The sequence below is a fragment of the Pinus tabuliformis genome, chromosome 1_1, assembly GCF_031772625.1.
Source record: "Pinus tabuliformis cultivar Carrire ecotype Pingquan chromosome 1_1, CPIR1, whole genome shotgun sequence".
In the NCBI taxonomy this organism is placed as follows: Eukaryota; Viridiplantae; Streptophyta; class Pinopsida; order Pinales; family Pinaceae; genus Pinus; species Pinus tabuliformis.
Window position 1 is genome coordinate 972,993,322 of NC_142297.1, and position 72,089 is coordinate 973,065,410.

Here is a 72,089-nt window from a genome sequence, read left to right on the forward strand (position 1 = left end):
CACATTCTTTGCATTATAGAGGTTAGACTAGTCAAATTAGGGTTTTCCTAGGGTTTCCATGCTTTGGTTTGCTTTCAGTTCATTTTCGCCAAGTAGATTAGTTTTCTCTGAGCTAGCTTTCGTCCATCATTTAGCAAGCTTCTTCTGAGAGCCTATAGAAGTTGGCTTGAGCCCTAGCGGACTTGTGCCAGCTGACCAAGTGACAGATGCGACAAAAGCTAGTACTTGTGCATATAGCACCGTCGCTTCCAAGTTTGTACAAACTACCGGGTTGATAAAATTAAGAGACAAGAAGCCCCAGGAGTTGTAGCAGTATTGCTACAATACTGGAGCTCACCATCTTTTTGGCGTCGTTGCCGAGGAAGCGGCAGAGTATTGGTGATTGTTGCTATTCTTCTATTTTCTAATACAACCTTCTGCTAAGTAGTTTATTTCATTTCCATTATGCAATTTCATTTATGCAAAAGTAGATTAGCATTTCTTGCTTTCATAGATTAGCATTTCAATTCCGTAATTTCATTTCTGCAAGCATAGGGTAGCATTTCAATTCTGCAAGCGTAGCCTAGCATTTCATTCTTGCAATTTGATTTGAGAAAAATAGATTAGTCCTTTCCTGCTTTCATTTCAATTCCGCATTTTCATTTTTGCAAGATAGTTAGTTGTAGTTCCATTTATTTCAGTTTTGCAAGTAGAAGTAGAAAAAAGCAAAAATCAACCAAAAAGATTTCATTTCATGCTTTGTAGGAGTAGAGATAAGTTAGAAAAATGATTGCACAACACCCCCACTGCTTCACATAGCCAACGTTCTTCTTCGATGGCTGTGATGAAAGAACCCCTGGGTGGACATCAAGACATATCTGAAGAACCTCTAGGGGAGAAGAAGAAGAAACATTCCTCTAAAGCAAATGGCTACAAGCAGAAATGTTGGGAGCAATCCCTTGTCCAAAGATGAATTTGCAAATCAGATCGAAGATTTCAAGAATGATATGAGGCAGTTTCTTGCCATGCAACTGGATACCTTGCGGATCCAAAAGAAGCAAGAAGAAGCCAAGAGGGCTTTGGTCATTTTTTGTCCTAGGTGCCTTAAAAAGCATCCTAGGAACGAATGTCCAATGCACTCCCTAGAAGTGTGTTTTGTATGTGAAGAATACCATCCTACATATCAGTGCCCTTCCTTGCCCAGAATCAAAGCTGCATATCAGAGAGCCAAGGGAGCCACTGAATCACTCTATTATATGAACCAAAGGAGGCCACATGGACCTAGATCTTACCAGCAGGAACTGCAAGGGATACCCGAGACCTATTATGACCCTTATCAAGCCACTTTCATGCCTTCTTGGGATCCCCCTGCTCATCCTTCCTAGTCTACACCTCCTCCTTGGTCATATTCTCCTTGTTCCTTCATAGATCCATATTATTCCCAACCAGTTGCTCATTCATTTCACTCTTATGCTCAGCCACAGCCGCAGTGGAATGCACCTTATCAGGAGTGGAGGCCCCAGTACAACTCTCATCCCGCTCATTTTCCTCCACCACCTACTCATCCACAACCATCGCCTCCTCCTCCACCAAGGCAACCCCAAATGCCTACCCAACCACAATGCCATCCATCTCCATCTCAATTTCACACCTCCACTCAGCTACCCGTACCATTTCCAAAGCCATGCAATGGAGTAGCTCAACCCAATTGCAAATTTGAGGCACAACATGTGCAAATGACTCCTCTTGAGCTCAATGATGTTCACCAAAGCTCAGGAAGAGTGTTGCAAAACAAAGATTCTATTGAAGGACCAAAGGAAAGAGAAGATTCCAAAGAGGAGATCAAAGAACCATGGGCTGCACTTGATGAAGAGAAGAGATCAGAATCAGAGATCGAGAGAGTTCCTTCATGGTTACCATCAGATCTTCCATGTATTCAAGAGAAAGATCAGCAAAAAGAGGAAGATGAGAAAGTCATGTTAGAAGGTGACATGAAGAATGATCCAGATCAGCAAAAGAACCAAGGATATCAAAGCTATATTGAGATATGGTTTCAGAAGGTCACTAAGTTGCAGCAGTACTTTCTTCCTCAGTTTTGTTTGATCCCTTCAACGCCAGATCATTTGGTCTTTGAGATCTGGATACCTGTCAAAGCATGCATCTCGAGCCTTCACATCATTTTGTCTCTAATCTCGATGTGCACATGGCTCCATTGGAAGTATTCTTATACTTGAAAATGATTTTGTTTTTCAAGTAGGGTAGGGTAGAGAAAAAATGAAAAAAAAAAGAAAAAAATAAAGAAATGAAAAAATGAAAATAAGAGAAAAATAAAAATCTAAGGTGAAAACCCCCTCGGAGGCGCCTTAGATTGGCTCATTGATTGAAAACCTCCATGAGGCGGTCAATGGGTTGGAAAGAAAAGAAAAGAAAAAGTGGGAATAAGATCCCTGGGTGAAAACCTTCCTTGGAGGCGCCCAGGGCAGGCAATTAGGGTGAAAACCTCCATGAGGCGCCCTAGTTGTTTTTCAAAAAAAAAAAAAAGAGAAAAAAGAAAAAAACAAATAAAACTAATTTCCATTGGCTAATTGCAGGTTGCAAGACGGACATTGTAGGTCAGGTGGATCACTCAAAACAAAGACAAAGGAGTTTTTGTGCCTTCTACAGGAAGTTTCGTATCTTCTACAGGAAGTTTAAAAAAAAAAGCCAAATTGATCTCCGAGGAGGACCTGAAGGCTTGGAATATGTCCATGAGGCCTACCCACATCCATGTTTCCATTCCTCACCCCTTTTCCATCATTTTTTCATGTCATTATGCTTCTTTCCTCAAAACTGTGCCTTCTACAGGAAGCTCTGTATTTCTACAGGAAACATCCTGTAGAACCTTGGGACGAGCCAAATCCAATTTCAAAAGTGAATCTAATGGTGGGAATCTGTTGATTAGGCCTAAAAGCACTTGTGTGTCCATCCCTTGCCTTCACCCATCATTTTTTCAACCTCCTTGTGCTTCTCATTGTGCTTCTACAGGATCTTCCTGTAGAAATTGTGGGAAACTAGGCATGCATTTCAAAAAGTGGTTTGGCGAGCATGGTAGCTTCCTCAAGGGTTCAGAAGCCCTCATGCAATCTTCCAACTCCTCCTCCATCATCTCCATACCTACATCACAGCCAAAATTCATTTTGTCATACCATGCAAATACATGCAAAGTGCCTTGAAGCAAAAATCCATAGAGCAGAATTTGTTTTTGCCATAACTTGAAGACCATGCATCCATTTGACAAACCATTTTATGGGGGATTGTACAAGGTCGATGACAACATGCCTGAGCAGTTTCATGCAATTCTGGTGCACGGTTTCCAAGAAATCAGCCTCCATCACCATCAGCCATTTTTGCATTTTCTCCATATCCGTGCATCCATTTTAAAACATGTTTCATGGGGAGATGCACATGGGTGATAGTAGCCTACCCAAGCAGTTTCAGCCGATTCTGATGCACGGTTTCCGAGAAATCGAGCTCTGAAATCTTCAGCTATTTTCCATTTTTCTCGAAATCCGTGCATCCATTGATCTCGAATTTGCTATGGGAGATGCATAATGATGGTAGGAACATTCTCCCCGAGTTTCAGATCAATCCGATCTACCGTTTGGGAGAAATGGAAAAAAGAAGTTCTGGTTTTGTGACCATGCAGCAGCAGCAGCTTGAACGGGCAGAGTTGAACGTGGAAATGATTGCATGCACTCAGATCCGGCCAGAGGACACCTGCACATGAAAAAAACAATCAAAGATTAGCAGCCAAGCCACATCCAAGCAGGAATCCAAGCATGCAGCAGCAAAAAGCTTCACAGCAGCCAGTCGACTTGCAGGTACGTGACTAAACTAATTCCTCTGTCGCATGAATGTAATTCGAGAACTGCGTGAACAATGAGATGGTTGGATTTAGACAAATTGGTGGCCAGCTAACTGGCCACCCTCATCCAGTTCAACAGCACTTGGTGGGTGAATGAGACACGTGCGCTCAGCCATGCACGTGAAAGAAAAAACGGACAGTGTTGGTTGTTTAAACTCCAGTGCAACGGGTGGATGAAATCACAGGCATAGAACACAGTTAACAACTGCAGTTCATGCACAATTGCATGGGCCAGCACGTCTCTGCCACCTCACTCCAAAAATCACGCAGACATCACTGAGCGCTCGGCTGAAATCCAAAGACCGTTAGTCAACTTGCACTTGCATCATGTTCACTCAAAGAATACATCCTCTGCTTCCACAATCGGCTTAATCTATCGTCCTCCGCTGAGTTTCCTACCTATTTTCAAATTTCTCTAGTGCAGCGGGCTCACTCAAAGGCCGAATCACGCTCTACAGGCGTTTCTACAGGATGTCGTCTACAGGAAAGGCAGAAAACAGCCCTGCAGAAAGAAAACATGAGGAGCTTCTGTGGGTTGATGCTTCTGTTGGCTGACCACGAGATTTTTAGAAAAGTTCAAGCTCAAAACGAGGAGAAAGGAGGAATATGCTGAAGGCCACATTCTTGTTTCCATGCATTTCCTTTTGCATTTTCTTTATTCTCAATGCACTGCTATGAAAAAAATCAGTTGGTATAGTTCCTTTCGAGACTATGTTTGCCTCAGTCCTTTTATGGTTTGGAGTTGTATCCATTGGATTGTTCTTCAGATTAACTTCAATATGGCTGCATCAATCCTACTGTATATTTGGGTTCCTGTTCATTATCTTTGTGATCCTCATGGTTACATGTGCAGAAATCACTGTTATCTTGTGCTACGTTGAAATGTGCAGTGAAGATTACAACCGGTGGTGGAGATCTTATTTGACTGCAGGCTCCTCCGCATTCTACTTGTTTCTCTATGCCACATTCTATTTATTCACCAAGCTGGAGATGACAAAACTTGTTTCTAGAATTTCATATTTTGGCTACATGCCCATCATGTCATACTCATTTGTTGTTCTGACCGGTATAATAGATTTCTATGCATGCCTTTGGTTTGTGCGGACAATGTACTTATCAGTGAAGATTGACTGAGGCTCTGCATGCAGCTACCATTTTTCAGAGGGGCCGTTTAAATTTCAAGATTTGGACATAATCTGATCATGGTTCAGCCTTCTACAAGAATATACTTGCACACTCATACCAAGGCTGAGGGCACTAAGAAAAGCAGCAGAAATGGAGGATGTCTTGGCAAATGATTCTGCATATCTAAAGGAGACTGAAAATTTTGAAGCTTTTGAGACAAAGGATGTATTAACAAACAGCATTGCAGAGCAAGTAGATTTTCAGAGAAGAGGAAAAAGCAGTTTCAAATTTGAATGATGCAGTGTCCGAGTCCAATCCATCTGGTGAAACTATCAGTGTACCTGTGAATGTAAGCCTTCAACAAGCCACTAAAACAGAACAAGTTGAGACAATACCGCAGGAAAAATCAGAGAAAATTCGTTCTACAGGAAGCTAGTAGACTGTTTCTACAGGAAGCCAGCGAAGAGTTTCTACAGGAAAGTTTGAAAAGCGGGAAGCCAAAGGAGAAATTGGCTGAGATGCTAGCCAAGGAAGTCACCAGGGCCATCAAAGACAAGGGGAGAGATTTGGTTGCTCAGAGGATGAGCAACACTTTCAGTAGGGGGGTGATGATGAGCCCCAAAAATGTACAATTATTTGGGCTCATTCAACCTCCTAATTTGGCTTAGTCCACCATTCTCATTTGTTTATTGCATGTTTTTGATTATTTTTATGTTAATAGAGTGAATTTGGTTAGTCATTATGCCAACAAGTCTAATGGGTGCTTTGTGTAGCCTTTTTGGTCAACTTGGAGACAAATTTGAAGGTCTTAATGAGCACTTGGCAGCCAAATTCGTGGGAGAACAAGCTAGAGGATTTGTAGGAAGGTGTCCCCCTCATTTATGGGCCCTTACCTCGAATTCTCCACCATCAGCTCGGAGTTCAAGGGCCACCGAATCAATCAGCTCAAGGGCAGCCAAGCAAGTCAAGTTGGATTGCTGTTAACTCCAAGTCTTGGGCAGCCAAGTCCCTAACTTTTAGGAGGACTGTTGGGTCCTCAAATTGTATAAATAAGAAGGCTTGGGGCCTCATTTTGGTTAGCTAGTGAGTAGTCATTTTGTGTAGCTAGTTAGTCAATTTGGGGTTAGCTAGTTAGTCAATTTGGTTAGTCATGTTGCAGCTCGGTTTTTGCTCCTTGTAAGCCAGTTTTGGCATGTCATTAGATTCATGATTATTCAATAAAGACAGACAGCTTTTGATCCAATTCTGAGTTTTTAAGAGAGCAACAGACCTCCTCTGTGTTGTAATGTTAATTTCTTTTTGTTTCAGCACTTTAGTTCATTGCTTTACCATGAAATTTGAAATTACAGGTTTGCTGAGTTAGTTTTTATGAGATTGAATGAGTTTAGCTTATGGTTCAATTGCTTTCGGTTGTTTAGTTAGACTAGCAGGTTGATAATACATTGGAGCTCCAAGGAAAAAGGTTGAGGAAGTCTCCACTGCCATCTCTATTTGGAGATTGGAGTGCAGCCTATACCAACCACAAAAATACGTAGTTCTTCACTTTATACATGCTGCAACATAGTCTTGTTTATGATAGATCTTTCCATGCACTTCACTCTTGCACCATACACCTTCATAACAGCTTCATGCACATTCCTCTACACGCTTTATATTGCTGTTCATTGAGTTCATAGCACAGGTAGCATAGGTTAATGAATTTTCATCTTGGTGACAGTCATAAGCCATTTGGTTTCTTTACACTGCTCTTCATCATTCTATTACTTTCTTCTTCATCTTGATCACGCATACAACCACATCCTTGACCTCTGCTCCGCTCTGTTATCTCCCAAACTCCTCCACTCCTCACGTAACTTCATTCTTTAGACATTTCGCTGTTATAACCTTCCATCCATCAACCCACTTCATACACTCGTTCTCCATCCTACTTCTCCACTCCTGAGCCATCACCAACTCTATCCCTACCTTACACATCTCCCCCTACCATTCCATCACTCCACCATCACTTCAAACACCCACGGTAGGTCATCCTGTAGCAATTTGTAGACTTCCTGTAGAAACCCCTGCGTTTCCTGTAGGATCCCCTGCAGACATCCTGTAGGAGGCCGCTCACTCGGTTGCTGAGCCTCTGAGCGTGAGGAACCTCTATGGACGGATGCTAAGGATCCTTGGGAACCTCTCCTAGCCTCCCCAACCTTTCCCAAGCTTCCCTGCCTTCCGCATCACATCTGCACAACCAAACCCTAATAAACACAAAATCACAATCACTCCATCCACTTAAAGAAAAAATACAAAAACATGTCTTTTAAGATGCAAGTAGCTTAGATTCATGCATTTTCACTCATTAGAAGTAATGGCATCATTGGTAGAAGTTTCATTCACATTCTTTGCATCATAGAGGTTAGACTAGTCAAATTAGGGTTTTTTTAGGGTTTCCATGCTTTGGTTTGCTTTCAGTTCATTTTCGCCAAGTAGATTAGTTTTCTCTGAGCTAGCTTTCGTCCATCATTTAGCAAGCTTCTTCTGAGAGCCTATAGAAGTTGGCTTGAGCCCTAGAGGACTTGTGCCAGCTGACCAAGTGACAGCTGCGACAAGAGCTAGTACTTGTGCATATAGCACCGTCGCTTCCAAGTTTGTACGAACTACCGGGTTGATAAAATTAAGAGACAGGAAGCCCCAGGAGTTGTAGCAGTATTGCTACAATACTAGAGCTCACCAAGTAGCTGCTAGTATTTATCAGTAGCTGGTGGGTTCACTTATGTATTTGGTGAACACATGACCTGACTTATGCTTTGCAGTGAACCAACTGAGTCAAGCTATGCTTCAACTTACCAGGCAATTTTGGAAGGTTGCGAAGCATGCGCTGAGATATCTCAGAGGCACTACACAGTACGGATTATGGTATAGACAGACAGAGGGAGTGAAGATGCAAGGCTTCACAGATGTGGATTGGGCAGGTAGTCCATCAGACCGGAAGAGCACTTCTGGAGGAATCTTCAACCTTGGTTCAGCTACAGTTTCTTGTTACAACAGGAAACAGAGATCAGTTGCACTTAGCTCAGCAGAGGCTAAATACATGGCTGCGAGTCATGCAGCATGTGAGGCCATTTGGATGCGGAAGATTCTAGTGGGACTGTTTGGTCAGATGATGGATCCTACAGTGATATACTATGATAATTAGAATTGCATAAAACTCTCTTAGAATCCAGTGTTTCATGACAGGTCCAAGCATATAGATATCTGTTACCATCATCTATGGGACTATGTGGTCAAGAGGATCACGATGTTGCAGTATGTTTCGACCGAGGAGCAGGATGCAAATATTTTGACTAAGGCATTGTCAAAATGCAAGTTTGAGTTCCACAGAGACAGGATCAGGGTTGTTGATAATCTCTTTCTTGTTGAGAGGGAGTGTTGAAAAGTGTGCAACAAGAAATGCCAAAAATAGAAAATGCTAAAAATAGCACTGCTATAAATAGCCTGAGTATAAATAGCAATTTAGCCATTGGAGATCTTAGCAAGAATGGGTGAAAAGTGAAAGTGCTAAAAATAGCTTTTCTAAAAATAACATTTCAGGATCCCTTCTTATTTTAGTCAGTCCCTAGACTAAACATAGGAAGTAAAATTCGAATTTGATATCAACAGCAATTTGAAAATTAATTAATTAATTTATCTTGAGTTAATTAGATAAGGAAAATCGAACTTGAAGTCTATGTGGGGACATGCAACAGTTTCTCCATTAATTGAGGAATTTAACCTTTAGTTAAAGAGATAAGGATGAGTTGTAATATTGAGTTGTAATCAGTTGACTTAGTTTAACTTAGTCAAGTCCAGTTAGATTAATTTAACAGTTTGTTAAATTAATGAGAGTTCAGTTAGTTAATGCTTGCATGCATGTAACTACTGTATTTCAGATAACTAAGTATTCACTCATGGATAACTCATGCATGTCAGTTCAGTCAGAGACCCAGTTGATATCAGATGGAGGGATAGTGTACTATCAGTTGCTAGCATATTCCTTGGTGAATATTCCTTGCATGCAGAAGGAATATTATTCCTTGAGGATTGCACAGTTGGACCTGAGGTTACAGTGAGTGTGATGAGGCCAATTCACACATGTGATATCATTGGACCCCAATCAAAACTGTGCAAGGAAATAGGAGGCTTGGAGGGCTTGAGAAAGATATATTCTATGTCTATTGAGTCTGTGAGTTGTATTTTTTGAGTACAGAGAGAGCAGGATAGCTTGAGAGCTGATTCTTTTTGTAACTTGAATAAGATTTCCACTTCTATGATAATACAGAGTTGGGGTTTTAGGCTGGTGCTTTCCCCAGTAATATATCTTCTATGTTATGGTTGATTACTTCTCATTCTCAGTTATATCTGTTCATGCTTGATGTTGCTCATGTTCGATTAAGCTTCCGCTAAATTGTTTTTAGAAGTAGATCAAGTGTTTTGCTTTAGTACATTGCATTTCCAGGTGATCTACACTGAAAATTCTACATGATCAGTCTAGGTAAGTATAACACAATATCACAATTATATTAGCTCATACCTAAATTTCATAACCCTAACCATTTGCATAGACCAATCCAAATTAGCATGATACATATAACATCAAGATCTTAGTTGCAATAACCTAATCATCAAGTTAACTAACATATAACAACAACAAGTTATATATCATACTCATCAACAACATATAACATAATCATCAAGTTATCTAACATAAAAAAAAAATAACAATGCATACAGCCACGGGTTACTATCATTCATGACTATCTGACACATGTGCATATGACTACACTAATCAATTAGCATCTATCATGTATGTAACCATAACATCAATAGAATGAAAGACATACACATAACCATAATTCATATAACATCTTAAACTACATACCTGCATCATGCCCAACATACAAACCCGCATGATGACATGCTCTTGCCTCAAGGTCCAATGTTACAATTTCCCTTTGATGATCTACATCTCCTGCTCTATCTCAGCCAACACATCAGGATAATAACATACCAATATCATCATGATGACCTAATTACATACAATGACTTCATGCACAACAACCTTAATCGTGACAATTCATGCATAACAATATATTAACACTATCATGCATAACAAATGCAAATACAACCATAGAATCATGATGACACATTCCACAAAAGCACCATCAACCTTCACATGGCGACGACACTACAACCATGATCAACACCATGCAAATGCAACAAGCACATGGACTATAAGCATAAGGATCACAATGCAACTGACATGAATGCATGACCAACACACCACTCATTCAGTTTGAGGGGTGAACCATGCTCCAATACCACTATGTAACACCCTCCTCCCACATCTAGCCCAAGCAACCTGCCAAATATGGGTAAACATGCGACGAGAGGCCACTATGATATGATTCGACCTCCTAATTCACATTAAGGAAGTGGAACCAATGAATACACCCCATACAGGCATTCAACATCAACATCAGGACCCTCAAGAACCAACCCAACCTTGTTGTCATTCATCCCTTCGGTCCCACTGAGATTTTGGACCACTTGACCTTTGGACGCTCTCATGCTATGGGCATGCCAGCGTCCAGGGACCTCTGGATGCTCTCACAAGCCTCCAAGCCAGTGTCTAGGGACTATTTTTCTCATTTCTCTGTCAGCGTCCCCAAGATTTAAGCCACATTTTTAGGCCCAGACCTCATGTCACTGCCCAGAATTGAATGACACCTTCAAAATAGTAAGATAACATGGAAATAACATTACTAATGCAAATACTTGAATAAGACCTTACTAGAAATGATAGACATTTCATTAAACATATCATGAATAAGTAATCTATAGGTGTAAATAGCATATCTGAGCACATGAGTCTCATACTTATTCGCTATGAGACACTGTTTCCTTGTCACTTTAGTTGCAGTTTCATCCATTAGGCCATAGATACATTGTTCATTCATATACAAGTAAAAAACATCATGGGAACCCTACATAGCCACTGTCATAATACATATTCATAACCAACATAATAACAACAAAAATACCAAGGATACAACAACCATAGAATCCACACATAAACCAGTATATTACTCATGAGATAACAAGGAGAAATAACCTCATATTATTGATGCAAAAGTCAAACCGGTATGGGACTTCCACATTCCACCTGACCGTAGAATGGCTGAGCCAAATCTCTCTTCAACCATTCAACCCCGTGCCATATTCTAAGCATGAATGTGGGATCTCACTAAATACATCAAATCAAAACCATCCAGGGCTTCCAGAGGCCATCCACCTCAACCCATCAAACAGTGATTCCACCTCATCATCGAACATCACAAAAGCATCATTAAATTGGTCTCTATCCAAGCCTTCTAGGGCTTCTAGAGAATTTGTCCAATGAAGGCTTCCATGGCTTCTAGAGCGTTTGTCCAACGAAGGCTTCTAGGACTAGTGACTCAACCCGCAACTTTTATCGGGCTTCCAAATTGTTTAGCCAATCAAGGCTTCCAAGACTAGTAACTCAACCCACCAAGGGCCTCCAGAGCATTTTTTTACCCAAGTCTTCAAGGACTAATAACTCAACCCAAGTTGTTACAGGGCTTCCAGAGCATTTGTCCAACCTAGGGCTTCCAAGACTAATAACTCAACCCAAGCTAAGGAATCATGAGAACCAACCAAAACAAAAAAAGGAAAACAAATCCACAATCACCATGGCTATCCAGGAAATGGAAAGGCTAGGAAATCCACTGTCAATCCCACCCGTCCTCCATGCCAATGGTAGATCATGACCAATAAACCACATGCATGGACCATGCATGCCAAAATTAGTGAGGCAAGCATACATGCAACTCGATACCTGTAAGTAAAACCCACTGTAATTGTTGATATTGATGTCCTCTTGCACTTTCCTACTCTTCGCTTGCCTTCTTACTCTAAAAATCTAAGTATGCCACACTCTCCAAGAGTTCTCCAAGAAAACTCTAAGTATCCAAGAGTATGAGAGAGAGAGAATAGAGAGAGAGCTCCAAAACTAAACTGACCAAGCTTACACTAACCAAGCTTGCCCACTGATCCTCAGAATCCTTTTTATGAATAAGGCCTCTATTTTCTTCATTTTCCTCCTCACATGCAACATGTGACATTTCACCTTCCTTTTCCCCTAATTTTCATTATTTTCATAAATAATTGTGCCAAAAATGTCATTTTTCCTTTCCAAATTCTTTGCCATTGTCTTTGTCAATTTCCTTAGTCATAATAAACCTATGAACACCCACACTAAAATGTCTTGCCCAACATTCAACTTGGAATACCTATCCCATCAACCATGATCTTATATATTTTACATGATTTTTTACCAAAATTATTACATATACTCCCAAATGACCTAAAAGATTGCCTATTCTTATTCCATGATCATGATCATTATATGATAAATAAAAGCAATTTATATAATGGATAAAGGAGTAAAAATCTTCCTAACTTATTAAAATAATCAATCAATATAATTAGCATGTACATGGTGTAGACTACCATATATAACTTTCTATTAGTATGAAACAACTTGAAACTACATCAAAACCACATCGAGCCAACTATATTGACCCTTCATTATTCACAATGACTAAAGTAATGAAAAAGACATCCATCCAAAAAATATATTTGTTTTAATAATATTAAATTTATTCTCTTTATATAATTTTATATTATATTTAATTAATAATTTGATTAAAATTGTATTTTATTAAACCGATGATACATTAACTTTAGCATTTACCAGAGTATCTAGCAATTTCATAAATAATAAAATTTATTATATATTTTAGTTAATTTGAATTTTAATGAGAGTTCATTTGAATTGTGTTTTATTTATGGTCTGAATAATATTAAATTTCTTAATGTTGATTTTTTTATTAAATAGAAAAAATCTAAAAAATATATGACATTAACATTTAGCATTTAATTTTGAAAATCACTAATATTTATGGAATATTTTAGATTGTTCAGCCGTGTTGTATTGTAATATATTTATTACATATTTTGGCTCATCCAAATCTGGTTTGTTTATTTAATAATGTGAAGTTGCTATATATATATATATATTTTTAATTAGTGTAAGTAAAAAAATAATATTGTTAAATAACGTTTTAATAATAAGAAGGTAAAAAAGAAAATCACTTATTTTTAAATACACACATTAAATCATAATTTCAAAATATGTATTACAATTCAATTTTTTTCATTTTTTAACTTATTATAGTTGAGTTGTTTTTTTTTTTTCCTTTTTTCGTACACAATTAATATGTATTACAATTCAATTTTTTTCACTTTTTAACTTACTATAGTTGAGTTGACCCGGATGCAGGTGTCACTGCAGAGCATTTATGAGGATTTACTCCTCGCCGGCAGTTGTCCCTGCACTTGGCTCGCGGACGCGGATCCCACAATCCCACAGCATTCGATATGAATTCGCCAGGGTACAGAATAATAGTCACGCATTTGGTATTGAATGTGCGCTCGACTCGAGAGACTGTGCGCGGTGATTTATCCATGGCCTGGTCTCTGGATTATGCAATTTCCCTACTTGGCTCTTTCTACCTCCGCCTGTTATTCTTCCCACACCACTGCTTCGTTCAAGCTGCTTGGAAGCTCATCTCGATTCTAAGTCTGGCCTAGTCCGCCTGTGCTCGGCCCTTTCCCCTTTGGCTCTGGCAATTTCCCTTCCCTGGTCTCTCTGTTAATTCGGAAATGGTTCATCGTCGTGGAGTCTCTCGCCGTGGAGGCACCACTGGCAATCGAGGCCCGACCTCTCAATCTGCTCCCCAGAACATTGTCCCTCTTGCTTCTACCTCCCCGTCCTCTCAGCCTTCTGGTCATGCTAGGTCTCTTCCGCACAACTCCTTTCAAACAACCCGCTTCAAATTCCATAGCAGGCTCAATAATCCCGTGCTGTCAGCCAGTATCACTGTAATCCTTGCTGAGGAGGATAAGCCCAGCAGCTCGGCCCACACCACAATGTCTCAGTCTCAGGATGAAAGTGTCCTTCAGGGGGAGGCGGCTGGGGTCGTGCTCAAAGGTGACAACATGCAGGAAGAGGGCAATGTGCCTGAAGCTCCTCAGCCTCCGGCAGACTCTACTCAGCGCAAGGTGCTTGCATGCGAGCCGATACATCCTCCAGGTAGCATTTTGAATTTGGTGATTCCTCCAGATGGTGGTGTCACGGGAGATGCAGATAACGCGGTCGTCACGTGGATTGGCTCTCCTAGCCAGGTGGATAAGGATACTCTCGACTCTCCTAAACATGTTCAATGAATTTGGTTCAATGCCTACTGTTGGCACTCTTGCCTCTGATCTGTTTCTTTTTATGTTATGCGTCTCTGGATAGTGTCAACTCTGTTCTTGCTTCAGTTCTTGTTTTTGTATCGGTGCGAGCCAATATAGTCTTATGAATAGTAACAAGTCATGTGTCGGCAAGCCTGGTTTTTGCTTTAATTTTGTTTATGCCAGTTATGACAGAATGTTTATCAGCAAAGTCATAGTTGGTGATAGTACTGTAGTGTTAGACACAAAACTGGTTTACTTTCTTGTCTGTCAGGGACTTATAAATCATGTTTCAAGGTCTCTCAATCCTGGAAGGGCGGTTGAAAGGATCGGTATGTATCAGAATCTCTGGTTGAGGGCTGGCTTCTGCCCCCCTCTGAGGTCTTGACCTCTTTGTACATATTTTTCTCTATTTAATAGAAATAGTCTTTACTCAGAAAAAAAAAAAAAAAAAAACTTACTATAGTTGAGTTTTCTTTTTTCTTTTTCTTACACAATAATTCATAACAAAGTTTTCTTTTTTCTTTTTCTTACACGATAATTCATAACAAGGTGATGGCCAGATAAGTCGCCTCAATGGGAAACTCATCGTAGTTGGTTTGGTAATACTTCTTTAAAGCTCTTTTTTTTTTTTAAGTTTCTTAGCGACTTATACACAAAATTTGACTTTAATGGACATTAACTATCACTATCATTATCATTTTGATGAAAATTAATCATATTTTTTTCTCCATCATACATTTCTTGCATTCTAAATTTCTCAAAACTTTTTACTATTCTTATTGTTTTTATACTTAAGTATGTTAATGAGGTGTCAATATTGGAGATTACAATGCTAGATGCTAATTATGATCATTCATTATAAAGAAAAGATGCAATCATTTACCTATTTAATAGGAATTCAATTACCTATTTAATAGGAATTTTCTGCCTATTTCAACCTTATAATAATGGATTCATTCATTTTGGACGAAGAAATAAGAGATTTCTCATTGTTTTCAATACTATTCAATTGTTTGATGGCATTAATTATTAAGACAAATTTTAAGGAGGACATTTTTTTAAGGAGGATCTTAGTTTTGGGAAAATGTTAGTTCTCTTATAATTCTTTAGATTCCATATTTTGATCATAATTTTGTCAATTACAATCTAAGGTTCATAGCAAGTGGCTAGGTAAGTTGTTTTTTCTCTCTCTAGTTAGCTTTAATTCTGACAAGTGACATGTTGGCTTGTTGTGATAAAGCTTAAAGGAAAGATGAATTCTTGGGATAAAGACCCACTTCAGTGTGCCTTGAGATACCTCACCCTTGCTAAGTCATAAGCTATTGGTATATTTGGATTATATTATGTTGGATATACTCTTGAGTTATAATGGTAGTGAGTATGTTTGTTCTTGGGCCTAGCCTAGATCACTCCAATAAATTACCAATTCTCATGGTTTAAAAAAAAGTACTCTGTGCCATTTACTAAAATGAAAATTGAGGTTCATTTTCTTAATTTGCCATTACATTTATGGAATTTACTAATTTTTGAGGATATTAGAAACTCTTTAAACATGTACATAAAATCAAATAAAAAACTTAGTGAGATCATGTATATATGCTCATATTTATATTGAGATAAAATATATAATATATTATTAAAAATATATTTAATATTAAAAAGATAAAATATATTATTAAAAAATTATTTTTAAATATATATATTATATACTACCAAAGAAGATTATTTTTAATCAAAAAGCTTCACTTCCCACTCTCTACCTTACCTAATGCAAATTTTAAGATTCTATATCTGTGTATTCCTTTTCAAAAAGTTGCCATGTATGTATTTTGAGAAACTTTGCTATTAAGTTTTTTTATTATTATAAAAATGTAGAGTTGTTATATATATATATATATAAAAAAGTTGTGAGTGTATTATTAAAAATTAATATCATGGCCAAGGTAAATATAAATTTCTGTATAAGACATATATTAGTTTTTCATTGTTAAAGTTTATGCAAATCTACACACTCTTATCTTTTTTTAGATTTGGATTTTTGACTTTTTACCAAAAAAAACTCAGGTTATTAACCATTAAACCCAATCAAATTATAATTTACACATAAAAATCATAAAAATCAAACGTATTAAATATAGATTATTGTATATATTTAAAAATAACAAATAAATCACTAACAAGTAAGCGGATTAAGAGGATTTTGTGAACTTTCACTTATAATTAATTTATAATAATTTTCCTAGTATTTAAATAAATACAAAATTCCTGATTCAGATAAAACAAATTTTCTTATAAATTTAATATTTAACTTTTATTTATATATATAGATAGAAATTTTACTTTAAAAACACATTTTCTTTTAAAAACACATTTTCTTTAAAATCCTTATACAATGGAGAATATGATTATTGTTTTTTAATATAAAAAAGAAATACAATTACATATTATTGATTAATATAATTATTGTATTTTAATAGAAATAAATTAAAACTAGGTAAGTAATTATTGTTTTTTAATATAAAAAAAAAATACAATTACATATTATTGATTAATATAATTATTGTTTTTTAATAGAACTAAATTAAAACTAGGTAAGTAATTTGATTTTTTAATAGGCTTATTGTTTTTTAATATAAAAAAAAAATACAATTACATATTATTGATTAATATAATTATTGTTTTTTAATAGAACTAAATTAAAACTAGGTAAGTAATTTGATTTTTTAATAGGCCTTTTTGATCTTTAGCTTTAAATTGGCTCACTTTATTTTATACTATTAAAATAAAAAATTATTAATAAATTATTTTAACTTTTCAAAATTAATAAAAAAAATATATATAAGTTTCTTTTATATTATATTTAATCTATCTAAATTTTTTTATAAATTTAAAATTCAACTCACATTTTTGAATAAATAAAATATATATTAAAAAATAAATAAGAAACTTACTTTAAAAACATATTTTCTTTAAAATACTATAAATTTAAAAAATGTGCATGCATGTCACACAAACTCTTTAATGTTAGAGAAACTGAAATACAATCACCTATAAAACCAATGGAGAACATAATTATTGTTTTTTAATATAAAAAAATGAAACACAATAAGCTCTTTAAACAGTCCATACAAGACTCCAAAAGCTCTCATTAACAATATGTTATTGACTGTGGAAACATTCATGCTATTATAATATGATTATCGTTTTTTAATATAAATAAATTTACAATAGGTAAAGAATTTTATTTTTTAATAGCCATTTTTGATCTTCAGCTTTAAATTTGCTCACTCTCTTTTATGCACTATCAAAATAAAGAATTATTAATAAACTATTTTATCTTTTAAAAATTAATAAAAACAAGTGTAATATGCATCATTTTTTAGTAACTGTTTCTTATGTAAAAAGTAATTAATAGTTAATTTAGATTAATTTAAATTTTAGAGTTAAAAACCTTCAAAACTATGTAATTGATGGCTAATTTAGATTAATTTAAATGTTTACAGAGTTAGAAACCTCTAAAACCATGTATATATAAAGTATGCTACATAGTAATCATAACCCTCAATTTAAAATAGCCTTACATATAATATCTTATTTATATATCTTAAAATTAAATTATTATTATGTAAAAATTATATTAAAAATTAAAAATATATAAATTTTGAAATGCAACATCAATATTTTTAATATAAAATTATAAAAAATTAATTAATTAAACACGTTCTAAATAAATAAATTATATTTAAAAAAAATCTAAATATTTTATACAAATAAATTAATTTATATAAATATTATAACTAAGAAATATGTAATTATTATTACGCCGTAGGGCGTTTCCCTTTGAAATGAATTGCCCCAGCCGCCACCGTGTCCTATTGTTGACCGTGGATTTGTGGTGTTAGACGATTGAATGAATTGTGATCGTTGATCCAACACTGATCCAGAACTGAACAGTTAATGAGAAAGTGGGACGGACGCACTGCCAGCGAGCCATTCGTTTTGCAGCTGACATGTGCTTGGCTTGCACTGCCAACAAGGGCTCTGCCTGGACTCTAGCTCTGAACCACTGCCTCATGCGCAAAAAAAAAGACCATCACGATGATGAAGCAGAAGAAATCCTCCCAGAAAAATGAAATCGGCATCTTTCCATCGAAAATGTTAGTAACTTCTCAGGTAGGAGCGGGAGCGGCCGAGGCCTTGAAATGCGAAGTTAGAAGTCTTGAATTCCTGCAGCCATGGCAGAACAGGTATTCCAGCTCTATTCCTTGAAGGCTTTTTATGGTTTGTTTTATGTATTTTGGATTTTTTAGGGTTTCCGCAGAAGAACAAGCGAGTTTCTGGAGTGAAGAAGATTTTGGTTTATTGAGCTCTTTCAGATTCATGTCGTTTTATGGTAGCTGTTGTTTTTCTTACATTTGTTTGGCCCACAATATCCAGTTTTTATTAAGAAAACCCTTCTTTTTCATCCTGTCTCTCTTCCTATGAAAAACGTGGGATTGGGGCTTAAGCTATTTGCAGCGATTTTGTTTTGTATGACTCTAGCGCTGATCAAGGTGACATACATTGCAATTACCAGCTATTTCGCATTGAACTGCTATCTGCCCTATTTAGAAAGTGAGAAGGTTTCGTTGTTTGTGGACAACATTCTGCATAGTCCCTTGTTCTGGCTATATGCAATAAGGCAAGGATCCAGGGCTTTAGTCGTTGGGGCGTTCACTCCCTGCTGAGATTTTCTGAGACAGATTTGATCTTTCTGTGACAAGAATTCGGCCTTCCTAAGTCACAAATTTCATCATCCCTAAGGTTGTGTTAAGGACAAGACATCGGCTATTTGAGGATGAGACAGAAGCTGGTTAAGAACGACGCTAAGGCTGTTTCTGAGGATAATTTTGAAGCTGAATTTGTAAGACATAGCCTGTTGAAAATGAGCTCCAAGTTGCTGATCATGCTCAATTTTTGCTAACGTTTAAGGCCTAATTAAGGCTGCAGTAGCAAGCCATTAAATCACTGTCAAAGCGACCTGATTAGGGCGAGTCTCAGTGAAGCAAGATCGGTCCTGTCACAGAAGCAAGATCTAGGGCTGCTTTGGCTGCATAAAGAATGTCTTGTTAAGGCACAGAAGAAGGTCTAATCAGGAAGCCTCTTGAAGCATTTGTAAGGGTTAATTTGGGCCTGTTTGAAGGAACAAGATAAATTGCATGGTACAATAGTTCAGGGTCGGATTAGAGGTTTGACAAGAATTCGGCCTTCCCAAGGCACAAATTCCATCATCCCTAAGGCTGTGTTAAGGAAAAGACAGAGGTTATTTGAGGACGAGACAGAAGTTGGTTAAGAACGATGCTAAGGTACGATGGCTTGTTGATATGAGTATGTGTAGATGAATAAGAGTTCTTACATAGGCTACTATTAGATCAGACTGCAAAGGTTTACTTGGTGTTGCATATAGCATTGTGGTGGATATGCTACTGTATGTGCTGAGTGTTGTGGCTAGAGATTATCTCCTGAGGTTATGTTTCAGAGAAATCTGAAGGTTCAATGTTCCTAAGATTTGTATGCAGTAGAGGGCATTTAATGGTACCATGCATAGCTGTGTGTATGTATTGCAGAGTTTTAATTGAGTACCTAAAGTGCCGAGTACACTACTGGATTGTTGAGCTAGGGCTTGGGCTTCATAAGGTGATTTCGTCTCTCGCTGGCAGCCCTTGTTACTCAACAATAGTAGATTCAACAACCATACGAATTTTAGAGTAAAGTATTGTAGAATATAATGAGTATGTTCCAACAACTTCTCACCACTCAATAGTAAGAACTCTAAGATACCCTGCAACACCAACTACAACCTTAATCCAATATATCCATAAGTATCCCCATCGCCCAACAACCTTTAATATTGGACATAAATAGTTTCATCTATAAATTTGATGAAGCCTTTAATGGGGACATAAATAGGTTCATCTGAAAATTTTATGAAAAATCTCATGGGAACTGTATGCATGTGATGCAAGTGAGCTAATGTATCTAACCCCTGCAACACCAAGTTATATGTAATATTGGGATAGGCTCTCCGATCATCAATTCTATTATTCTATCGATATGCTCAAATATTGGTAGATGGGTTTATTTATAAAAAAGTAGTTAATCAGAACAAGCCCTTTTAATAGAAGCCAAACGCCTTTTTGCAATATTCTATGCCATTCTGAAGCTTGTATTTGTGGGTGAACAGTGAAAACGTTGTTGTTAGTATTGTCATTGTTATCAACTAATGGGACATCTCTGATACAAATTCCTTGTATTGTTTTCATAGACTGAGAGAGCTTTTCTAAAGCAACCAAAAGTCTTTCTCAGGTAATCATATTGTAGTATTATTTGATTTTATTTCATGTTTAGAATCTTTTGATTTGCTTCTCTTTTGATCCTTAATTTATATTGTTGCAGTTCTGAGAAGTCTGGGAAGGGGAAACGTCCTGGAAAAGGTGGCAACAGGTTTGGGAAGAATGTGGGTCTTGGCTTCAAGACCCCCAAAGAAGCTATTCAAGGTATGGTGATTAAATTCTGGGCAGATTTGATTATTGCGATATATTTTGTTTGTATATATTATTGTGCATTTAATTGTTGTTTCTATTAAATTATCCATTTGAATGCCAAAATGCTTCCTTGTAGCAAGGTTGCACGAGTAAGAAGACACACCAGGTATAGAAATGGTGTAGTTGTTATGAATTCCCAAAATATTGTTTGTTAGTATGGGGGTATGGTTGAATGAACTCATAATGGTTGAGATCATATCTGCTCTACTAACAACATATATTGGGAACTCGATGGGACAAGAATGCTTGATTGTGGCAACGAACATCTTGTGACTATCTTAGTGCTACCCATTACTTGGAGACATTTTAGTTTCCTATGTGGGCATCGACCATCTTGGTGTTTCTCTCGAGAAGACTGAAGCTGCATGCCACCTGCATGCAAGGAAATTACCATGATTCCACCCATAACACTGAAAATTATCACCGTCTGGAAAGCAGGGATCCTGGTGCCATTTGAAATGTCTTTGTGCTTGCCAATTTAAATGTAACTTACTTGATCCATGTGTATTGGACTCTAGAGATAATTCTAACATTGCCTTTTAGTTGTTTCCCATAAATACATTTGAGGTTGAAATACATTTTAAGTCTTCATATTTAAGACTGAAAATTGACTCCATCATGATAAAAACACAATTAAACCTGTAAACAAAATCCCCTTATAATTTAGTATAGACTGGAACAGACTTCTTATGCCCAATATGTGCATCAATCACTTACCAGGCTTACACTATGTTGTAGATCTTCAACTATCAATCCATATGAATTAATTGAATGCAGAATCACATTTTTTTCTTATTGTTTACCAGAATATATAGTGTCTGTGAAGTCAGGGAAGTAGCTGTTGTGATTCAAAAATAGCTATATGATGAATCATCCAAATTGATACAATAAAAATCATTTTTGTAGGATGTTTTGAATTCTTTGAACACACGTTCTGTAGATCTCTGTAGCTGAAGAGCCCCTATTTAGTAAGAACGTTAGTGGTAAAAGTAGCATGCCAGGTATGGAAGTGCTTTTTGAGTACCAAATTCTAATAGCATAAGTAATGATGCAACAGTCTTGTCTAAAGCTTTTACAATATATCTTGTGTTCTAAGACACCTTTTGAGCATTTTCAAAGAAGATAGGAACTCTCTTCATCATAGGTTTGCCAACAAAACCAACTTGCAACAATTTTATCTCTTGCGTTTACAATATATCTTGTGTTCTAAGACACCTTTTGAGCATTTTCAAAGAAAGTAGGAACTTCCTCCATCATAGGTTTGCCAACAGAACCAACTTCTACTATCTGGTCAATCAGTGCCAAGGCAATTAATTAAATTCACTACCAGCAGGGAACTTACCAAGAAAACATCAACTGCAAAGATAACCCCATGCTTGCCCTGTATCAGCTGTGGCCAACAAACAATCATTCCAGATGCAGGAAAATCATCTACGGGGTTACTGTCATAAAAATAATACGGGCTCGGTTTTTACTTTTAATTATTTCTTTACAGAGAAAGATGGTATTCTTTACAGACTCGATTTTCGCTTTTAATTATTTCTTTACAGAGAAAGATGGTATTCTTTACAGACTCCGTTTTGCATATCCGATCTTACCTGAAAGATTCAAAGCTTTGGAACTAATTTCAAGAAGCTATGATACTCGGTGTTGAGAGGCATTTGAATGATCATTGCCCTACTGTTTTTATTTTTAATATTATCTATATGCACTAATTAATTTTTTTCTTTTTCCTTCATCGTTAACATATGATAATAAAAGCAAAATTAAGAATCTTAAGAATAATCAAGATGTCATTCTTATGATTAGTTTTCATTTTTTCTTGATTCTGATACATGAGCTAGAAGTTGTGCAATCATCTTGGTTTTATTTATTTATTTATTATTTTATTTTTATCTATAATTTTTATTTTGGTCTTTCGGTTTCCACTGATTCGTGCAAATATTTTCTGATTGGTGCATATTATTTTATATTGCTGCAGTCTTTCTCAACTAGATTGTCAATACACGTATTTGTCCGTTATATGTTTTTGGGTCTTTCTCCACTGGATTGTGTGAACTAGGTTTTCTTGGTTTTTATGTAGGGACCTACATCGACAAGAAGTGCCCATTCACTGGTACTGTTTCAATAAGAGGTCGTATATTAGCTGGAACATGTTACAGTGCTAAAATGACACGGACAATTATTGTCCGTAGGGACTATCTCCATTTTGTCAAGAAATATCAGAGGTAACTAGAGAACATTATAGTGAATTGCAATTATATTTGTATACAGTTCCATTTAAGTAGTAATTTTTGAATGTCTGCATACTTAACAGATATGAAAAGAGACATTCGAACATACCAGCCCATATTTCACCCTGTTTCCGTGTCAAAGAAGGGGATCATGTTATCATTGGGCAATGCAGGTAAATCTATTTATGGGAATATCCACTTAAACCTGTGACTCTTTTTTGTGTTTTTATTGGTTGTTAACATTTTATATGATTTTCTTGTATCATGCCCTTGTCCAAGACTGTAAGGTTTAATGTTCTGAAGGTGATTCCTGGACTCGAGCTCTGAACCTCTGCCTCATGCGCAAAAAAAAGACCATCACGATGATGAAGCAGAAGAAATCCTCCCTCATAATGCTGGCGAGAAAAATGAAATCGGCATCTTTCCATCGAAAATGTTGTAACTTCTCAGGTAGAAGCGGGAGCGGCCGAGGCCTTGAAATGCGAAGTTAGAAGTCTTGAATTCCTGCAGCCATGGCAGAATAGGTATTCCAGCTCTATTCCTTCAAGGCTTTTTATGGTTTGTTTTATGTATTTTGGATTTTTTAGGGTTTCCACGGAAGAACAAGCAAGTTTCTGGAGTAGAGAAGATTTTGGTTTATTGAGCTCTTTCAGATTCATGTCATTTTATGGTAGCTATTGTTTTTATTACATTTGTTTGGCCCACAATATCCAGTTTTTATTAAGGAAACCCTTCTTTTTCATCCTGTCTCTCTTCCTATGAAAAACGTGGGATTAGAGTTTAAGCTATTTGCAACGGTCTTGTTTTGTATGACTCTAGCGCTGATCAAGGTGACATACATTGCAATTACCAGTTATTTCGCATTGAACTCTTGTCTGCCCTATTTAGAAAGTGAGAAGGTTGCGTTTTTTGTGGACAACATTCTGCATAGTCCCTCGTTCTGGCTATATGCAATAAGGCAAGGATCCAGGGCTTTAGTCGTTGGGGCATTCACTCCCTGCTGAGATTCGCTTGAAATGGGTTAATGTAGGGATTTGTTTCGTTGGCAAAGTTTTGTATGGTGTTTGTTTTTGTGTGGAATGGTTCAATGCATTGATTAATGGCCCAGATTTGATAAGTGTTTACTGGTTAGACCCTCAGTAATCTGTGGTGTAGAATGGCCAAAAGCTATTTTTGGTCCCTTGTTAGTTTGGCTTGTAAGATTCACGTTAGACTGTTTGGTGCTTATTTGGAAAATTTTGGAAATAACATAAATTCGTAGACAAAGTTCCATGACGCCAACTTTATTAGGATCTTGTTAATAATAAAAACAAGATATTCCAATGTGTTGGTGCCTTGCGCTGGTCTTTTTTTCTCCAGTTGTCTTACGAACGGCCAGCTCGGGATTTGCCCAAGACTTTTAATTTTTTTAAACAATGGGGATTTGAGTTTAGACTTTAGTACTTTAATCAAATAGGGTTCTTGATTTTTTCATGGTTCTTTTGCGTTTTTGGAGTTGCAAGCTCATGTTAAAGCTATTGATCTCAATGCAGGGTATGGGTATATACTGTGCAACAACAAGTTCTGAGGCCAATCTTGGCCTGGTCTGAGGCCTACTGAGGCACTGTTTTGGCCCCCTTCCTGAGGCCATTTTCTGAGGTCCGAAGTGAAATCCAAACCCTATCCTGAGGCACAGTCTGAGGACTATCTCGCAGCATTTTCTGAGACAGATTTGATCTTTCTGTGACAAGAATTCGGCCTTCCTAAGGCACAAATTCCAACATCCCTAAGGTTGTGTTAAGGACAAGACAGAGGCTATTTTAGGACGAGACAGAAGCTGGTTAAGAATGACGCTAAGGTTGTTTCTGAGGAGAATTTTGAAGCTGAATTTGTAAGACATAGCCTGTTGAAAACGAGCTCCAAGTTGTTGATCATGATCAATTTTTGCTAACGTTTAAGACCTAATTAGGGCTGCAGTAGCAAGCCATTAAATCACTATCAAAGCGACCTGATTAGGGTGAGTCTCAGTGAAGCAAGATTGGTCCTGTCACAGAAGCAAGATCTAGGGCTGCTTTGGCTGCATAAAGAATGTCTTGTTAAGGCACAGAAGAAGGTCTAATCAGGAAGCCTCTTGAAGCATTTGTAAGGGTTAATTTGGGCCTGTTTGAAGGAACAAGATAAATTGCATGGTACAACAGTTCAGGGTCAGATTAGAGGTTTGATAAATATCAACAATAAGACTATTTTAAGTGTCAATATTGAGGAAGGGCAAAAGTCAGTAGCATTTTTTGTATAGGAAAGTAATCAAATTCTGATCAGTGTCAAGGCTAAGTCTTGCTGATTGTTGTATACTCATGAATTGATAAAATATGTCCAAAACTGCAAGAAGGAATGAAGTACAAAATTGCTGAGATGACAGTACTGCTAAAAGTATATGAGACTCATTGACGTGCATGGTGTATCTCCTAGTTGTTGATGTCATGCGATATGGTCATGAAAAGATAGTGGAGCCAGTACATGGTGATTGTCTGAGATGCACCCAGAACGTGTGTGGTCTTGATTGACTGCTAAGGTACGATGGCTTGTTGATATGAGTATGTGTAGATGAATAAGAGTTCTTACATAGGCTACTATTAGATCAGACTGCAAAGGTTTACTTGGTGTTGCATATAGCACTGTGGTGGATATGCTACTGTATGTGCTGAGTGTTGTGGTTAGACATTATCTCCTGAGGTTAAGTTACGGAGAAATCTGAAGGTTCAATGTTCCTAAGATTTGTATGCAGTAGAGGGCATTTAATGGTACCATGCATAGCTATGTGTATGTATTGTAGAGTTTTAATTGAGTACCTAAAGTGCCGAGTACGCTACTGGATTGTTGAGCTAGGGCTTGGGCTTCATAAGGTGATTTCGTCTCTCGCTGGCAGCCCTTGTTACTCAACAATAGTAGATTCAAAAACCATACAAATTTTAGAGTAAAGTGTTGTATAATATAATGAGTATGTTCCAACAACTTCTCACCACTCAATAGTAAGAACTCTAAGATACCCTGCAACACCAACGACAACCTTAATCCAATATATCCATAAGTATCCCCATCGCCCAACAACCTTTAATATTGGACATAAATAGTTTCATCTATAAATTTGATGAAGCCTTTAATGGGGACATACATAGGTTCATCTGAAAATTTTATGAAAAATCTCATGGGAACTGCATGTGATGCAAGTGAGCTAATGTATCTAACCCCTGCAACACCAAGTTATATGTAATATTGGAATAGGCTCTCCGATCATCCATTCTATTATTCTATCGCTATGCTCAAATATTGGTAGATGGGTTTATTTATAAAAAAGCAGTTAACCCTAACAAGCCCTTTTAATAGAAGCCAAACGTCTTTTAGCAATATTCTATGCCACTCTGAAGCTTGTATTTGTGGGTGAACAGTGAAAACGTTGTTGTTAGTATTGTCATTGTTATCAACTAATGGGACATCTCTGATACAAATTCCTTGTATTGTTTTCATAGACTGAGAGAGCTTTTCTAAAGCAACCAAAAGTCTTTCTCAGGTAATCATATTGCAGTATTATTTGATTTTATTTCATGTTTAGAATCTTTTGATTTGCTTCTCTTTTGATCCTTAATTTATATTGTTACAGTTCTGAGAAGTCTGGGAAGGGGAAACGTCCTGGAAAAGGTGGCAACAGGTTTGGGAAGAATGTGGGTCTTGGCTTCAAGACCCCCAAAGAAGCTATTCAAGGCATGGTGATTAAATTCTGGGCAGATTTGATTATTGCGATATATTTTGTTTGTATATATTATTGTGCATTTAATTGTTGTTTCTATTAAATTATCCATTTGAATGCCAAAATGCTTCCTTGTAGCAAGGTTGCACGAGTAAGAAGACACACCAGGTATAGAAATGGTGTAGTTGTTATGAATTCCCAAAATATTGTTTGTTAGCATGGGGGTATGGTTGAATGAACTCATAATGGTTGAGATCATATCTGCTCTACTAACAACATATGTTGGGAACTCGATGGGACAAGAATGCTTGATTGTGGCAACGAACATCTTGTGACTATCTTAGTGCTACCCATTACTTGGAGACATTTTAGTTTCCTATGTGGGCATTGACCATCTTGGTGTTTCTCCCGAGAACACTGAAGCTGCATGACACCTGCATGCAAGGAAATTACCATGATTCCACCCATAAGACTGAAAATTATCACCGTCTGGAAAGCAGGGATCCTAGTGCCATTTGAAATGTCTTTGTGCTTGCCAATTTAAATGTAACTTACTTGATCCATGTGTATTGGACTCTGGAGAAAATTCTAACACTGCCTTTTAGTTGTTTCCCATAAATACATTTGAGGTTGAAATACATTTTAAGTCTTCATATTTAAGACTGAAAATTGACTCCATCATGATAAAAACACAATTAAACCTGTCAACGAGAGCCCTTTATAATTTAGTATAGACTGGAACAGACTTCTCATGCCCAATACGTGCATCAATCACTTACCAGGCTCACACTATGCTGTAGATCTTCAACTATCAATCCATATGAATTAATTGAATGTAGAATCACATTTCTTTCTTATTGTTTACCAGAATATATAGTGTTTGTGAAGTCAGGGAAGTAGCTGCTGTGATTCAAAAATAGCTATATGATGAATCGTCCAAATTGATACAATAAAAAGCCTTTTGTAGGATGTTTTGAATTGTTTGAACACACGTTCTGTAGGTCTTTATAGCTGAAGAGCCCCTGTTTAGTAAGAACGTTAGTGGTAAAAGTAGCATGCCAGCTATGGAAGTGCTTTTTGAGTACCAAATTCTAATAGCATAAGTAATGATGCAACAGTCTTGTCTAAAGCTTTTACAATATATCTTGTGTTCTAAGACACCTTTTGAGCATTTTCAAAGAAGGTAGGAACTCTCTTCATCATAGGTTTGCCAACAAAACCAACTTGAAACAGTTTTATCTCTTGCGTTTACAATATATCTTGTGTTCTAAGGCACCTTTTGAGCATTTTCAAAGAAAGTAGGAACTCCCTCCATCATAGGTTTGCCAACAGAACCAACTTCTACTATCTGGTCAATCAGTGCCAAGGCAATTAATTAAATTCACTACTAGCAGGGAACTTAGCAAGAAATCATCAACTGTAAAGATAACCCCATGCTTGCCCTGTTGATCCGGATTTAAACAGGAACGCAACAAATTACAGAGATAACCATATACACAAAGATGCAGCGGAAATAATACTTCATTTCATTAATGGAAAATACTGAAATATGCTTACAGACAGAAATGGAAATAAACTAGCTAGGGCGATGGTAGCTTATCTCTGAGAAGAGATGTGATGGCTACATGCCTCTGAACTGTGTTACAATGAGGCTTGAAGGCCTATTTATTGTTGAGAAACAATGGAAAAACCCTTAACATTCCAAAACCTAACCCTAGGAGATGAAATGCCAAACTGTGGGCCCCGTTTGGGGGTAAGTTGGTACATCAACTTCCCGGGGTCGTAACTTTGGCATATGATCTCCGTTTGACGCGTACAATAGCTCATTAGAAAGATCTATCCGAGCACTATCATTGTTGGAACGGGCAACACCAGTCCATTCCATGGACTCGTGTTGCCCCTGGATTCCCCAAAAAACGTCGTTTAGGGCCTCAAAACGGCTCCGGAAGTTCAAGACCCGAAAAACTGCTAAAAATAGTAAGTTGTGCTACAATTAAGGAAACTGAAAATGCTGAGAAAGACAATGGTGGGGGTCCAGGTGGACTTGGAAGGTGGCCACCAATATCCACCTGGATCATTCCTCCCCCCTTAGGAAGCAATGGTCCCCATTGCGTTGAGCTCCTCCATGAGATGAGGAAACTTCTGCTGAACTTGTTCCCTGGTGAGCCACTTGCCCTGCTGAAGGAGTTGGCCCGCTTTGACAACTCGATACAGTTGGATATTCTGTTGGCGAGTGTTCTTGATCTGTGTGTCCATGATCCGATCAGTTGCAGCTTGTTCCATGCAATCTGGATTTAATTCTGTGGGTTTGAGCTGTTCTGCAATGTCGGATGTGTCTAGCAATGGTGGAAAGTATGGCCGAAGGCGGTCCACATTGAATACTGGGTGCAGGCCAAGGAATGGGGGAATGCTGAGCTCAAATGCATTGTCTCCCATAGCCTTAGTAATGGTGTAAGGACCATATCGGAGTGGTCTCAATTTCCGATAGGCTCCAGTAAGGCGTTCCTTTTGCAAATGCAACCAGACTTTGTCGCCCACCTGAAACTTGTGTGGCACCCGATGTTGATCATGTCGCTGCTTGTACTTGGCATTTGATTTCTCAAGAATGTCATGGACCTGCTGGCGAATATGTTGGATGCGCTCAATGAAGCTGGTGGCCTTATCTGTTTCGGACTGGACATGAGCTGAATTCATGTGAGTAGCTGCAAGTGGCATGGCCACATCAATGGGGCATAGTGGCTGGAATCCCAAACCCACCTGAAAAGGGCTATGGCCAGTGGAGCTGTGAAGAGCTCGGTTGTAGCTGTGCTGAACGTAGGGGAGGCTCTCGTCCCATGTGCGTGGATGCTTTGAGTTATACATGCGCAGAATGTGCACAATCATCCTATTGACAACCTCTGTCTGGCCATCAGTTTGAGGATGGAAGGCTGTGGACTTCGTGAGTTTGGTGTCCAGCATTGACCAGAGACTGGACCAAAAGGTGCTGAGAAACCGACTGTCCCGATCTGAGATGATAGACTGTGGGATCCCAAAGTGCACCCACACTCGTTCAAAGAAGAGTTTAGCAGTGGCTTCTGCTGTGATATTCTTCTTGCAGGCCATCATAATGGCCATCTTTGAGAACCTGTCGACGACCACAAAAACACAGTCATTTCCATGCTTAGTGGAAGGAAGGCCTGACATGTAATCCATGGAGATGGATTCCCAAGGTCGACTAGGGGTAGGCAACGGGGTATAGAGGCCTTGCTTCTTAATGGTCGGTTTGGCAATGGCACAGGCAGTACATGATCGGATGTACTTCCCAACATCCTGTCGAAGATTCGGCCAATAGAAATAGTTTTGCAGTACTGCCACTGTTTTCTCGACCCCGAAATGCCCAGCAGCCCGACTGTAGTGTGCTTCCCAAATCATCTTGGCACGCTCGCTTGAAGGAACACAAAGGTGACCGAGGTGGCATAATAGGGCATCTTGGAGGTGAAAATCTGCAACCTGCCGACCCTCCAAGAGTGTCTGGTATGTGTGGCCGAATTCTGGGTCGCTTTTGTAGAGAAGTGGCCAATCAGAAGTCTCGTGCCCGCAAGAGTTGAGCACGGTGGTTAGCGCCATGATCGGTGGTCGACTGAGGCAATCTGCAACATTATTGGTGCTGCCCTTTTTATACTTGATATTCAAGTGAAACTGTTGCAGGTATGTAGACCACTTCTGATGGCGATCATTCTGCAATTTCCCTTGGGTCTGTATGAACTGCAGAGGTCGGTGGTCTGTGTGGATGACCGTTTCCTTCCCCAAAATGTAATGCTTCCATTGTCGGCAGGCCTGTACAATGGAATACATCTCTTTATCATAAGTGGGGTACTTCCGGACTGTGTCTGAAAGTGTTTCACTGTGATATGCCACTGGATGTCCATGTTGAGTAAGGACTGCCCCAATAGCATAGTCAGAGGCATCTGTCTCGACCTCAAATGGTTGTTGTAAATCTGGTAACGCGAGCACTGGTGCCGTGCAGAGGCGATCCTTCAACTCCTTGAATGCCTTCTGTTGAGATTCAGACCAAAAGAATTTTGCTTTCGCCCCGCCCTTGGTGACTTGACTCAAGGGCCAAGAAATATGAGAAAATCCCAACACAAACCTGCGGTAGAAGTTGGCAAGACCTAGAAAGTTGCGGAGCTCTGTTAGAGTGGTTGGAGAGGGCCAATCCCGAATGACTTGGACCTTGGCTGGATCGACATGCACCCCCTGTTCATCAATGATGTATCCCAGATACTGAACCTCGGTCATGCCAAAAGTGCATTTCTCCAAATTGGCACATAGCTTGTGTTGCCGCAGTGTTTGGAGAACCTGTCGGATGTGGTGGAGGTGCTCTTCCCAACTCTGGCTGAAGATCAGAATGTCATCCAAGTATACTACTACAAAGGAGTTGGTGAATGGCCGCAAGATGTCATCCATTAGCCTCATAAAGGTTGCAGGAGCATTCGTCAATCCGAAAGGCATGACCAACCATTCGAAGAGGCCCTCCTTGGATTTGAAGGCAGTCTTCCACACATCTGAGGGTTCAATTGGTACCTGGTGATATCCTGACTTCAGATCGATCTTGCTGAAATATTTCGCCCCCTTTAGTTGGTCTAGGAGGTCATCAATCCGCGGGATCGGGTACCTATTACGGACAGTGATCTTGTTCAGCGCCCGATAGTCAATACAGAGTCTCCACGTCCCATCCTTCTTCTGTACCAACACTATCGGGCTCCCACAGGGCGAAGAACTCGGACGGATGTGACCTTTCTGCAGGAGCTCCTGAATCTGCCTCTTGATTTCATTGTTCTCCAGAACGGAGCGCCGATAAATTGGTCCATTGGGTAGCGGCACACCTGGGGTCAGATCGATGGAGTGCTTGACTTGACAGTGCAGAGGAACCCCTGCCGGGGAGGTGAAGATGTCTTCGTACTCCTCCACAATCTTGTCCATCTGTAGCTGCCGTGCAGAGGGACCCCGTTTGGAGGCCGCGGCCACTGTCTTCTTCTTCCCTTGAGGGCGTATCATCAGGAAAACAAATTTCCTGGTTTTGGAAATGATCTTACTGCATTGTTTTGCAGTAATCAAAGAGATGGCGGCAGGTGGTGCTACCTCTGGTATCCTGAACAACTTATTTCCCAATGTAATAATAACAGCACGGGGCCTTGATTCATACACAGCATGTCGCTTCCACAAGTATGGTTGTCCTAGTAATACATCACAAACTTCAAGGGGAGCAATGTCACACAATACCTCATCCGTGAAGGGCTTGATGTTGTATGGAAGGCGACACTGCTGGCTCACGCGAAGATCTCGCCCTTGGTGAAGCCACCCAATGGTGTATGGTTGTGGATGTGTTGTGGTCGGTAAGCCCAACCGCTTCACGACCTCTGCCGAAATGAGGTTCTTTTGACTCCCGCTATCAACAATGAACTGTATCGGGGAGCCCTTTACCCACATCTGGGAGTGGAAGAGACGCTCCTCCTCCTCTGGATCTTCGGGTTCATTTTTCTGGATCTTTGCGGTAGCAACAGTGGCGCTGGGATCCGCATCAATGATCTGCTTCCCTTTTTCATACCCCTTATCGGGTTCTGACTCAGAGTCGGAACATGCATCTGATTCTGAAACCTTTAGCTCAGCCACCAGTGACTGCTTGGCCCGACACTCACTTGTGTTGTGAGTGGAGCTCTTATGGAACTCGCACCATTTTCCAGTGTCCTTTCTCGGCTTCGCGGCGTTGCTCTTTGCTTGCAGCTTCGGCTGGTTGTCTTGGGTTGTCCCGCCTTGGCTTTGTCCTTTGTTCTGTGGTTTAGGGGCACCTTTCCCCTGCTTTGGATTCGCAGATCCAAAGTCTCGCTTCTTTTGTTTAAACTTCTGCTCGACCTTGACGGCATACCGGTATGCTGCGCCGAGCGAGGGGATGTTTAGGAACTGTATTTCTTCCTGGATGTACTTGTGCAGGCAGCCACGGTATTTGAGTATCAAATGTTGCTCTGAATCCTTGATACCCAACTTTGTGCGAAGGGTATGGAAAAGATTGGTGAACTCCGGCACGTCTTGGTCCCTTCCCTGCCGCAGCGTGGTCCACTTTATGTATTCATCCTCATAGCTTCCGACAGGGTAGTACTGCTCCTTGATGGCATCCCGGAACGAATCCCAGGTGGGTGCGGCTGAAAATAGTGAGCCAGTACTTTCATCCTTCTGCTCGCAGTAGGTTTCCCACCAGTCCTTGACGTGGGGGGCTGCTTTGAGAAGAGCAAAAACAATCTTTTCCCGACTCGAAAATTCATGAACAGAAAAATAACCCTCTAGCAGATTTAACCATTTATCTACGGCATCGGCGTCTATCTGACCCTCGAATATGGGGATTTCAAAATTAACTTGTACCTTAAAGGGTGTGGCGTTTCCGGAGGAGCTGCTGGAAGCCGATGCGCCGCTTCTGGGTAGCCGCTGAAGGATCTGCGCAAAGCTGTCCATCATCGCGTTCCGTTGTCGCTCGAGCGCTTCTTCGAGCAAGATTTTGATGGGATCTCCTGCCCCCTCGTCTTTCTTCTCGTCCGCCATGGGAGGCCGTCGGGATTTGCGAGGTTGGTCTTGCAAAGGTTCAACCAGTTCAAGCCCTAACTCCTTATATCCTGACCTTGTTGGGGACATGCAAAGAAAAACAGAGAAAAAGCAGACCGCTCTGATACCACTGATCCGGATTTAAACAGGAACGCAACAAATTACAGAGATAACCATATACACAAAGATGCAACGGAAATAATACTTCATTTCATTAATGGAAAATACTGAAATATGCTTACAGACAGAAATGGAAATAAACTAGCTAGGGCGATGGTAGCTTATCTCTGAGAAGAGATGTGATGGCTACATGCCTCTAAACTGTGTTATAATGAGGCTCGAAGGCCTATTTATTGTTGAGAAACAATGGAAAAACCCTTAACATTCCAAAACCTAACCCTAGGAGATGAAACGCCAAACTGTGGGCCCCGTTTGGGGGTAAGTTGGTACATCAACTTCCCGGGATCGTAACTTTGGCATATGATCTCCGTTTGACGCGTACAATAGCTCATTAGAAAGATCTATCCGAGCACTATCATTGTTGGAACGGGCAACACCAGTCCATTCCATGGACTCGTGTTGCCCCTGGATTCCCCAAAAAACGTCGTTTAGGGCCTCAAAACGGCTCCGGAAGTTCAAGACCCGAAAAACTGCTAAAAATAGTAAGTTGTGCTACAATTAAGGAAACTGAAAATGCTGAGAAAGACAATGGTGGGGGTCCAGGTGGACTTGGCAGGTGGCCACCAATATCCACCTGGATCACCTGTACAGCTGTGGCCAACAAGCAATCATTCCAGATGCAGGAAAACCATCTGCGGGGTTACTGTCATAAAAATAATACGGACTCGGTTTTCACTTTTAATTATTTCTTTACAGAGAAAGATGGTATTCTTTACAGACTCGATTTTCGCTTTTAATTCTTTCTTTACAGAGAAAGATGGTATTCTTTACAGACTCTGTTTTGCATATCCGATTTTACATGAAAGATTCAAAGCTTTGGAACTAATTTCAAGAAGCTATGATACTCGGTGCTGAGAGGCAGTTGAATGATCATTGCCCTACTGTTTTTATTTTTAATATTATCTATATGCACTGATTAATTTTTTTCTTCTTCCTTCATCGTTAACATATGATAATAAAAGCAAAATTAAGACTCTTAAGAATAATCAAGATGTCATTCTTATGATTAGTTTTCATTTTTTCTTGATTCTGATACATGAACTAGAAGTTGTGCAATCATCTTGGTTTTATTTATTTATTTATTAGTTTATTTTTATCTATAATTTTTATTTTGGTCTTTTGGTTTCCACTGATTCGTGCAAATATTTTCTGATTGGTGCATATTATTTTATATTGTTGCAGTATTTCTCAACTAGATTTTCAATACACGTATTTGTCCGATATATGTTTTTGGGTCTTTCTCCACTTGATTGTGTGAACTCGGTTTTCTTGGTTTTTATGTAGAGACCTACATCGACAAGAAGTGCCCATTCACTAGTACTGTTTCAATAAGAGGTCGTATATTAGCTGGAACATGTTACAGTGCTAAAATGACACGGACAATTATTGTCTGTAGGGACTATCTCCATTTTGTCAAGAAATATTAGAGGTAACTAGAGAACATTATAGTGAATTGCAATTATATTTGTATACAGTTCCATTTAAGTAGTAATTTTTGAATGTCTGCATACTTAACAGATATGAAACGAGACATTCGAACATACCAGCCCATATTTCACCCTATTTCTGTGTCAAAGAAGGGGATCATGTTATCATTGGGCAATGCAGGTAAATCTATTTATGGGAATATCCACTAAAACCTGTGATTCTTTTTTGTGTTTTTATTGGTTGTTAACATTTTATATGATTTGCTTGTATCAGGCCCTTGTCCAAGACTGTAAGGTTTAATGTTCTAAAGGTGATTCCTACGGGTTCTAGCAGTGGTTCTGCAAAGAAAGCCTTCACTGCAATATGAATCCTTTTTTTGTCTTCCATTAAGTGTGATAGAGTGGGCTTCTACAGAGTTGAGGGTTACTTACTATTTTATCATTTGGTCAAAATTATTTGTGTTAGTTTAATCCTTCTTTTGGTTACTGTGTTGCATTTTGAAGAAGGTGTACGGCGAATGTTTACTCTTTGGTGGTTGAAAGTCCATTGTTCTTGGATACTTTTGTTTTGGTTTTAGCATCCAGTAAACCTTTGAAGGCATATTCTTCGAATATATATATTTTCCAATAGCCAAATATGACGATGTCATATTTATTTTATTATATATGGCAAGGAGTTTCGCTTTTAATTATTTCTTTAGGAGGTGACATTCGTGTGCTTTAAGCTGTTGACGAGTGCAAGATTGTCGAATGAGTATTGGATGAAATACCGGATCACTGAGCTTCCTGAGTATTGGGACGCTGAACTAGCTGAGTACCAAAATACTGAATTGATAGAGTATCGAAATGCTAAACGAATCTGGAAGAGTAGAAAATCCAGAGATCTATGAGAACCAATCAGAAAAATTAGAGTAAAAGATCAAATAATGATATTTTTACTATAAGAAAACATAGAAATTGCATTTTGAATAAGTTATTGTAGCATATGCCGCTAATCAATGCCAATGGCATCTTTGTGTTTATTTCAAAATGATTTTATGTATCTAACATCATCTACAATATAATCTAAAAGATAACCCATCGATCATAACAAACCATTGAAAGATAACCCATCAATCATAACAAACCATTGAAAGATAACCCATCGATCATAACAAACCATAGCAGCTAGACTTTTTTAATGTCTTAAAAAAAACCAATGGATGCAACTTTGCAAGAGAAAAATGGCATTGCCAATATAAATCATAGCAGAGATCTTCATTCATATATATATATATATATATATATAATGAGTATGTACTATAGAGATTTATTTATCTCAATGATAACTTGAGATTCTTCTAGTTATGACAAAAGAGTAAAATATTTAAAATAGAGCATGGACTATAGAAAGTAATATAAATCATAGCACAGATCTTCATTCATATATATATAACGAGTATGTACTATAGAGATTTATTTATCTCAATGATAACTTGAGATTCTTCCAGTTATGACAAAAGAGTAAAATATTTAAAATAGAACATGGACTATAGAAATTTATCTAAATGATAACTTGAGATTCTTGAGATTCTTATCCCACGCTGCATACGATTTCAGTGTATGTAAATGAAAAATTAATAGATCAATTTAATCTTAATTTTGATGGATTTGATTACCTATTCTTCCCCACTCTATGCCTTACGGCGTTTCCTTTGCAACATAAGATTCAAATGCTAGTTTTATATTTTATTATCCCATTATTAACTAAAAAATTAAAAAATTAAAAATAATTAGGAGGAATTGAGGAAACGCTGTTCACCGTACCCAATTACAATATTTTATTTTCGTCCTCCTCAGTCCTATTAAAATATAACACGTGGACTCCAATCTATGGTTACACGGCACCCAAGTCCACCCGTTTCACTCCTCGTCGCATAAGGCACCGCATCTCAAATGTATGTTATTTGCGGGGATGAAGCCATTGCTCAAAAGATGCAGGGTCTCCCAAAAGAAGGTCATGGCACCAGAAACAATGCTAGGGTTGCCACGAGCTACGGTCAAACTCGAGCCTTGCCCATTCTCTTTGTTCTCAAATCGCCCAACGCTTCAAAAATTTGAAAACCAGAAAACGAAGATTCTATGGAACAGCTTGAGTATTTTTCAAGAATTCCTGTGTTGTCCTCTAATGGTGGACCTATAGTAGGAGCCTCTAGCCGATCCGCTGGATTCCAACCCAATTATTACTGCCACAGATCGCAAGGGTTTCCGTAGCTAGATTCTCTCGACTATGACAGGTTTCCCAATCTAATATAGCCTGCCCCAAAGGGTTCTAGCATGCTACCTTGATAAAAAAATAAACTGCAAACAAGGTTATCAGTTTAAGATCTAGCCATTTTACCACATTTGTCAATGTCATGGGTGAATGAGATGTGCTTCTATATGTTTTTCATATCTTTTTTTTTGTGAGATGGAGATTTAAATCAAAATCCATTCTGTTTAATTTGTGGTAAGTTGATATTTGTGGTAAGTTGAAAAACAGTCACAATAATGAAGGTCTAAATTTTTGTATATAAATCTGGGTTATTATTAAATGGTAATTCATAAAACAGGTTTATGAAAAGAGTCTTCAGCGAAATCACATTATAATTCATATTATCGAGCGTTTCAAACCAACGAGTGTGGTTCATCGTGAGGTCATTCAAGAACCAGATGAAAGATGCATGTTAAATAGGGAGAGTAGGTCATCCAATGGCTATATTTGACTTGGAAACAACTAAATTTGACTGGGCAACTAAACTGGACCAATGGCTATTAAGTAACATCTATGATTCATTGGGCAACAAGACCAAGGGAAAAGGAAAAATTAATTAGTTAATTAAATTTTTAGTTATATTTATTATCATATGAATGAATCAATAATCTATTAAAAAACCTTTTTTAACACTCAATAGATAAATAATTAGTTAATTAATTTAAAGATTATTTTGTTATATTTATTAAATTGTCTAGAAAAATAACCTATTAATAGGTTCATTAAATATTATTAAAATCATCTAAATGAATAAAACATATATCAATGATTTATGAAATAAAAAGAAAAATTAAAATGAATAACCTTTAAATTAGTTAAATAATGACATAATACTAACCGAAAGGAATTGGATAATTAGCAATTTTAACCACTTCTATATATGTCCGTTAGTTACTAAATCACTTATATATATATCTATCTATCTATCTATCTATATATATATATATATATATATATATATATATATATATAAGTATAAAGGTCCATTAATTATTAGGAAAATAAATAATTTGTAAGCTAGTCTCTTATAATTAACACCCTAAATATGAGCAATGGGCTTTTTTACTAAACTTAGATAGACAAATAGTTAGTTAAATAATTTAATGGTTGGTTATTACATTTATTACCCTAAAAAATAAATGTTTGTATTTAATTACCAAGAACCATAACCTATTAATAGATACATTTAATATTATTAAAACTATTTAAATGAATAAAACCTATATGAAATAAGAAAAATTAAAATAGATATCTTATTAAATTAGTTAAATGATGACCTCAAGCTAACTATAAGAAATCCAACTTAAATGGAAAATAATTAAATTAGAAAGAATATAGTTTCTTCACTAGGTTAGTTGATTTAATATTGATTTTATCTAATAACATCTAAAGGGTTGGTAAGAAAAATTCATATCTTTGGAATCCTTTCAACAATGTTTGGGAACATAGAATAATAGTGTATTGTGTTAATTAAAAGGATTTTAAAAACTACTTAAACATTTAGTTCTGAAAATTTATCTAGGAGTGAAATAAAATCCTGAAAATGAATAAAAGCCTAAGAGATGAGAAGGGAAAAATGACAAAATATGATCAGGAAGACGAGGGGGAAAAACAAAGAAGACCTCAAAGCAAAGAACAACCAAGGGGCGGAGGCGGGAGGGGGAAAGGGGCAGCTAGGAAGAAAGGGCAGGGATCCAACAACTGCTAATTTTCCAGTTGTCATCTCTATTGAGATTCCTTGGCCTTTTTTCAATTTCAATAGCCTCCCTAAATTTCTGGTGATGAAAAGGAGCAATCTTGGCAATGACCTGGGCCTCCTCAATGCATATGTGATGCTTGGTCTTTTCCACGTGTTCTGCCAAGGTGGAAGACCTAGTCCTCCCATGTTTAATGTCAGCTAAGTGTTCATGAATCCTTTGATTAATAGAATGCCCCGTCTCACCAACATAGGGGGTCCCACAGGAGCAAGAAATAACATAGACACCTTTCATTTCCTTGGGGTCAATGGGGTCTTTTACAGACTTAAGGGGCCTACAGATGGTGCTAAGGGGTCTAAAGGTAGAGGGAACATTATGCTTTTTGAGGATCCTCGCAATCTTATCCATCACATAGACACCTTTCATGTCCTTGGGGTCAATGGGGTCTTTTACAGACTTATGGGACCTACGAATGTGCTAAGGGGTCTAAAGGTAGAGGGAACATTATGCTTTTTGAGGATCCTCGCAATCTTATCCATGGTCCCCTGGATGAAAGGGAGATGAACCCCTAAGACTCGATCCTTAGGGTCTCCCTTAACCTTGGGACCTTCTCTGGCTTTTAGTAAAGCTTTCAGACCCTGGTGCCTGCTATAACCATTATTAACAAAAACGTTAATGAGATCTCCTATAATGTTGTTAAATAGTTTATACTCATAATGCTATTAATGGCAAGGTGATAACAACTTCTTTGTTTATTTATTTATTAGGCATTGGAGCTGCTTTAGGCTTCTTTGGTTTCCAAAACGCCTTTGAGCGATGATTTGGGTGACGTTGTCTCCACATGTAAATGTAGGTAATGGTGATTTGAAGTCGTAATTTATGGAAGGGCATGTGCTACTTTCCTTACTATCTTCATTGTTAAAAGATATGTTAATGTTGACATAAATTCCATGTCTTTTGGTGTTGCATAGTGGAGGATGTTCCAAGTAGCATAGGTAAACAAGGGAGCGATTATCGTAGCGGTAGTCCTTGCCGGGGTGCTTGAAGCATGAACAATGCCTGGAGGTGAGCAGGATACAGTGAGAGATCTATGAGTTCGGTGAGGTGAGCAGGATACAGTGGGCTTAACTATTGTTTTATATTGTAGGACCTTAGAAAAACAACCCTCAATAGCTCACGGCCAGGCAGGAAAAAAGGCCCCAAAATTTAATTTAAATTTTACAAATTTTTTCTGGGTAATTTCCTTAGATTTCAAGCCTTGAAACCCTCAATGCTAATCTAAAATAGAAATGTTGATATGAACTGCGCAATAAGGCCTCAAATTTTTACAGCGAATAATCTTTGAAAGAAATGGTATTTAAAATATAATTTATATTTATGCCTTTCACAATAGTAGCATTAAGTGTTACATATCACAAAAATAGATTTAGAGTAGCATTAAGTGCTACATATTGCTTCTTCCGTACAGAAATGATGCTCCATGAGATCTGAAGATAGTTGACTTGTTCTTTTTTTCAGGCCATGTTGTGCTTATGAGTTGATGAGAGAGCTTTTATTCCAGGTAATGTAGTTGTTATAAAATCACACTAAAATATGTCAGTGGCAGATGCGTAGTGCGAGACATATACAATGAACATGTATGCATTGCATTAAGTTGAGATAGAGACAATTATTTTGAAAGAAAACGTACCTGAAGATCGAACTGTTCATTTGCAAGACAGAATTCTCTTTCTGATGTTGACATATTAATTCTCTTTCTGATGTTGACATATTGATAAAGGAGGAAAGCAGATGTAGCAGACCTGAATCGTACAAAATTCAATTTGAACATCAGTATAGATGCAAATATCAAAAGAAAACATAATTTAATTCTAGAGACAGATCAGAAGACATACCATAGTCGAACAGTGCAAGTCGAACAATACAATTGCAGAAGCTTTCTCGAAAAGCTGAAAAGCTCCAGAGACATCTACCAACTGGTAGAGCTGTCAAATCGAGGGTGTTTCTATTTTAGAAGTTGGGAGATGCAGAAGCTTTCTTGAAAAGCTGGTCCAGAGACATCTACCAACTGGTAGAGTTGTCAGATTGGGGGTTGTTCTTGATAAATCATTGTTTTTTTAGATCAGATTTGCAGATTTGCAGAACTCGATATGCAAATTGACAAAATTTTGGAATGTCAGCAATCGGTGCAGGAATGATGTATGTGACACCAAAATAAAATCACGAATTAAATGATCTATCTGACATCAGAGGCAAATCGTGAATAAAATCCTGGTGTTAGATTGAAAAAGTTTCATTGGCTGCCAATCATAAATGACTAGATTAGATGTTTTTTCAAAGTTACAACTACTTTCACTAACTTTTATCTACCCAATTAATTGCTTGGATAAACAATAAAGGACATCGGTTTTCAGGTTTAGCGGTTCAGTCCAATAGGCTTCAACTTCTTGGTTCTGTTGTAGTAAACAATCTCATCCATGGTTTTTCTAGCCTGGCCATTGTTAAGTTGATTGTGACATAAGATCAATTAGAAGTTGCAATGGTAACGTTCAAGGCAATATTCATTACAGTAATGACAAATTTTGCAGTATCATAAACTATACCGAATGCAACAGTCCAGCCTTGCAATTGTTAAGTTGATTGTGATATAATATCAATCAGAAGTTGCAGTGGACAATATCATATGATTAACAGTTGGATAGGCATTATTTCTCTTAATAGGTCTCAAGGTAATATTCGTTATAGTAATGAAAAATTTTGCACTAGCATAAACTACACCAAATCCAACAATAACAACATTGCCAGCCTACATATTCTTTAGCTAATTCTACATGATTTTCTGGTAGTTTTGGCCCCCATGTGCAATGCATGATAGATTTACTTGTGTTAAGGTAAAATATGATGACTATGTAGAAATTTTCTGAGGATTTCTATTACCTGGCATGGATGCTATAGAGGCAGAAGCACTAGATGGATAGTCTAATAGCTGAGGACTTGTCGTAGATTCGTATGCTCCCCATGATTGATAGTTGGGGAACAGGAGTTGGGATTCCTGTTCGAGATGTTGTTGTTAGTGGTTGTTTCTTGGTTTCCTTTTCCTTTGTGCTTCTACTTTTAGGATGTCCATAATCAGAAGAGTCATGAGAACAACCGCTAAAAGAAACAACACTGCTAGTTGAGTAAGTTCGGTTATGCTAATGGATTCCATGTAGCTTGGTACTACATTGATAAAAAATGGTATTCAAATTGACGCTATGTTATATGAGGCAGAGAGATGTATGTCAATATATAGGTGCAGAAAGAAGTTATGTGTTCCAAGCAAGTGAGGAGTTGGGCATTGCTTTTGCCAATTTATAGAAAAGTTCAAGGTGTTTGCAAACTGGTTTTAAGTGTGAATGGAACTAAGTTTTTGGGAATATTTAACAGTAAGCAAGAAGCAATTAGTTGAAAAGATTGAAAGACAGTGGGTAATGGATGTCAGTGCCTACAGAATTTAAGCATCTCAAGGACATTATATGAAATATAGAGACTCTGGAGATATCAGATTTGCAAGTCTGCATTTGCAAAAAAGTGAAGCAACAAAAGTACACTTTAACTTGTAAGTAAACAAACATTTATCGGTTTGCAAGCTCTTCTAAAGCAGGACAGTTTGCATAAATGTTTGTACCCAGTTGCCTTTGACAGTTATCGTTCCACCTCTGTTCCAGTTTGCATAAAGTGAACTTTTCCTCGAAGCTACCCTACTGAGGAATTGTAAAGCGGGACAGTCTAGGAATTGTAAAGAAGGACAGTCCAGCAAGTTAGTTTGCATAAATGTTTGTCCCCGTTGCCTTTGGCAGCTATTCTCCCACCTCTGTTTCAGTTTGCATAAATGTTTGTTCCCCGTTGCATTTGATAGTTATGCTCCCACCTCTATTTCTGTCTTTGTGACAGAATACTTCACATCAAACTATGAATTTTCAACTAAGCTTCCGGTTATTATCTTAGCTGGCCTGTGTAAAGATTTCATGTTGAGTTTGGAATCCGATTCGCAATTCCCAACCGGGTTGACCCAGAATAGTTGGTCGCATAGAAAGTTATATTTTTATATATTATTATTATTTATGCTATATAAGCATGTGTATTACTAATTTCTATTTATTTAATTAAAGTATACAATATCACAAGAATAATAATTGAAATTATAAATAAAATAAATCAATTTAAGTAAAATAACTAAAGAGCTAGTTGGACAAGCATGTAAGTGCATGTGGGCTGCATGTGGCCCACGTGTCTCAAATTTTATCATTAGAAGGAAGGAATGACACGGAATGACATTAAGGATTGTTGAACACGAAGAAGAGATTAGTGTATGCCAGGAGGAAAAAATTGAAATGGTTTGTATTACTTGTTATTTATAAGATGTCATTAATCTAGCTAGTTATTGAGAGAGCCTGAAAATTTTCAAAAGAGAACGAGATAGCAGTAATCAAAGAGAGCATCATTGGAACAGCTCCAACATATTCTTTCGTGAACTTTTGTTAAAATATGTAAGTGCTTTTTATTTTCCCTCAAATTTAATTTTAATTTTGATAAATTTCAAGCAAATACAGACCAAAAGGGGTTGCTGACAAATAATAAAAGGCTGAAAATCCATGCATACCTTTATTTTCAAACTGAAATCAGAATTTAAATTATTTCTAGTTCAATTTATCACAGTAATATAAATTTAGGACACTTCACGGAATGACAGAAATCCAAAATCTTTATCACGGAAGTTTCTTTCATTCTTTTCTCAAATGACAGAGATGCAATAAATTTATGGCAGAAATTAGTTGTTTTTTTAATTCCAATTTCAAACTATAATTTAAATTATTTTCCATAAATTTTTTCGTAGGGATGTAGATTTATGACACTTGACGGAATGAGAGAAATGCTAGAGCTTTATCACAGAAATATATTCGATTATTTCCTCAAATGACAGAAACTCAAGACAATTAAGTTATTAACGCAGAATATTCTTGCAAACAAAACTTAAATTCTAATTATTTTTGGGTAAATTTACCGCAGGCATATGACTTTATCGTGCTTCATGCAAATGACAAGATGAAAGAAATGAAGAACTTTATCACAGAAATTTCTTGGATTTATTTGATTTCGAATCATGGAAATGCAAAAAAAGAAAAAATGTGGCACATAAATTCATGACAGAAAAATGCAAGAAATTCAGACCATTAAAGGATAGAATGAAAATCTTAGGGCATCAACAAATATAGAATAAAAGAAATAGCCCCTCTGCCAGAAGATGAGGGGAAAAAATGAATATTGGACGGACTGACCGTTCTAATAGCATTGTCCGAGCAGTCTTTTGAGCACCATGAGTTAGAGAGGGTCGTCATCCACCACCAGAACCTTCATGTCGCTCGGAGAGAAATTATCAATTTGTTTCATGCATCTCGACTCCTTCGTGAGCCTGACGCGAGTCCTCATCGCGGTCTCCACCTTTGGTGGGCTACTCCCTTTTGATTACACTTTGATATTTCACCTTTGCAACAACGACAAACAAACGTGTCGTACTAACATTTCCCAACTCTGCACTGGATCGAATCTTGTAAAATACTTAACCAGAAATAGTAACAGTAATCTTGTAGTCTCTATCACAAACCTGACCATAACCTGCCCCCTTTCGTAGCTAATTTCCCCCGGTAACTGAGATTACACGATAATTGACTGCCTGTTCTGGACGATAGAACCCAAGAGTTGGTTGAAAACCCAAGAGTTGGTTGAAAGAAAGAATCAATTCAAGGTTGGGATGGATAATAAATTGGCTTGTTGGGATGGATAATAAATTGGTTTTTTGGCTTGTAGATAGCATTAGACATGTGGCAGCAAATTTGGACATAAATAAATTACACGGGTTGTAAAAAAATTTGATATAAAAAACGTTTGCACTAGGATACCAAAAACTTTGGATATTATAAAACTTTGCCGCAAGTCAACTTTGGATAAAATTACTTTGTCACTGCATTTTATTGCATCAGGATCAGGAAAACAAATTGTGGAATAAGACGTCCGTTCAAAAATTCGCTAAAAATCAATTAATAAATATAGTAGTTTTAAAACTTTGATTAAACCATAATGAATAAAAATTTTAATTTAAAAATATATTTTCTTTAAAATCCTTAAAGCTTTTAATGTTAGGAAATGGAATAAAATCACTTATGAAATCAATAGACAATATGATTATCGTTTTTTAATATAAAAAAATAAAAATACAATAATTTATGAAAAATTATTATAAAATAATTATTTTATAAATTTAAGATTCAACTCGAATTTTTGAATAAAGAAAATATATATTAAAAATAATTTTTTTTTACTTTAAAAACATAATTTCCTTAAAATCCTTATAAATTATAAATTCAAAAATTGTGCATGCATGTCACACAAACCCGTTAATGTTAAGGAAACGGAAACACAATCACCTATTAAATTAATGGATAATATGATTATTATTTTTTAATATAAAAAACAGAAATACAATCACCTATAAAGACTTCTTATAAAAAATATATTTAAAAATAGATAAACAGAAATTTTACTTTAAAAACATATTTTCATTAAAATCCTTATAAATTCAGAAATTGTGAATGCAGGGCACACAAGCTTTTTAATGCTAGAGAAAGAGCAATACAATCGCCTATGAAATTAATAGAGAATATAATTATTATTTTTTAATATAAAAAACAGAAATACAATCACCTATAAAATCAATCTACAATATAATTATTATATTTTAATATAAATAAATTTACAATAGGTAAAGAATTTGATTTTTTTAATAATCCTTTTTTATTTTCAGCTTTAAATTTGCGCACTTTATCTTATGCAATATCAAAAATAAATAAATAAATAAATATTAATAAACTATTTTAACTTTTAAAAATTATTAAAAAAAAATTAATTTTTTTATATTATTTTTAATCTATTTATTAATTATTCCGATCAATGTATTTTATTAAACTTTCCTTCAGAAACAAGTTAGTGTCCCAATCAATGTATTCCATTAAACTTTCCTTAAAACACAAGCTAGTGTTTTATTAATCTATTGGTTAATTATTCTGAAATTGTTTCATGTATTTGACATTGTGGGTCCTAGAAACCTCTGTGTATTCAACAATAAAACAAATTTTCTTATAAATTTAAGATTCAGCTCACTTTTTAAATAAATAGAATATATATTAAAAAATAAATAGAAATTTTATTTTAAAAATATTTTTTCAAAAAAATATAAATTATAAATTTAAAAATTATGCATGCATGTCACACAAATATTTAAATGTTAGGGAAATGGAAATACAATCACTTATGAAATAATTGGACAATATGAATATCTGTTTTTAATATAAAAAACGAAAATACAATCACATAGGAAAATTTTTTATAAACAAATTTTCTTATAAATTTAAGATTCAACTCACATTTTTGAATAAATAAAATATATATTAATAAATAAATAAATAAATAGAAATTTTACTTTAAAAACATATTTTATTTAAAATTTTTATAAATTATAAATATAAATTATAAATTGCCTACGGGACTTCGGATTGACGGTGAATGAGTGCGCTGTTAAGGTACTCCTTGCGATAGGTCACCGCTTCAAATCTTCATAAGTACTTAGATTAGTCTTAACTAACAAAAAAAAAATATAAATTATAAATTCAAAAATTTGCGTGCATGTCACACAAACCCTTTAATGCTGGAAAAACAAAAATATAATCGATCACCTATGAAATTAATGGACAATATAATTTTTTTTTTAATATTAAAAATAGAAATACAATCACCTATAAAATCAATAGACAATATGATTATTGTTTTTTAATATAAATAAATTTACTAACAGATAAAGAATTTCATTTTTTTTAATAAGCCTCTTCGATCTTCTTTAAATTTACTCAGTTTAGTTTACGCAATATCAAAATAAACAATTATTAATAAACTATTTCAACTTTTAAAAATTAATAATAATAAAAATATTTAAGTTTCTTTTATATTATTTTTAATCTATTTATTAATTATTCCGATCAATGTATTTCATTAAACTTTCTTTCGGAAACAAGTTAGTGTACCATTAATGTATTTTATTAAACTTTCTTTTGGAAACAAATTAGTGTTTAATACCAATCTATTTATTTAGTATCCTGATCAATGTATTTAATTAAACCTTCTTTCGGAAACAAGTTAGTGTTTTATTCTAGGAGATGTAAAGGTCCATTGTTTTTTTTTTTTTAAGAAAGGTTGATTATGTAGAAGCGTAGACACTTTGAAATTGTTTCACGTATTGGACATTGTGGGTTTTATGAACATTTATGTATTCAACTTGATAAAGTGAAAAGGTGGTTAGTGATAAAATATGTTGCTATTTTAATTAAATGGCTCTCCAGGTAAGATCTTTGGAGGGTGTCTAAGCACTTCATATATATACATCATATATAATTAGGAGAACAGTTTAGTATATATAAAGTTCTCACAATGATTTAAACCACTCTTTGGATATTATGATATGAAATCTAAAATTAGAATCTCAATCTTATTATCACTATAACAATAATCTAATTTTAACATTTTTCCATTATCTCCAACCGTTAGTGCTAACATCTTTATGTCTTTGTCCTTCATACATCCAATGAAGTAATTGTCATGGCTACTCCACTACAGATTCAGGTATCGAAAATAAGAAATGGAAGAGATAGTAATGGTAACATTGTGAGTTTATCGTCGGTGACTTTAAATTGTTTCACGCCACGAAAAGAATAATAATTTGTTAATTGGCATCATGAGGTTAAAGGCAACAGGATAATTGCGAAGGGCTTTAGGGCATGCGCAACTTTCGTATGGCCTGGCCTACCTTTGTTCATCTTTATGTCTCTATCATGTCTCTAAGTCAAATGCATGTAACTTTTACATTGAAAATGAAAAATATATAATTATAGTGTATATATAATATTTTATTTTTAAAAACAACTATCAATTTTTTCTTTTTTACTTTTATAGTTTTTCTAGTAACTTCTTATTATGTTATTCAAAGGAATTCACGTAAACTAATTGCAAGCAGTAGGTGGTGTATTTAAAAATAAAGTTATTTCAATCTAATGGATTGGTCTCATGAAGTCTTCTTTATTTTTTTCTTCAAAGAGGTTTTAATTACAAATGTGTCATTCACATAAAACATTTGGGTAGAGTTTAAAGCTTTAAAAGTTGTAAAGTTTAAATCCTTTCTAGTCCTTGGTATTGATGTCAATTTAAATAGAGTCTCAAGCCTGATACAGAGAACCTTGTTAAGCAAAATGTTATATATCTCCTTTACTAAGGAAAGTATTCAATATTGGGTGGAGACAACATGGAAACCTCTTATTGGCTATACTCCTAAGAATAATCTTCTTGCAAATGATTGGTTTGCTTTTCATTTCTTGCAGGAGGAAGACTTGAACAAAATTTTGGCTAAGCCCTGGGTGTTCGAAAGAGGGTTTCGATGGAAACAAAGATGGCATGTAAGTTTCAATCGTACTCTTGAAAACCCTCATCTTAAGTATTATTGGGTCAAGCTACCAGGATTTCTCCTTGAACTTTGGACGAGAAACATTCTCATCGGTATAGTCAACACTCTGGGAAAATGTATCTACTTTGATAACAAGTCTTTGGTGGAATTTGACAAGAGGGTTGCATGGGTGTTGGTGGAGATGGATTCAGAGATTTTCTTTCCCGAGGAAGTGGTTATCAAATGTGGTGAGAGGCAATATGTGCAGCCTCTGGATTACTAGAAAATCCCCTTTCAGTGCGTTGACTACCATAAAACCAAACACCTTCAAGAGGATTGTAATCGTCCTCATAGAACAAAGAAATTTGTGCATCATCATCGAGACACGTATGATATGGCTAAGTATATTTCATCTTAGAAAGGAACTTCCAGTTCGGTGGAAGCTCATTACGGCTTTGCTTCTTTGGGGCTTTGCAACCAGGTCAATAATAATGATTCAGGATCCAAACAGGTCTCATTGGACTTCAATTCCACTGATACCAGTTTGACGAAGGTTGTGGCAAATGGAAATGACACTTCAAATGCTCATCCTTTGGACCCTTCTCTACATAGGTAGCCCCTATCCAAGACTCTTTAATTATTGCACTTACTCCTGAAGACATTTTAATGCTTGATGAACTCAACCATAGCTCTATGATCCATGACGATTCTCCCAAGTTGATGACTAGTATGCTCCAAAAATCTCTTGCTCCCTTGGTCTCAGACCCACTTCTAGTCCCCCTACACACAATTCTCCTAATTTAAGCACCTCCTTCAGACCTCATAATCCTTCTCATTTGTTTCAACTTGTAAATAAAATTTCCCCTTCTAATTGTGCTTCGGTGGACCCTATTCTCTCCTCTACTCCTCTTAAGGATTTAAATCCTACTACCATAAGTGGAGGTCAAAATTCTTTTTTTGGTTTCCTTGATGTATCTTCCTTTCCTCCTCTTCCTTCTCTGAATAAAGATAGATCCCTGCTTGTTGTAGCCTTTTCAATTGGATTGATGACCCCCTCTCTTCCACATATCATAGAATGTTTGAACCCCATTCCTCTTATTATAATTAATTCCTTTGTTGACCCATATTCCTTGACTGAACTCCTAGTTATCTTTGGTGCCTTCATTAATATTAGACAATGAGAAAACAAGAAATTGATGGCTAGATAGGGTCCCTCTTGTGGAACTTAAACCCTTGGAGCACAGTCGCCCATATTTAGAATTCGGGAATGATAATTCTATAATTGAACATTAGGAGCATTAGGAGGTCCTACAAATTTCTTCTCAAAAGGCTAGTCGAATCTTATCAACCTTTTTTGATGTTATTTCTAGAAACAACTGTTACAGGATCCAAAGCCTCAGAATTCCTATCAAAATTTTTCCCTAACTAGTGCGTTTGTGCATCCAATGCTGAAGGTCAATCTAGAGGCTTGGTCACAATGTGGAATCCTTCTATGACATCCTTCTCAGCCTTTCATTCCAATATTGATCTTATTTTGGAAGGCATATTAAATAGTTTTTCCAACTCGGTGATTTTGGTCAACTCTTATAGTCTATATATCGAAAGAAATTTTTCTGGAATGTTTTTCAGTCTAGTGGGCTGTTGGATAGGGGTAATTTAATCATAGCAAGAGATCTTAATTTGACTCCATATTCCACTAAAGTATGGGAAAATAAAGCTGGGCAAGACCCTCTTGCTTTGTATTTTTCTTCCTAGTTCCAAAATGTTGCTCTTATTAACATTTGCCTAAATCCTTTAGTTCCTTTTTGGAGAAATTGTAGAGTGGGCAGTGAGGGTATAGCTAAGTGGTTGGATTGCTATTTATTGGCTAAAAACCTGTTGTAGCAACTGCAACACCCTCCAAAATTTTTCCCTGCATCCAAATTTCAGAGCCTTCCTTGGTTTTTCCCCTTGATGGCATGCCACTAGCTCTTTTCGAGTCTTCACACCCTTTTTTATTGATTGACCATCGATTTTGTTTTATCATATTGATTGTTATGTCATGCTTGCGGGTTTGTTCTAGCAATTTTGAAGGTTTTTCTTTGTGTGCATGCGTTTTTTTCACTTTGTCGACATCGGTTGCACTCACACGCAAATTTTCATGCATTGTCGCACAAGTGTCATCACAGTTGTTCAAAGACATATCTCAAGTGTCGCACATGGCGCTCTTAACCTTTGAGTCAATCTCACTGAGCACAGGTTTGTCTTGTCGGTTTGAGGGGCCTTGTCATTGAGCCGTGCTAAGTGTGTGATCATAATGTCATGAATGCACAAGTTCACTTGCTTTCACACTTAGTCATTTTTCCTAAAAATTTGTTGACCAGACAATCCTCCTTCAACCGGACCCCGATCTCAGTGACCCTGCGCTACTGCCCAAAACTACGCAGAGCTTTAGGCTGTCCTCTGGGTAGCTTGCACTACATAATTTCATAAATGAGCTAGCTCACTGTCTCCCAAAATTGCACAGAAGTTGGCCTAGAACCCAATCCAGTCTGCGCTTCCTGCAAGATGAACCATCAAGCCTCACTTTGGTCAACTGGAAAAACTGACTTGAGTTCTGACCCAGGGCTGCACTAATATCGAAAACTACATAGAACTTGTCCAACCTTCCTTCCTTGCACTACCTACAGAAACTGTGCAGACATGTGGGATAGGCCTCTGCTGCCTGTCACTAGACTATCCCAAATTGTGCATATCTGATAGGTAGGCTCCCTTGCTAGCATGCTCTACTCTCCCTCATAAAATTGCACACTTTTTCCTATCACCTCCCCTATTGCCCCCACTCTGCACTCAGCCCAGAAATTGCGCAGATATGTCCAAGAGCCCCTGTTGCCTATCCCAAACTATCTCCCAGAATTGTGCAATTTTGACCAACAGCTCTTGCAGAGTGATCCTATCCTCCTCTAGAAAACTGTGCAGATTTTCCTGTCAGTGCCTCCTGCTTCCTACTCTGTCTTCCCCAGAGAAACTGCTTAGATCCTAGCTGGATGACCTACTTGGTGCTCCCCTTAAAAATTGTGCAGATTGGCCCAGCAGTTCCCCGACGCCCTCCCTAGTCTTCCTCCTAGAAACCACCACCCTTGCTAGTGCTTATGGCTCTGCTCCTGTCTTTCTCGTTGCTTCTCCCTCACTGGCGTCCCTGCCCACATACATGATGGAACATGGGACAGGCACGGTATCAATATAGTTCGATCTAGTTTGTTCTGGTCCGGGCAGGAATGGTCCCAATGGGATGTGAGAAGGAAGGGAAAGGACCAAGAGACAGAAAGAAGAAAGAACCCAGCCTAGTAAGAAGGCCTCACAGAGAAATGATTAGACCCCAGAAAGAATGTTATGAAACCAGCTCAAGAAAAGATAGAAAAGATAGATCAACGCCTTAGAATTCAGCCTCTTCGAGGGGGCAACCTCCTTTACATTACATAAATGAACAATTCTTGGATGATTCAAATGACAAAACCTCCTTTCTATATATAGGAGTCTAAGGAGTCACAATATAATCCAACCGACCTAAAAATAATAATATAAAGCCACAAAAATAACAATAGAGGGATTCTATGGGCACATTAATAACAATATGGGGGCAATGGGGGCACAACAATATAAATAAGGGGTATAACTACAATAGTAATGGGGTAATCACTAGTATTATAGGGACCCAACATGCCCCTCTCCTTCAAAAAAGTGTTGTCCTCAACGCTTGAGTAGTTCTGGATACTTCTGCATAAAATTCTCATCCTCCCATGTGGAATCTTCAGCGGATAAGTTCTTCCACTTGATAAGATACTCTGAAATTGATCGATTTCGTAGCTGTCGAGTTCTTGTTTCTATGACTGCTTCTGGTTCCAATATAATTTTTCCTTCCTCGTCAAGTTCTGGCAATATTGTTTGAACTGGGAGCTTGTCACCTATAACCTTCTTTAAACATGAAACATGGAAAACTGGGTGCAATCGAGAAGCTGCAGGAAGCTCCAATTTGTATGCCATAGTACCAATCTTTTGCAACACCTTGTACGGACCATAATACTTTGGTGATAATTTATTATCCTTCTTAGCTTGCTTGAGGGACATTTGCTTATATGGTTGTAGCCGTAGGAATACCCAATCACCTACATCAAAACTTCTTTCACTGCGATGTTGATCTGCCTGTTGTTTCATTCTATTCTGTGCCAACACGAGGTTATCCTTTAAGAGTTGGAGGACTTGTTGTTGATGTTCGATGTGATGTTCCACTGCCTGAACCTTAGAATTTTCTCTTAAATATGATGTGATGGATGGTGGTTGATACCCATAAAGTGCCATAAATGGGGTCATTTTTGTTGCTGTATGGAAGGAAGTGTTATACCACCATTCAGCCAGAGGCAACCATTTGACCCATTGTGTCTGTTTATCAGATACAAAGCAACGAAGATATCCTTCCAAACATTTGTTTACTATCTCAGTTTGCCCATCAGATTGAGGATGATAAGATGAGCTATGAGCTAACTGAGTACCAAGACAAGAAAATAATTTGTCCAAAAATTTCCAGTGAAAATGGGATCTCTGTCACTTACAATAATCTTTGGGTTTCCATGTAGCTTTTGAATTGTTTCCATAAATGCAGTAGAAACTGTACTGGCTTTAAATGGATGTGATAATGCACAAAAGTGTGCATACTTGGTAAGTCTGTCAACTACCACCATGATGACACTCTTTCCCTCAGACTTGGGTAAACCTGTGATAAAATCCATTGAAACCTCCTCCCAACGTTGGCTTGGAATGGATAAAGGTTGTAATAGACCGGTGTCTTAATTGTTTCAACTTTATTTTGTTGGCAAACCAAACATTCTGCCACAAACTTTTGAATATCTGATTTAAGGCCATCCCAAAAAAATTCCTTCTTAACCCTGTGGTAAGTTTTTAAAAATCCTGAGTGCCCTCCTAAGGGAGAAGTGTGCAATTCCATAAGAATCTTTTGTTTTAGCTGGGAATTCTTACAGAGGTATAAGCGATCTTTGTACCATAACGAATCATTTTTCCAGCTAAATGTATCAGACGTACTGGAATCTTGTTGTAACTTTCAAATAAGTGCCCACACTTCTTCGTCATTCTTCCATTCCTCCCTTGCTTCGTTTATCCAATCTGGTTGGATAATAGAAATGGCGCACAACAATGCTTCCACATCCTCATCCTTTCTTGAGAGTGCATCTGCCACCACATTTTGCTTCCCTTTTTTGTAGATGATTTCAAAGTCATAACCCAACATCTTTGTGACCCACTTTTGTTGCTCTTCAGAGGATAATCTTTGTTCTAAAAAGTATTTAAGGCTATCATGATCCGTTTTTACCTTGAAGTGTCTTCCCATTAGGTAGGGTCGCCATTTCTTAAGTGCATGGAGTATTGCCAACATTTCCTTCTCATAAATAGCTTTGCTTAAAAACTTTCCCTTGATTGGACGACTTTCAAAAGCAATGGGTCTTTCATCTTGCATTAGAACAGCACCAATTCCATTTCCTGAAGCATCACATTCCACAATAAAGGTTTTTGTGAAGTCCGGTGTAGCTAAGACCGGTGCTTGGCACATTGCCTCTTTAAGATGTTCAAAGGCCTTTGTTGCTTCCGGAGTCCATGAAAATGCATCTTTCTTCAATAATGTTGTTAGAGGTGCTGCTATTCTCCCATAATTCTTAACAAACTTGCGATAATACCCTGTCAACCCAAGAAATCCTCGCAGATGCTTTATGGATGTGGGGATTTTCCATTCCTTAATGGCTTTAATTTTGCTAGGGTCTACCTTAACTCCTTCATGAGATACAATATGACCCAAATATTCCACCTCCTGGACTCCAAAGAAACATTTGGATCTTTTTGCATATAATTGTTTCTCCTCCAATAGTTGTAGCACCCTGTCAACATGTTCAACATGATCCTTCCAAGACTTGTTGTAGATTAGTATATCATCAAAAAATACTAACACAAATTTTCTAAGGAATGGTTTGAAAATTGAATTCATCAAACCTTGAAATGTTGAAGGTGCATTGGTAAGGCCAAAAGGCATGACCAAAAATTCATAATGACCCTCATGAGTTCTAAATGTCGTTTTCGGAATGTCTTCAATCTTCATTCTGATTTGATGATATCCTGAACGAAGATCCAACTTGGTGAAGTAAATTGATCCATGCAATTCATCCAGTAATTCATCAATGACAGGAATGGGGAACTTATCTTTAATAGTGAGCTTGTTGAGCTCCCTATAATCCGGACACATGCGCCATGATCCATCCTTCTTGTGCACCAATACTACTGGAGCAGAGAAAGAACTTTGACTCGGTTGAATTATACCAGCCTCTAGCATTTCTGCAACCATACGTTCAATTTCACTTTTTTGGACATAGGGATATCTGTACGGCCTGATGTTTGGAGGAACACTTCCTGGAATCAGATGAATAGCATGATCATGATCACGCATAGGTGGGAGACCTTTGGGAGTCTCAAATACCTTGGAATGATTGTCCAGGACTTTTTGGAGATCTGGAGAAATAGATGATTCCAATGTGGAAACATCTAGCGAACATAATTGTGCAATTACACCTCTTTGCTCCTTTTTTAGAAGCTTTGTCATACCATTAGAGCTGATTATCTTTCCTGGTTTCCCTGCAATACCCCTTAATTCAACTTCCTTTCCTTCCGTAGAAAATTTGATGAAAAGTTCTTGAAAATTAAAAGCTATTGTACCCAAGGATTGTAGCCATTGGACTCCTAGTACAACATCAGCACCTCCCATTGGAATGGAAAGCATTGGGCTAGTCAATACATATTCTCCCATGGATAGCTTGATATTATGGCACTTTCCAGAGCAATTTATTGTTCCTCCATTTGCAATCATCACTTGACACTCTGGTGCTGGATATAGGAAGCAATTCAATTCTTTTGCTACCCTACAATGAATAAAATTGTGGGTGCTTCCTGAATCAATCAACACTATTACCTTTTTCTTCTTGATTTGTCCTTCTATCTTGATGGTTTGAGGAGTGGTAATTCCCGCCAATGCATTACAAGATATGGTCGGATTTATTTGTTCTTCATCTAGGCTTTGTTCCTGGAGTATATCCTCTTCTTTTGACCTTTCTTGCTCCTTTTCTTCTTCCTCTTCACAATCTATGTAGAATAATTTCTTCTCAGCACACTTATGACCTTTAGTGTATTTGCTATCACAACTGTAACAAAGCCCTTTTGCTCTTTTTTCTTCCAATTGTTGTGGTGTCAACCTTATAGGTTGTGGAAGACTAGGGGCAACAACACTTCCGTCTTTATAGTTGTGAGTGGTATGCTTCCTGGTTGCCATAATTTTGCTTTCCATTTTTCTTGCTAACCTGAATGCCTTCTCTAATGAATCAGGTTCCCAAAGGCGAACATCATGTTGGATATTATCCTTTAAAGACCCTATGAACACATCAATCCTATGCTCCTCTGGAATATCTTTTACCCTTATGTTCAATTTTTGGAACTCCTCAATGTGCTCCATTATTGAACCCTTTTGTTTGAGACTTATCAATTGGCTAAAAAAAGTGTTGCTTTTTGTATCCTCATAATGTGCTATCAATTCTTCCGTAAAAATTGCCCAAGTGATAAATTGTTTACGAGAGCAAAGCCATTGATACCATACAAACTGATTTGGTTCCAAATATAAAGTTGCCATACGTACCTTTTGTGTGTTTTGCACATTATTGAGATCGAAGAATTGCTCCATCTGTAATATCCATGTGGCGGGATCCTTGCCATCAAACTTCCTCATATCGATTTTTGGAATATGGTGGGTCTTCGATCCAACATTAGAGTCTATGGAATCATGATTAACATTTCTTTTGTTCACATCATGAGTTTCCTTTACAACCTTTTCACCATTAGTAAGTATTTCTTGTAGAAAATTTTTCAAATCTGTCTTCAAATCTACCATGTCTGTCTTCAAATATGTCTTCAGATCATCCATCTTAGCTTCCATGCCCTTTATCTTAGATTCCACGCCATTTATCTTAGCATTTGTTAGCTTTTGTGAGCGTGACATTTGTTGCACTTGTTCTTGTAATTTTGATATATCATGTAGCATTTCTTCCTCTTCTTCATGAGTCATGCTAGAGCTTTCAGGTTCCTTACTAGGTGTTTGCATTTTCTTTCCTCGGGGCATCAGTTACCGATAATAATGCTTTACTATGCCCTTTGAATTCCTTCAAACCAAGCTTATGAAAAAAAAAAAAAAAAAACTACACACCTTTTTTTTACTTTGTAGAAGCCTGATATTGAATCTGATGTATCTCTGTAATTTCGAATCATCCAGTTCTGAAATTGTGACCTGTAGTAGCCTTCTATGTCCTCTTTCCAATGCCACTAGTCTGATCCAAATTGGATTCTCCAAGAAAGAGTTATGCACAATCTCTCGCAGTGACCTGATTATAGACTAGTTCAGTAGAGCGAACTTGTATGAAGTGCCACGTGTCACTGTTTCAACCTTTGACTCTAAAAAATATATAAAAGAAAACTAAAGTCCATCCTCTTTCTGTACCTTCTTACGAAATTTCAATCTGATGCTCAGAAAGAAAGTTATGACGATTTTCCCAAGGTCACCTGTTTTGAATGTAATTCAGGAGTCTGCAAAAAGACCAACTTCCTTAGATCATATCTCCGAAAATATCGTGTGAAAAGCTCTGAAATTTGGACCCAAGGTTCAGCGCAATTTCTTCTCAAATGGGTTTTTTTTGTGACTTTTGAAACATCACAGAAAAAAAGTTATAGCGAAAATTCCACGATGACCTGTTTGGAGCAGCGAAACCCTAGAATCCAAAGCTCTGATACCAAATGTTATGAAACCAGCTCAAGAAAAGATAGAAAAGATAGATCAACGCCTTAGAATTCAGCCTCTTCGAGGGGGCAACCTCCTTTAATTACATAAATGAACAATTCTTGGATGATTCAAATGACAAAACCTCCTTTCTATATATAGGAGTCTAAGGAATCACAATATAATCCAGCCGACTTAACAATAATAATATAAAGCCACAAAAATAACAATAGAGGGATTCTATGGGCACATTAATAACAATATGGGGGCAATGGGGGCACAAAAATATAAATAAGGGGTATAACTACAATAGTAATGGGGTAATGACTAGTATTATAGGGACCCAACAAAGAAAGAAGCCCACGATCCCACCCCTTCCTCCTAGCTCAGTTTCACCCCACAGCTGTCATTGTTGTCCCAGATTGTGCAAATCTGCATCCCAGTGACATCTACGCAGTTTTTCCCGATAGTGCTCTGGAGCCTCGCATATTGGCTTCAATTGTTCTCTACACAGTTTCAGTGCCTTGTCCTTCTCCCAGTCACCTGCACCGAAACGGTAAATAATGCATCATGTTAGACTAGGAGATTTCTGGATCTGATGTCATCTCATCATGAGTGATTGCAGGAACAGGTACACTGATGAAACATGGTGCTACGACGAACAAGTTGAAGAAGGAGTGCACACTAGAAGACCTGCTCGTAGTTTAAGGAACACGAAGCACAATGAGCAGCGAGCGAAAGGGACACATACACATGCACCATCAAGCAAAAACCAAGACCATCGAAGACCCCATGCACTTTTCCATGTGGGGGTGAAGACATGTTACACCGAGAGCACATCATCACTCAGCAACATAGCAGCTTGACACAGACACCATAGTTAGCCAGTACATGTCAGTAGTGTCATGTCGAGTTGTGTCATGAGTCGTCTCGGCCACATCATCACTATGGGCCATACTTGTTGTAATCAATGTAATGTAAAGTGGAAGTCCAAGAGACCCACATATGAAGTTGAAGAGTCATGTAAAGTTGAAAATTCATAGGAAGTTAAAATATTTGAGGGAAGTCGAAGAGTCACAAGGGTCAGTTATCACCCCTTGGCTATATATACCTCCTCATTATATGAGCAAAGGACTTTTCACCTTGTCTCCTTCCACATAGCCTTGAGAGTCTGTAGTTTGTTCTTTGAGGAGTGAGGAGTGACTCTAATGTCCCACTATTGGGGCTAGTGATGTATGTTGTACAAATGTGTCTTGGATCTTTTTCTTAATTCGGGAGCCTATCTCAGGCCATTACGCTTTCACGCATGTTTTGTATCTGTTTGTAAGACTATTCTTTAAATTTTTGTAATTTATGTTTTCTTAACCTGTACTAAGATAGTTGAACTAATTCGGCTACTTTAGTACTTACATTGTTGAATATGTGTTGTATTTTTTATCACTGTTTGTCTCACCCATGTGGACTACTCCATTAGACACTAGACAGACCATATTTGTGTTTTCTTGGTTTTAACGACCGTCACCCTTGTGTGGACTACTCTGCTGGAGAGTGTATGTGTTTTTCTTTGAACTTTGGTTTTCATGACTACCACATCCATTGTGAACTATTTCGCTGGATGCTGGGCAAACCCTTTCTATTGTTCAAGTGTGTTTTTTCCTGGGTTGGGACTATTACCTCTCATCAAGAGGCTCACTTTACTTCTTCCTTTTGACAATAAGAGAACCCAGACACATAGTTACATTACACACTCACCAGGCATACTCACCTGACTTTCTTAAAGTTACAATCATAACACTGTCATGTGTTGAAAAACAAGAGCTAAGGAAAAACTCTAAGATAATGGAAACCGGGCCATCGTACCGGATGGGACTCCTACACCAAACAACGTGAGGTCTAGTTGGGACTTCATACCGAGGAGATCCCCTGAACATTGGTGAGTGAATATTTTTCAACATTTCTGGCGCTAGAAGGAGGGTCGCCATTGTTTTATGGTTGAATGTCCTCTCAACCACACGTATCAATCATTTGGTCAAGGTAGTAACACGAACTTCCTCCCTCCCACGCACAACTGTGAAGTTGGTTACTCCTCACCTCCTAGACCTGAACAAGAAATTTCATATCATCACATTTTCTCTATCTGTCCCATCACCCGTCAGCTTTCCAAGGCGGTTGGACTGATTCCAGGAGTACACAATCTTCCCTCTTTGCAGAGGAAGCAAAATATTACACCCAGAGTGTTATAGACAATTTTGTGCCTTGCAGCATTAGGCATGAATTGTCAATAATCCAAGGGATCCAAAGTCCCTAAACATGATGTTCCTACCCCTAGAGGAACAAGGTCAGCAAACCAACAACTCTCAGATCAGTTCTCCACCTGAAAACACTCAAAAACAAGCAATCCTGAAATCAAAGCAGGTGCTCCACTAGGCTTCTGCGCTGAAACTCAACTCCTCCATGGTGTACCTGCGTTGCAAAGCAGGTAGAACAAAGGCCACCTGCGCTGAGCGAGATGGGACAAGTGGCACACTGAGTCATTGCTCTGGAATCTTCCAAAAATGACACTTGGATCAGGGATTTCGCCTTGTGATGAGTCAGAGGCTCAGTTTCTCCAAGTGGAAGAAAGGTTCTCCAAGTGGACTCAAGAACTGAAGATCAACTGAAGAGAGAGAGGACACAAGGTAGCTACACATCAGTTGCAAGCTGACTCATCCTTTCTCAATTCATCTATATATTGAGCTCTCTCCTATGAGCTGAGGAGGCTGGAATTTTGTGCAAAGTAATGATATGCTGTTGGTTTCACTATAGAACTATTGGGTGATTGCTTGAAGGAGGTGAAGAGGAGAAATTCTTTCTGCTGGGAGGTGTTGCTGGATTGGGGCCTTCAATGGTTGTAACACTCTCAGAACTTTACTTCTTCCATTAATAAAAGCTATTGAGGTTCTTCTATATGCACTTGTTTCAATGATGTATTGTGATAATTGTATATTTGATTTATGCTAATCCTTGAATCAGTTATGATTGCATGCTTCTTGTAGTTTCCTTCTTTGTTATTTTGCAGGATCTCATTGTAGCTGGGCCAGCAAAAGAGCAAGGAGCTGGGTGCAAGCAGCAAAGAGAAGAGTTTGGATTCGACATTAAGCGCAAGGCAACGGTTAGTGCATTTCTTCATTCTCTCTTGCTTTCATAAAGAAGTAAACCTTAAGTAGTTTTCTTTACAGTTGTTGCTGAGGTACTATCACCCTTAGAGTGGGATAGGGTCATCCGAGTCGGATACTTTTCCCTACAACAAACTGGCGAAATGAAATAAGGAGTCAAGAGGATAGTTCTTTACGATGTCAACCTCATTAAAAAATGAAATGTCCCCTTAAAAGTTTAGGGGGCATACGCCCCGTCTGCATTATTATGCTGGGGGCATCCATCATTGAGCAGGGTTTGGTCGCATTCAAGCTCGTTAAAAAATGAATCCATCATCGAGCAGTTTTAGCACACAGTTCATGCTCGTTAAAAAATAAACGCAAGATCCGAGCAGTTTTAGCACATAGTTCATGCTCGTTAAAAAATAAACATAAGTTGTGAGCAATCTTCCCCTAGAGTTCGAGCTCACCCAGAAAAAATGAACTGGTAAATAACCTTGGTAAATGTAACCTTTGACAGCCATATTAAAGCCCTTGGTCGTGTTCTTGCAGTCTCACCTCCATCTGGTCATTTGGCCAATCGTTCATCTCCATATGTTTGTTTACCCATTTTGAGGAACAGCTGCGAAGAGTGATTTCACTTAGCCATCCTTGTGACACTGCCGTGATTGGAATATTCCAACCTGTACTTGGAATCTGCTGCTATCCCTGTTTATCACTCGTTCCTCAAAAGACGAGTCTTCTTTGAGCTCTTTTCTCCTGACTCGTAAAATATGAAAAGTTTGCCGAGTTTTGGCCTTCCAGCTCGTTAAACGACAGGAAGAGCTATCCCTCCTTTAGATTTTAATCGTTTTGGACCTGAGGGATTATTGCACAAAAAGATCGAGCGCTTGTTTTGTTCGGCTCGTTAAAGCAATCGAAAATTCATCCCTTCTGTATTGTTTTATACTTTTTCGGACTTAAGGGATTAGATGACGAAAAAGGAATTCTGGAGTTGACTTTATGTACCTTTTCAGACTCTCTAAAAATGAAAAGGACCGAGTTATCCTTGTCGTTAGACTCGTTAAATTCATTAAATAGCGACAAACTTGTCTTTAGACGAGAACGAGTTTCCCTATCGCTAGGCTCGTTAAAACATAGCGATGGGCTTGCCCGAAGGGTAGGTTACAGAACAAGCATATGTTATCCTCCTCAAGCTTGATAAAAATAAAGAGGTACTGGTCAGCAATGACTGGGGAAAAATTGGGAGAACCTCACAACTTTAATGGTAGCAAGTCGCTCTTGAACATGACACTTTGTCCTCCGTATCACATCGGGTTGGGTTGTTTCATTCACCGGTCTCATCACCATGGTCCTCGCCACACCATCCACATTTGGGGTAATGCTACCAATCCATCACATCAGTGTCGTTATATGTTCAAGAGATGTTGTTCTGCAAAGAGTCAACCGTGTCCCATCCACTGCCATACATTGTCCTTCATCCATTTCATGACCGCCACCCTGAATCATACATCACAGTTTGTTTTTCACCTCATCACAATCACTAGCTCCGTTCCGTGTCACTGATGTGGGATTCATTAAGGCCCTCCTTTGACGGATCGCTCCTTGTCGACATCAGCTCATTATCCAAGGAGTTGATCTAGGAACAACCCCTTCAGTACTTTGAAGCTTGCATGCCTCAATGGCAAGTTTCTCACTTCCGACGACAGGTATACATCAATGACCTTCGACCAGAAGATTTTGCATGGTGGTCGACGCCAAGTCCTTTATTCCCACCATGTGAATTGTACTGCTGTACCTTGAGGGTCATCATCCTTATCGGTGATTCCTCTCGCGCTTGTTAACGGTTTACATCATTGACCGGTAATCAAGCGATGTCTTTCCATGTTCGACTTCAAGAAATTCTCACATGGATCGACTTGTACATCGAGTAAAGATCGGAAGAGATTGAAGACCCCGGATCTAGTTTCATCCATCCGGGCTGCGATATATATTCAGGATATAAAGACATTTGATATGTACATCATTGCAGCAGATGATCATCCTTCTCAAAGGATGATAATTTCAGCAGAGAATTATCAGTCTATCATCAGACGATCGTCTGTGCTATGTACCAAAATGAATTTATAAAGCTGAGCATGGGAATGCCCGCCTCAGCTAGATCATGAAAAAGAATGAAAAATAATGTATTGTATTGTATCTTATTACAGGACACTTCTCAGCAGATTGAATGAACTTCGGATCCTCCTAATAAAGCATTTCACCCGATAAACGACCTCATACTTTAGGGGGCATCTGTGATAGACAATTTTGTGCCTTGCAGCATCAGGCATGAATTTTCAATAATCCAAGGGATCCAAAGTCCCTAAACATGATGTTCCTACCCCTAGAGGAACAAGGTCAGCAAACCAACAGCTCTCAGATCAGTTCTCCACCTGAAAACACTCAAAAACAAGCAATCCTGAAATCAAAGCAGGTGCTCCACTAGGCTTCTGCGCTGAAACTCAACTCCTCCATGGTGTACCTGCGTTGCAAAGCAGGTAGAAAAAAGGCCACCTGTGCTGAGTGAGATGGGACAAGTGGCACACTGAGTCATTGCTCTGGAATCTTCCAAAAATGACACTTGGATCAGGGATTTCGCCTTGTGATGAGTCAGAGGCTCTGTTTCTCCAAGTGGAAGCAAGGTTCTCCAAGTGGACTCAAGAACTGAAGATCAACTGAAGAGAGAGAGGACACAAGGCAGCTACACATCAGTTGCAAGCTGACTCATCCTTTCTCAATTCATCTATATATTGAGCTCTCTCCTATGAGCTCAGGGGGCTGGAATTTTGTGCAAAGTAATGATATGCTGTTGGTTTCACTATAGAACTATTGGGTGATTGCTTGAAGGAGGTGAAGAGGAGAAATTCTTTCTGCTGGGAGGTGTTGCTGGATTGGGGCCTTCAATGGTTGTAACACTCTCAGAACTTTACTTCTTCCATTAATAAAGCTATTGAGGTTCTTCTATATGCACTTGTTTCAATGATGTATTGTGATAATTGTATATTTGATTTATGCTAATCCTTGAATCAGTTATGATTGCATGCTTCTTGTAGTTTCCTTCTTTGTTATTTTGCAGGATCTCATTGTAGCTGGGCCAGCAAAAGAGCAAGGAGCTGGGAGCAAGCAGCAAAGAGAAGAGTTTGGATTCGACATTAAGCGCAAGGCAACGGTTAGTGCATTTCTTCATTCTCTCTTGCTTTCATAAAGAAGTAAACGTTAAGTAGTTTTCTTTACAGTTGTTGCTGAGGTACTATCACCCTTAGAGTGGGATAGGGTCATCCGAGTCGGATACTTTTCCCTTAGAGTGGGATAGGGTCATCCAAATCGGAATTTTTTAACGAGTCGAATTAGCTGCCAAACTAGGGCTATCTCACGGCAGCTCTACTCCGTATTATCCACAAGCCAACGGACAAGTTGAAGCAATCAACAAGGTCCTGAAGCGTATGTTGCAAAGGATGATCGGAGTTCATAAAAGAAGATGGCACCTAATCCTGTATGCAGCCTTGTGGGCCTACCGAACTTCGGTAAGAAACGCAACCGGATTCACACCTTTCCAATTGGTGTACGGTCTAGAAGCAGTCTTACCGATCCAGTGTGAAATTTCGTCGCTTAAACTCGCAATTGATCTCCTCCCCGGAACTTCGGAAGAAGAGGCTCGTTTCTTGGAATTAATCCACTTGGATGAAACCCGTCGTGATGCCACTTTGGCTAACGAAGCCCATAAGAAACGAGTCAAGGCTCAGTTCGACAAAAATGTCAAACCCCGTGTCTTCTCAGAAGGTGATTTGGTCTTGCTTTATGACCAAGAATCTGATAAATTAGGAGCAGGTAAATTCAATTCCTTATGGATGGGCCCCTATATTGTTAAAAGAGTGTTAGCAAAAGGAGCCTACGAGTTAATAGATTACGACGGAATTCCACTGGTGCAGCCCCGGAACGGGCTGTACCTCAAGCGTTACTATGCTTAAATAGTAACCTGCATGCTTTTGTTGTATTTTGTTTTCGCCAAAGTTCTTGTTCTGGTTGAGTGATTCCCCTTTTTCATTCGTTGCAGATGTCGAACCTTATGGAGACATGTGTTGGATATGCCGACGGAGCGAGTCGTAGTTCGCGGAACCTATCCTCCGCAGCATGGGCCATTTTTGATCCAAGTGGCGAGTTAGTAAGTTTCAGAGGTGTATGTATTGGGCAATCAACGAATAACATCGCTGAGTATAGCGCGTTGATAGAACTACTCTCTGATGCCGTCACACGAGGCATATGCCGACTAATTGTCAGGCTAGACTCACAGCTCGTAGTACTACAACTCAATGGCATATATTCTGTTCGTAATCCAGCTATTTATCGCATGTTCCTAAGAGTAAAGATCTTGGAAAGATGATTTGATTCAATTCAATATCAACATATTTCAAGAAATTTAAACACATTAACTGACTCATTAGCAAACTATGTGTTAGATAGACATCTGCAACATTTATAAAAGGGACACATCATAAAAAGTGTACATATGAATCATCCAAATCAACCAGAATGAAAATCGAAAATCAAAATATATATAAGCTGTTCATAAAGTTCATACATAACGTTCTGTAACCAAGACAAAATTGGTCATGTGACCTAAAAACTCAAAAGTATCCGATTCGGATGACCCTATCCCACTCTAAGGGTGATAGTACCTCAGCAACAACTGCAAATAAAACTACTTAAGGTTTACTTCTTTATGAAAGCAAGAGAGAATGAAGAAATGCACTAACCGTTGCCTTGCACTTAATGTCGAATCCAAACTCTTCTCTTTGCTGCTTGCTCCCAGCTCCTTGCTCTTTTGCTGACCCAGCTACAATGAGATCCTGCAAAATAACAAAGAAGGAAACTACAAGAAGCATGCAATCATAACTGATTCAAGGATTAGCATAAATCAAATATACAATTATCACAATACATCATTGAAAACAAATGCATATAGAAGAACCTCAATAGCTTTTATTAATGGAAGAAGTAAAGTTCTGAGAAGGTTACAACCATTGAAGGCCCCAATCCAGCAACACCTCCCAGCAGAAAGAATTTCTCCTCTTCACCTCCTTCAAGCAATCACCCAATAGTTCTATAGTGAAACCAACAGCATATCATTACTTTGCACAAAATTCCAGCCTCCTGAGCTCATAGGAGAGAGCTCAATATATAGATGAATTGAGAAAGGATGAGTCAGCTTGCAACTGATGTGTAGCTGCCTTGTGTCCTCTCTCTCTTCAGTTGATCTTCAGTTCTTGAGTCCACTTGGAGAACCTTGCTTCCACTTGGAGAAACAGAGCCTCTGACTCATCACAAGGCGAAATCCCTGATCCAAGTGTCATTTTTGGAAGATTCCAGAGCAATGACTCAGTGTGCCACTTGTCCCATCTCGCTCAGCGCAGGTGGCCTTTGTTCTACCTGCTTTGCAACGCAGGTACACCATGGAGGAGTTGAGTTTCAGCGCAGAAGCCTAGTGGAGCACCTGCTTTGATTTCAGGATTGCTTGTTTTTGAGTGTTTTCAGGTGGAGAACTGATCTGAGAGCTGTTGGTTTGCTGACCTTGTTCCTCTAGGGGTAGGAACATCATGTTTAGGGACTTTGGATCCCTTGGATTATTGACAATTCATGCCTGATGCTGCAAGGCACAAAATTGTCTATAACAGATGCCCCCTAAAGTATGAGGTCATTTATCGGGTGAAATGCTTTATTAGGAGGATCCGAAGTTCATTCAATCTGCTGAGAAGTGTCCTGTAATAAGATACAATACAATACATTATTTTTCATCCTTTTTCATGATCTAGCTGAGGCGGGCATTCCCATGCTCAGCTTTATAAATTCATTTTGGTACATAGCATAGACGATCGTCTGATGATAGACTGATAATTCTCTGCTGAAATTATCATCCTTTGAGAAGGATGATCATCTGCTGCAATGATGTACATATCAAATGTCTTTATATCCTCAATATATATCGCAGCCCGGATGGATGAAACTAGATCCGGGGTCTTCAATCTCTTCCGATCTTCACTCGATGTACAAGTCGATCCATGTGAGAATTTCTTGAAGTCGAACATGGAAAGACATCGCTTGATTACTGGTCAATGATGTAAACTGTTAACAAGCGCGAGAGGAATCACCGATAAGGATTATGACCCTCAAGGTACAGCAGTACAATTCACATGGTGGGAATAAAGGACTTGGCGTCGACCACCATGCAAAATCTTCTGGTCGAAGGTCATTGATGTATACCTGTCGCCGGAAGTGAGAAACTTGCCATTGAGGCATGCAAGCTTCAAAGTACTGAAGGGGTTGTTCCTAGATCAACTCCTTGGATAATGAGCTGATGTCGACAAGGAGCGATCCGTCAAAGGAGGGCCTTAATGAATCCCACATCAGTGACACGGAACGGAGCTAGTGATTGTGATGAGGTGAAAAACAAACTGTGATGTATGATTCAGGGTGGCGGTCATGAAATGGATGAAGGACAATGTATGGCAGTGGATGGGACACGGTTGACTCTTTGCAGAACAACATCTCTTGAACATATAACGACACTGATGTGATGGATCGGTAGCATTACCCCAAATGTGGATGGTGTGGTGAGGACCATGGTGATGAGACCGGTGAATGAAACAACCCAACCCGATGTGATACGGAGGACAAAGTGTCATGTTCAAGAGCGACTTGCTACCATTAAAGCTGTGAGGTTCTCCCAATTTTTCCCCAGTCATTGCTGACCAGTACCTCTTTATTTTTATCAAGCTTGAGGAGGATAACATATGCTTGTTCTATAACCTGCCCTTCGGGCAAGCCCATCGCTATGTTTTAACGAGCCTAGCGATAGGGAAACTCGTTCTCGTCTAAAGACAAGTTTGTCGCTATTTAATGAATTTAACGAGTCTAACGACAAGGATAACTCGGTCCTTTTCATTTTTAGAGAGTCTGAAAAGGTACATAAAGTCAACTCCAGAATTCCTTTTTCGTCATCTAATCCCTTAAGTCCGAAAAAGTATAAAACAATACAGAAGGGATGAATTTTCGATTGCTTTAACGAGCTGAACAAAACAAGCGCTCGATCTTTTTGTGCAATAATCCCTCAGGTCCAAAAAGATTAAAATCTAGAGGAGGGATAGCTCTTCCGGTCGTTTAACGAGCTGGAAGGCCAAAACTCGGCAAACTTTTCATATTTTACGAGTCAGGAGAAAAGAGCTCAAAGAAGACTCGTCTTTTGAGGAACGAGTGATAAACAGGGATGGCAGCAGATTCCAGGTACAGGTTGGAATATTCCAATCACGGCAGTGTCACAAGGATGGCTAAGTGAAATCACTCTTCGCAGCTGTTCCTCAAAATGGGTAAACAAACATATGGAGATGAACGATTGGCCAAATGAACGGATGGAGGTGAGACTGCAAGAACACGACCAAGGGCTTTAATATGGCTGTCAAAGGTTACATTTACCAAGGTTATTTACCGGTTCATTTTTTCTGGGTGAGCTTGAACTCTAGGGGAAGATTGCTCACAACTTATGTTTATTTCTTAACGAGCATGAACTATGTGCTAAAACTGCTCGGATCTTGCGTTTATTTTTTAACGAGCATGAACTGTGTGCTAAAACTGCTCGATTGTATGGTTTACTTTTTGATTTTTTTACCATAACTAGCTTCTCTTTTTCACTGATAGCACTGCATTTTCAAATTGCTGCAACAAACTAGTTAGAAATGAGTAATATTTACTTGAAAATGAGATTAACACATTAATATTTACCTTGAACTACGTAAAAAAGCAAATAAAAAGGGTTTTTACCTCTCACTTTACCATTTCATTTGCATTTTGCTTGTTGGAGCTTTGGAGGAGCCTCTTTCCCCTTGATTTTCATCAGCTGATTCCGGGAGATTCTGCGGACGATTTTCGGCGCCGTTTGGACCAGGTAGGAGCTAAACCTTAGCTCTTCATTTTCATGGTTTCATTTTCCTGTTTTATGCATGTTTTGCTGTTCTATTGAGCCTCTGGGGTTTTGCCAGGGCGCCCTCTGATCAGCGCAGGTTCCCCATTCGAAAACTGCGTTGGGATTCAAGCTGTTTGAAGGCAGCTTGTCCCCCAACGCAGGTAGTACACTGGGCACCTGCGTTGGGGCATAAAAACAACAATTTTTCACAGATTTTGATGAAATTTTCGCCAGTTTTTCATCAATTTCAGGAGCTGACTCATTCTCTTGTTTGTTTTGCAGGGATTCTTGATCAAGATGGCCCTAACATGGCGAGAACGAGAACATGAAGAAGAAGATATGATTGCCCTTCATGATCCTGTTATGGTGGGCGCATTACGAGACTGTGGTTTGCTGAAGTTTTTCCGTATCTCTAGCATGAGAGCACAGATTTCTCTACTGCAGTATATGCTTGATGCTTGGGATCCTGTTAACCAAGTATTCCAGATTAGGAACAAACCTATTCCATTGACCGTGACAGATATTTATTTCTTGACTGGCTTGTCAAGGCGGGGTGCCCCCATTTCTTTATCAGGTACAGTTCGGGGGAATGATTCTGTGAGAGATTATGTCCGCCAGTACTGCAGGGAGGGGTCCCAGCCGAGCAGAGATGGCAAGGTGGTTATCTGTGATGTTACTAGCAGGCCTCTCAGGTCCATTCTGTATACTCTAGGTAGGATGGCCGGTAGCGCATCTTTACATGTTGCCAACAGGTCTCATATGCAGCACGCCTTGGAATGTCTCCAACCGAAGATCTTCAACTGGAGTGATGCGGTGCTTACTCAGATGAAAAATCAATTGAACAAGGTGAAGGACGGGAAGCTGAAGAACTTTGGTTTTGGTTCGATTCTGACTGCCTTCGCCTTGGAGAAGATCCCTCTGATGCAACCTCAGTACATTGATCTCGGAGTGCCTTCTCCTACCGAGCCACGTATGCAGCGATGGGTTGATCACATGTCCAGACATGCAAGTCAATCCCAGATTTCTTTCAATGCCGCTTTCTTCAGGTGGTTCGATCGCCAGGAGATGGCTTTTTCCGAGTACCCATATGTTGGTATGGATTTCTGGGGTGATCCGGATATGGTACTGCCAGACGGTGCTCAGTGGGATGCTACTGGTAAGAACTTCAACCATATTACTGTTCATTGTTTTCATTTATAATGTTCTTGTGCTTTATTCTATCAAGACTTTAATTGAACTCATGTGCGCTTGCAGATGTCGGTCCTGTTCATTCGGCAGTTCGTCTGAGACCACCTGTTGCTGCTCCGGCAGAGGAACTTGCTCGGAGAGTTATTATCCGTGATCTTAGCGATACTGAGACCCTTACAGCTGTGCAGGGGCAGGTTGAGAACCTTACCCGTGGTCTTCCGGATGTACAGATTGACGAGTTACCTTTACCGATGCAGCAGCATACTATCGGTGTACCTAGACGATGGACCCGTCTTCTGCGTATGATAGCACAGACTGTGGCTTACTATCAGGAGCATCACTAGGCTAGGGTGCCCCCTAGCACTTTTGAGTTTTTAGGTCACATGACCAATTTTGTCTTGGTTACAGAACGTTATGTATGAACTTTATGAACAGCTTATATATATTTTGATTTTCGATTTTCATTCTGGTTGATTTGGATGATTCATATGTACACTTTTTATGATGTGTCCCTTTTATAAATGTTGCAGATGTCTATCTAACACATAGTTTGCTAATGAGTCAGTTAATGTGTTTAAATTTCTTGAAATATGTTGATATTGAATTGAATCAAATCGTCTTTCCAAGATCTTTACTCTTAGGAACATGCGATAAATAGCTGGATTACGAACAGAATATATGCCATTGAGTTGTAGTACTACGAGCTGTGAGTCTAGCCTGACAATTAGTCGGCGTATGCCTCGTGTGACGGCATCAGAGAGTAGTTCTATCAACGCACTATACTCAGCGATGTTATTCGTTGATTGCCCAATACATACACCTCTGAAACTTACTAACTCGCCACTTGGATCAAAAATGGCCCATGCTGCGGAGGATAGGTTCCGCGAACTACGACTCGCTCCGTCGGCATATCCAACACATGTCTCCATAAGGTTCGACATCTGCAACGAATGAAAAAGGGGAATCACTCAACCAGAACAAGAACTTTGGCGAAAACAAAATACAACAAAAGCATGCAGGTTACTATTTAAGCATAGTAACGCTTGAGGTACAGCCCGTTCCGGGGCTGCGCCAGTGGAATTCCGTCGTAATCTATTAACTCGTAGGCTCCTTTTGCTAACACTCTTTTAACAATATAGGGGCCCATCCATAAGGAATTGAATTTACCTGCTCCTAATTTATCGGATTCTTGGTCATAAAGCAAGACCAAATCACCTTCTGAGAAGACACGGGGTTTGACATTTTTGTCGAACTGAGCCTTGACTCGTTTCTTATGGGCTTCGTTAGCCAAAGCGGCATCACGACGGGTTTCATCCAAGTGGATTAATTCCAAGAAACGAGCCTCTTCTTCCGAAGATCCAGGGAGGAGATCAATTGCGAGTTTAAGCGATGAAATTTCACACTGGATCGGTAAGACTGCTTCTAGACCGTACACCAATTGGAAAGGTGTGAATCCGGTTGCGTTTCTTACCGAAGTTTGGTAGGCCCACAAGGCTGCATACAGGATTAGGTGCCATCTTCTTTTATGAACTCCGATCATCCTTTGCAACATACGCTTCAGGACCTTGTTGATTGCTTCAACTTGTCCGTTGGCTTGTGGATAATACGGAGTAGAGCTGTCGTGAGATAGCCCTAGTTTGGCAGCTAATTCGACCATCATGTGATTGCGGAAATGCGATCCATGATCTGTAACTATAGCCTGGGGTACGCCGAACCTGGCGACTACGTGATTGAAAAAGAATAGGGCAGCTGTTTCACCGGTATTGTCCAATGTAGGCATCGCCTCGGCCCACTTGGTAAAATAGTCTACTGCGACTATAATATACCCATGCCCCCCGGTCGAGGTGGGGTTACATTGCATGAAATCGATGCCCCATTTGGCGAAAGGCCCAACTGCAACTATTGGTTGCAGGGGTGCGGGCGGTCTTCTGGTTTTGCTATCAAAGATTTGGCAGGAATGGCAACTTCGGACTGCGATTATGCAATCTTTGAACATTGTTGGCAAAAAATATCCTGCTCTTAATATCTTTTGGGCTGTAGCGAAACCTGATTGATGCCCTCCACACGCACCTGAATGACACTCATTCAGGGCTTTTTCGGCCTCTTCATGGGTGAGACACCTCCTCAGAACTGTATCGATACCACGACGGTAAAGGGTATCACCGACGATCACGTAGTCTTTTGCTTGGTATCGTATACGTTTCTGTTCGGAGTGTGAGGTGTCTGGCCGAAACTTTTGGGTTTGGAGATAGATAATTATATCTCCATACCATTCATCGCTTGCAGATATCAAAAATAAAGTCTCGTCCACGATTGATTCCTTGGAAGTTTC

At 38.3% G+C, this 72,089-nt stretch overlaps 1 protein-coding gene and 1 long non-coding RNA gene across 2 annotated transcripts; both read left to right on the forward strand.

Moving 5' to 3' along the window:
- The first annotated feature begins 18,573 nt into the window (after positions 1-18,573).
- Positions 18,574-23,371, forward strand: LOC149217753 (small ribosomal subunit protein uS17z-like). Its single transcript, XM_089391408.1, has 5 exons — positions 18,574-18,600; positions 20,658-20,698; positions 20,789-20,889; positions 23,021-23,165; positions 23,255-23,371. Exons 1-5 carry the CDS (start codon positions 18,589-18,591, stop codon positions 23,346-23,348), a joined length of 393 nt encoding a protein of 130 aa, XP_089247534.1. The 5' UTR covers positions 18,574-18,588; the 3' UTR covers positions 23,349-23,371.
- Positions 23,372-25,599: 2,228 nt separating this feature from the next.
- Positions 25,600-27,090, forward strand: LOC149217754 (uncharacterized). The gene is made up of 4 exons (XR_016250689.1): positions 25,600-25,722; positions 25,984-26,053; positions 26,678-26,718; positions 26,809-27,090. It is a non-coding gene; the product is annotated as an uncharacterized LOC149217754 (long non-coding RNA).
- Positions 27,091-72,089: the final 44,999 nt, after the last annotated feature.

Coding starts and splice junctions, on each gene's coding strand:
- LOC149217753 (XM_089391408.1), top strand. Junction 20,890..23,020: donor CCCCAAAGAAGCTATTCAAG/GTATGGTGATTA, acceptor GTTTTTATGTAG/GGACCTACATCGACAAGAAG. Junction 23,166..23,254: donor TTTGTCAAGAAATATCAGAG/GTAACTAGAGAA, acceptor CATACTTAACAG/ATATGAAAAGAGACATTCGA.